Below are 52,879 nucleotides of genomic sequence, written 5' to 3' on the forward strand. Positions count from 1 at the left end.
TACCCAGATTTTCATCCTTTTTTTAATTCATCTAACTGGGCCACTTACTCTCAAAAACATAAGCTCACTAAAAAAATTTAACTATAAGTAATTAATAATAGCAGAAACTCCTTTTAAGGCATTATACCATGCAATGCACCAACGATATGTGTCTTTAAGATCATGGCACCTCCGAGAAAGGTGCATCTAGTACCTACTTCCAATACAGCAAACACAAACATCCCCCCCTAACAAGTGTCTTCCTTCTCATATAATCTTTTTGAATCTTTTTTGAAAAAATAATTCATCCTCTTAATTTTATTACAAGAATAGGTGTTAGTGCAAGCCGGACTAAATAGTTGTTGAACAATGATTCAAGAACTAAGAACAGAATAGAGAAATGAGGATCAACAAATGACGTGAAAAGAAAGAATGTTTAGTAGTACAAACTTCTGGAGCAAACTGCATATATAAGCTTTCATTATTACGTAAACAACAAAGTCCATCCGAAGGAACTTGTACACACTGTTTTCCCCCATCAAATAGTTGAAATTTCCAAACTCTAAGATCAGTTCGAGCAACATTAACGATAACAATTCTGCACGAATGCTTTACCGAAGCTTATTCACAGATATGCCAAAGAGATGGTGGTATAGAACAACGTGAGATTATGCTTCTATCTTGTTCTTCTACTTATCACCGCGGAAATAATAGCAATTAACGCCGGAAGGAGGACAGGTGCCACCGCAGAAAGTATATACATGAAACCTCGACTATCTTGAGCTCTGGCTTCATTTACTTGCTCAAATTCTTCTCTCAGGCTCTGAAATCTATGCATGGCATCCCTACGCTGATCTTCATCACTTTCCTTCACATCTTTCTTTATTATGCGTAGATCCTGCTTAAAAGAAATGGAAATACACAGCAAGGAACTTTAAGTGACTTGTGGATATTTTGACATATGGTGCATGAAAAATTAGATAGCCTAAGCTGTTGACAATCACTCGGTGATATAACAGGAAACAGACCTGATCTGCAAGTAACTTACTTTAAAATTAGAAGCCTTGAGTTCTAAAGGACAACCTTCAGAAACTTGATATATCTATCATTTCTAACAACTAAGTCATTAATACCAACAATCTGGAAATGACTAAATAAATTTTTTCCTCCTTGAAAGTCCATTTTCATAGTTGTTTAAGATAAAAGTTTCAGCACACAACAACCTTTAATTTTAGTGGCAAATACTCAAGTACCTTCCTCATACATCCGGATGCTTGATTAGACTTCTTTCCTTAGGGTAAATATCACAGAAGAAAATTGTAAATGAATCTTTTGTTTTACTTAGATTACCCATTTAGTAATAGTTCTACTATTCAGTTATATCGGTAAGAAAAGAAGTTGAGGGTCTCTTGAAGGAGAAACGATGATTCTCAGTATGTTACTTTACAATTTTTACCTATTTATTAGCTTATAATGCTAAACACTCGATGGGTCAATTATACATGTAATTTTTAATATATTTTATTGCTAGACTGCATATGAGCCCGCATATACACCCATACACTGCACAGGCACTATGCGGTCACAATACCGCCCACATACTGTGGGCAGTTCCTCACAACAATGAGCTCAATGCCATAAGTCAATAGAGATAGAGGATATATTTGAAGCAGGTTTAGTTGGTCTCCTAAAGAAAAATTGGTGTTGAAGTCTGAACCCTTGACCACTAACTTCCTAAACATCAAAATAAATTCTATTTGAAGAGCCAACTATAAAAACAGAATTAGGTCCAAGGCTAGCATATATCACTTTGTAGTTTCAGATATATGACTAGACTAACGACCAAAATGCTGGCAATGGAACCAAAATGAATTCTTGATGGAATTTGGGATGTCACAATGATAAGGAAATGATTAAGAACACTAAATGATAAATCTTGAGCCCTAAATTAGTCTAATGGGGCATGCATGTAAATATAGATATGATGCAACAGAAATAACTCCTTATACATTCTTGAATATAGGCATACAAGAATCAAATGGCGTTAGATCAACAATTTACTTCAGAAGAGTAAAACGCTGGCATGAAATATTATGAACTAACTGGAAATTACCACCATGATTTTTAAGCCAATACTTATTAACTTGTATGGAATAGTCAAAATATTAATTACTCATAAGATAAAGAATATTACTTAATCACAGACAGAATGACAGAAATGAGGGTATATTCAAAAGATATAATTTAAAGGTCAATAATAACTCATAGGAAATTGGATGACAGAGAGAAGAAATTCAGGAATTACATTTACTTCTTAGCTTAGGAAAGGACATCCTCTAGTAAAATCTGAGAAACAATAATGCAACAGAAATAGTGGTTTCAAATCAGTAGCTATCTTGAAGGAAAAGACTTGATCTAAGTTCATAGAAAGTCCTTAATCATCTGAATCTGTTCTACATCATGATAGAGAATCACTTTCACAAACATGCTACAAATGTAATATGAAGTGTTATTACATTCTTGTCTGTACTCTATGTGGCAATTGATCTACCAACAAATAGATCCTTTTATGCATGCACAAAAGCTATACCCAACTGTCTATGTTGAAACTTATCTGGTTGCAATCCAAGTAGAATGACATGTAAGAGTAAGCAATGGTTAGGACTTTGGAGAACCAGGAATCATTCATAATGAATGATAATCAAATTAATTGAGTTGAATATTCTTTCTCCTAAGGAATTCTTTAAGAAACAAAAAGAAAAGCAATGGCATTGGATAGTGGCTCTTTAAGAAACAAAACAAAGTTTGAAAGCAGACCTTCATGCTCTGGGCTCGGGCAAATGTTGTCAGCACTTCTCTAAGCATCTCGCAAGTCTTATCACATAGATCTTGGTATCTTACGCTCAAACCTGGAATACAAAACCCCACAAAATGGAAGAATTGTGGACATGAAACTTATATAGGACAATAATCACAATGCTATTTAGCAAACATGCAGGAAAATAAATCTGAAAACATAGTAGAGGAAAAAAAACAAAAATTAAAATTAAAAGACAGCTGTCAACTGAAGTTTCCTAAAGACCAGAAGTAAAGCAACATACAGTTTGTAGTTTTCTAGCTCTGTCTGAATTAGAAACTCCAGATAGTAGCAAGAACGCTAAAAATAGACATAAACATTAAGTATCTTAACTATCATTAGGACATAAGCTGCGATAAAAGCTGAAATCCTTTTAAATCGGAAGACTTACTAACCAACCAAGAAAGCATTAGGTTCAATAGATGGTCCATTAACATTCAAGAATCTGATTCAAAGAGTCACAAAATCTGAATTCCCTAGTGCTGATCTTTCATGAGAACTAATCTATATTGGCGGTGATAATCTGATTCAAACAGTCACAAAATCTAATCCAATAATAGTAATGAAATTAAATAAATAAATTTACAGATTGTAGAATGTAATATTCTATATAAGTTGAGCCTACTATTTGATACTATCTTCTTAAGACCAATCCGTCCTCCATCATTTGCTTCTAGAACAATAAACGTCAGCCTCTCAAGATATAACGATAGTTTTGGACACGAAAAGAAGCTGCAATTCGAGCCCTTGTCTAACTATGACAGTGCAATACTTTCTCTTAAATGCAAAAAACTCAAAATGTATGAATGGATTAAATTTTTCTATATGCCTATATGCAGACTTCTTTCCTATTTATAGAAATGAACGGCCACGATGAAGGGGTGTATCCATTCGATTGGAACAAAAGGACGTATCTTTTTATATGAAATGACACACCTCTTCGATGAAAGGGTGTGTTCATTTGGTTGGGATGTAGCATCCTTCCATATGTATGGAAAGGACGCACATCTTTAGCTCATCTAAAAGGTCACATCTCTTTAGGCTCAACCGCTACTTTAAAATTAATTTTCATTCACTTACCCTCATGAATTTGAACAAGTGAATATATGACATTAAAATACTTCTTTGAGCTCTTTCAAATCTACCATTAATTCATCATTAATAATATGTGAACCCCACTCAAATTTGAGCTCAAAGTTTATATAAATTCATGTTCAAATACATGATTTTTCCAACAATCTATAAGTCCATCATGACCCTTAGCAAGAGTACATGGCAACCAAAACTTTCTCCATACTGACCCCCAAGCTGCTCCTTGAGTTAGTATATTGATAATGTTGTTCCATCTGTATATCATCAGAGCTCCAATCATAAAAAATGAATGCTTTTGTCGAGAGTGGTGAGTGAGTTGTAGACATATTAGGAAGAACTTTATGCCCCTACTATGCTCAAGATACCCATGACCCCTTGACAACAAAGACTCAAACTCCAAGTAGATATTCTTATGAGAATAACATCAAGATACCATTTGCCACTTTTCCTCTTCACCTTCACTGTCTCTATATCTACTCCTCCTTAACTGATTTTGGGATGCAGCAAAGCATTTTTATTCTATTTGTTTAGAGTTTGAATGCCCCTTCTAGTTATGTTGTATAAATCATGGATTGTTGTGCTAGTCGGCACGACTCGGTACATTTCATGCTAGATCAGTATTGATACAAGGAAGTGTCTTTATACTCCCTCATAGCCATACATATCGGTTGGTGCCACTAGAAATTTAGCATATCTTACTTTAAACAAATCTAATTTGGGATATTTTTCATCTCCTTTGTTACATCTTTATATTATAAATTATACTTCAAATTTTAAAACTCAAAATGAAATTTCAGTTTTCCCTATGTTATTTTTCCCAAATTAGAAGATCCGAGAAAAAATAGGGAAATCATGAGATTAGAATCTAACTATATATATTACAATAATCTAGTGTTCAAGGACTTTAATTTAGTCCCTAAAACTTAATTTAAGGCCTAGAAAGGTTTACAAATTATTTTTCAGTATGTGAAGACTATACGGCATGACAAATATATATCGGCTCGACATGGCAAGTCCCAAGGATACATACCACGCCGAGCTAAGATCGGCACACCCCATGCCATTGGCACGGCAATTCTTAATATAAATGACCATGAGCTACAGATATTCGTTCGTGCCTCCATGCTTTTGTTTTGACTTTGCTTTGGCGCCATTTTTTTCCCACTATTATTGCAACTTGCTTGACAAATCTGCCTCTCAACTCTTTATATGAGAGAACTATTTTAGTAGCTCTCTCCTTGCAACAACTAGTGTGTGAGGTCGATAAACCCTTGTAGAGCCTCTCAAGCAAGGAAACACTCCATCAAATTGCTTCTCTCCATTAAATTCTTGAGTCGGCACCATGTAAGTGCACAAAATCTGATGGGTATTATATCTTATTTTGTCAAACAACTTCTTAACTTTCTTCCTAAGCTTCCTCTCCTTGAGCATTTGGGCCATGGGCTTGAACTATTGTGTGAGAACTGAAAAAAAAAGTTTGAGAGAGAAGAGGGCGCACGTGCGCTGTACGTGCAACCCCTCCCCTCTCCTTCTCAGTTACGCGACGGGAGTGGCTGGGGGATTTCCGGCCACTCTGAATCAACATTCGATTAAAGATTGGGATTAAAACCTAACCTATAAATTAAAAACCCTAATCCTATCTTTTCTTCCCTATCTTCTTCTTTCTTCCTTACCGTCGGAGTCGTCGCTGTGAATCAAACTGCCGGAGTGCCGTCGAAGCAATCAGAGATCACCACGTGACTCCTTGGTAAGTCCTCTTACACTTCTCAAATTTAATTTAAGTTTAATAGGTTAAAATAGAAATACCTAATTTGTGAGGTTTTGGCTTCGTCGGCGAATCACGCCAGCCAACGGCTTCGGGTCACTGTCGTTCCACCACTGGAAGCTTCATGTCGTTGGCCTCATGCCTTGGACGTTCACCTTTGGAGCCCTCGTGGCTTCGGTCACCGTCGGCCATAGATGGAGTGTCAAAACCAGAATAAAAAAAAAGGGGTTGAGAGAGGAGGGTGCACGTGCAGCCCCTCCCCTCTCCCTCTCCAGCACGCGTCGAGGCTGATAAGGGGGGATTTCATCTAATCCGAATCGGATTAGATTTAATCCTCTTCTAATCTATAAATTAGCCCTAATCCTCTTTCTCTTCAACCCCCAGCCCTCTTCTCTCTCTCCTTCCTCCCTTCTTTCGCTTCTTCCTCACCGTCGGAGTCGTCGCCGTGGAATTGGCCAGCCGGAGCGTCGCCGGAGGAAATTGGAACCACCACACTCCTCCCCGGTGAGCCCTCTCTCATCCCTCTAGTTTAATTTAAAATTAAATAGGTAAATCCAAAATACCTAATTTGCGGAATTCGGCCTCGTCGGCAAATCTAGCCGGCCGGCGACTTCTGAGTCACAACCGCATCGTCACCGGAGGCTCCGTGCTCCGAGCCTGGTGTCAGAGATGTCTTCTACGGGGCCCTTGTGGCTCTGATCGACGTTGGATTCCGCATCGGCCATCGATGATAAGTCCTCCTCCACCTCGTGAGGACGACAGAGGAAGGGTGAGAGGGAGAGGAGAGGTTGAAGGTGGTCGTGAAGGGGTCGCCGGCAGTCACCCTCTCCCTCAGTCATCTTCTCGCGTCGGTCGCGAGGGGGGAAGAAAAGGGTTGGCTGGGCTCGGGTGAAACCCGAGCCAACCACCTTTTCCTTTTTAAGTCGGGTTCGGTTCGGGTTTGGATTTCGGATCCACAAACCCGAACCGAACCACTTAAGTTGGTGGGCTGCGGGTTAGCCCGAGCCCAATTCAATTATTTCGGCTGGGCCTCGGTCCAATCCGATTTAGTTGATGTCTTTTGGATTGGGCTGGGCCAGCAGCCGGGCCCAATCCAATGGGTAATTTTTAAATCCATTTTAGTAATTTTTGGTTTTTAAATTTTAAAAATATTGTTATTATTCAAATTAAAAATTTGAATATTATTTATTATTTAAGGTGGCGAATTCTAGTACGTGAGCTAGAGATTTGAGGTTTCGGTTGTCTTGCCTAGACTCAGGTGAGTGGGTTCACTCACATGTTTATTTTATTGTATTTCGTATTTTTGTCAAACCATGTAAATTTTCCGTGTGCAAATTATTTATTTCACCCTTATATGTAAAACTTAAATTGTTGAAATTTCTGTGTGCAATCTATTTATTTCATCCGTATGTGCGAAAATTAAATTGTTTTATTTTTCTGTGTGAATTTAATTATTATATTCAATGCATCACCATACTTCATGCAAATATTGAAATTTGTGACAAGAAAAATGAGATTAGTATTGATACGACTTAGAAAACAGTTCCGGTATAAATCGTTTGCGATTTTCCGTGGTGACTCAAGTCTATTTGGAAGTCCAGAGAAAAGTCATAAATTAGATCACTGCGGTGACTTTCTTAGGTGACTCTGGCGAGGTTAGGGGACAGTCCTAGGATGAATGAGAAAAATTCTTAGGTGACTCTAACTTCTCTCAACGGTTAGAGGAAAAGACAGAGTGTGTTAATCACAGGATGATACCCTCTGATAACCCTAACCGGATCAACTATGAAGAAAAGTCCCGAGCGTCATCTCGAGGTGACTTCTAGTTGATGTGGATCCACAGGTTTTAGACCCATTGAGACATATGGCAGTATAAATATCAAAAGATGTTAATATATTGAAAACGTGCAAGGTTTCAAGTTGTAACATCTCTCTCTATTGTTATCATTGTTATTATTCAGAGAGCATGCCTATTGCATATTATGATGGATATTGTTGCTTTTAGTTTAATTTATTCAGCATTAATATGAATTAAAATTTATTAGGTTAGTGAGTGGATTCCACTCACTGAGCTATAGTTGTTGGCTCACGGGTTCTTTTGTTTTATGTATTTGTTTATTTATTTCAGGTAATAGTCAGCGGGGCGACTGAACGAGATGTACCCGGACTCCACCTCCACTTAGGATTCACCTATTTACCTTTCCGCTCTTTTGATTTTATGCTTTAGATTAGACATTTTATTTATTTAGTTTAGAGACTCAAAAACATTAACATTGTTTTATATTTTTATTGCAATTAGTTATAAAATTTAATATAGTATATTCTTATTTATTTATTTATTTTACCATCGTAGCGTAGAGAGTATTAATAAGGCTTCGTGCATCTCAAGCATATTGAGATGCATGGCCAGTCATGGTTCCTGTTTTGGGTCGTGACATGGAGACCTCCCCGCCGGTGGCCATAGCCGGTCTTTCCTCCTATTTCAAGTCATCGAGGCTATGAGGAAGACGCAAGCATGGCCTGAGGACTGCTGGCGGCAGTGACTACCAACATCTCTCTCTCTCTCTCTCTCTCTCTCTCTCGCTCTCGTCGATCTCCTTTCGAGTTGAAGAACCCGAGTCTGGCCTTCTTTCTTTAAGTTATTGGATTCGAGTCAGGTTGGATTCAAATCCAAGGGACCCGACCTGATTCAATTAACTTAATTGGATTGGGCCTTTAGCCCAATCCAATTAAGTGTATGGTTGGGTAGGCTGTGGGCCAACTACAGCCCAGCCCAACCAATTAGGTTTGTTTTGGCTCAAATAGGTAATTTTTTATTTCAAATTGTAAAAAATTCTTAATATTATTTAATTTAAAATTTTTATTGTTATTTATTATTTAAGGTAGTTATTTTTAGCACATGAGCTAAAGATTAGAAATTTCAGTTGTCTTGCCTAGACCAAGTGAATGGATTCAGTCACATATTTATTTATATTATATTTCATACCTTTTATTAGATCATATAATTCTTTGTGTGCAAATTTATTTATTTCATGTTCTGTGTGCAAATTTATTTATTATATTTTTTTGTACAATTTAATTTTTATAATTTAGTGCATCGCTATACTTTGTACAAATCGCAAATTTTAGTGGGGAAAAATGTTAGGACCAGAAAAAAAAAAAATTTGGGTTGAGAGAGGAGGGTGCACGTGCTCTGCACGTGCAGCCCCTCCCCTCTCCCTCTCCGATGCACAGCGGGAAAAAAGGGATTTCATCTAATCCAAATCGGATTAGATTTGATCCTCATCTAAACTATAAATTAAACCCTAATCTCTCTCTCTCTCTGCTTAATGCTTAATAATCTCAGCCCTCTCCTCTCTCTTTTCTTCCTCCTTCACCGACGGAGTCACGCCGTGGAATCGGCCTGCCGGAACGTCGTCAGAGCCAGCGGAGACCACCACGCGACTCCCCCGTAAGCCCTCTCTAACCCCTCAAAGTTAATTTAAGAATAATAGGGTTTAGTGAAAATACCTAATTTGGGGGTTTTCGGCCTCATCGGCAAATCTGGCCGGCCGACGGCTTCGAGTCGCAGCCGCTACCTCTGGAAGCGCCTTGCCGTTGGCCTCGTGCCGTGGGCAGTCACCGTTGGAGCCCTCGTGGCTCCGGTCGCCGTCGGTCATGGGATCGACCACCGTTCGCGGGTTCTCCTCTACCTCGCGAGGACGGCGGCACCGTATGGGTGTTGAGAAGCCAGGGATGCGGCCGGGGAACCTTCGCCATGGCGATCGCCGGCGTCTTCCTCTTTCTCTTCTTCTTTCTCTCTCTTTTCCTCTCTTTTTCTCTCTCTCTCTTCGGTTTGGGGAAGACAGACTCGGGTTGCCCGAGTCTGATCTTCTCCCTTTTAGTGATGGATTCGGGTCGGGTTGGATCCGAATCCAAGGAACCCGACCCGGTTCCATTATCTATTTGGATTGGGCCTTGGCCCAATCCATTTAAGAATTAATTGGGTGAGCTGCCGGCCAACTGCAGCCCAGCCCAATTGATTTGGGCTTATTTTAGCCCAAATTAATTATTCTTAGGTTAAATTGTATAAACATTTTTAATAATTGTTTTAATTAAAAATGTTATTGTTATTTATTATTTAAGGTGGTGATTTTTAGTACGTGAGCTAGAGATTTGAGATTTTGGTTGTCTTGCCTAGACTCAGGTGAGTGGGTTCATTCACATGTTTATTTCATTGTATTTCGTATTTTTGTCAGAATATGTAAATTTCTGTGTGCAAATTTATTTATTTTATCAGTACGTGCGAAAATTTAATTGTTTTATTTTCTGTATGCATTTAGTTATTATATTCAGTACATCACCATACTTCGTGCAAATATTGAAATTTGTGAAAACAAAAATGAGACTAGTATTGATACGACCTAGAGAACAGTCTCGGTATAAATCGTGTGCGATTTTCCATGGTGACTCAAGTCTATCTGGAAGTCCAGGGGAAAGTCCTAAATTAGATCACTGCGGTGACTTTCTTAGGTGACTCTGGCGGGGTTAGGGAACAGTCCTAGGAAGTATGAGAAAATTTCCTAAGTGACTCTAACTTCTCTCAACGGTTAGAGGAAAAGACAAAGTGTGTTGATCACAGGGTGATACCCTCTGATGACCCTAACCGGATCAGCTATGAAGAAAAGTCTCGGGCGTCATCTCGAGGTGACTTCTAGTTGATGTGGATCCACAGGGTTTAGACCCATTGAGACATATGACAGTATAAATATCAAGAAGATGTTAATATGTTGAAAACGTGCAAGGTTACAAGTTGTGACATTTCTCTATTGTTATCATTGTTATTATGTAGAGAGCATGCCTATTGCATATTATGATGGATATTGTTGCTTTTAGTTTAATTTATTCAGCATTATTATGTTTTAAAATTTATTTGGTTCGAGTGGATTCCACTCACTGAGCTATAATTGTTGGCTCACGAGTTCTATTTTTTTTTGTATTTGTTTATTTATTTCAAGTAATAGTCAGCGGGGCAACTGAGCGTGATGTACCCGGATTCCACCTCCACTTAGGATTCACCTATTTACCTTTCCGCTCTTTTAGATTTTGTGCTATAGATTAGAAGTTTTTTTTATTTTTTTTTAGTTTAGAAACTCAAAAACATTAACATTGTTTTTATTTTAATTGCATTTAGAAATAAAATTTTAATATAGCACATTTTCATTTTATTTATTTATCTTGTCATCGTATATGTAAAGAGTATTATTAAGGCTTCGTGCATCTCAAGCATATTGAGATGCATGGCCGGTCATGATTCCTATTTTGGATCGTGACAAAAAATATAACTAGTATTGGTATGACTTAGAGAATAGTCTCGGTTAGATCGATTGTGACTTTCCGTAGTGACTCAAGTCTAACTGGAAGTCCAAGGGAAAGTTTTATTTCAGATTATTGCGGTGACTTTCTTAGGTGACTCTTGCGGGGTTAGAGAACAGTCCTAGGATAGATCAAAAAAATTTCTGAGGTGACTCTAATCTCTCCTAACAGTTAGTGAAAAAAGACAGAGTGCGTTTATCACATAGTGACACCTCCTAATGACTCTAACTGGATTAGCTATGAGGAAAAGTTCCCAGTGTCATCTCGAGATGACTTCTAGTTGATGTGGATCTACAGGGTATAAACCTATTGAGACAAATGACATTATTATTTTTAAGAAAGATTTTAATATGTTGAAATTGAGAAAAGTTACGAGTTATGTTTTATTATTATTATCATTATTATTGTCGTTATTTTAATAGCATGCTTAGTAGAAATTGTTATTTTATGTTGCTAAATTTAGGTTTTATTTAACACTATAAAATGTTAGAATTATTTGGTTTTTGAGTGGATTCCACTCACTGAGCTATAGTAGTTGGCTCATGGATTCTTTTTTTCTCTTCTAATATTTCAGGCATAGATCAGCGTGATGACTGAGTGAAATACACCGGGACCCTACTTCCACTTAGGACATACCCATTTACCTTTCCATTCTTTTGGTCTTATGTTTTAAATTAATTGCTAATTTAAATTCGTTTAGAGACTCAGTAATAATGACATTGCTTTATTTTCATTACAATTAGTTTAAATCAAATAAAGCAAATTTTCTTCTTTTTTTTATTCTTGCCATTGTATACTTAGGAAGTATTAATAAGGCTTTGTGTATCTCAAGCGTAGTGAGGTACATGGCCGGTCATGATTCCAGTTTCGGGTTGTGACATATTGTGTCTTTCATAGTGTTCAAATATCAAATATAGCAACAACTATTCTTCAACAGCCTAAGCTTTTAAACTAATTGGTAAGTTAACATAATATTAAAATAGGTCCTGAATTTGAATCTCAGGAAGCCTATCTATATTTAAAATATAAAAAACCTTCACCCATTCAAGTCAATTCCACTTTGCACACTACATCAATCTCCTTCAAATAGGATTTTGGACCTAATTGTAAGAACTAAAAAGAAAATTCACGTGCACTGGATGTGCGACCCTTTCTCCTCAACGATGACGGTGCCATAGGTACGGATCGTGCCGACCCCCGGCTGGCACGACACTTGCCGGCCGTGCCGTAAGAGGAGAGAAAAAAATAAGGGATACTCACCTTTGCCTTCGTCATTGCCGTCGCCAATCGCCGTTCGCCTTCGCCGTCGTCGTCGCCATTGCCCTAGCTCGCATCCGGTGCCCTAGCCCGATTGAGGAGGAAGAGAGAGAGAGAGAGAGAGAGAGATAAGGTTATTGGTTAAAACTTTAAGTTGCGAATCCGGATCTCTTTCTCTCGATCTCTCTTCCTCGTCCCTCGAGCTAGGGCACCCGACGCGAGCTCGAACAATCACGACGACGACAGCGATCGGCAATGGGTAGCTCAACGACGAGATTGTTGGCCTCGTGTCATGAGTGCCTTTCTATGGAGCCCTCATGGGTCGGATCATCGTCGGCGACTTTTCCCATTCTCGGGTAATCGGCAGGATCCGTCAGTGGTGTGATCGTCGGTGACGTCTCCATCTCTTTTTCTTTGTCCTCTTCCCCATCTTCATCTTCATCTTCTTCTTCTCATTTTTCTCTGCCAGGTGAAAAGAGAGCTCGGTTGAGATTAATTCATCCCAACCTGAGTTGGGTTTGGCCCGACCCAGCCCTTTTGGATTTCAGGTTCGGATTCAGGTCCGAACGACCTGACCCAACTAATTGAAGGCTAGTTAGGCTGCAGCTTAGCAACCCAACTCATTTTTTTTGTTCGGTTTGGGCTTGGGCTAGTATAGCAAATGTTGTTTCCTTTCTTGGCTCCACAAATACTTCACCTTCTAGGATTTCTCCCTGAGCTTAAACACACAATGATGAGCCACAAAAGGCACCAAATGGTCTAGATCCTGGCAAACATCTAGAAATGAAGAAAATATATTGTGATAAAAGATACCAGATGGAACCTACTATCATGCAAATGAGATCTAAGAGCAGGAATGAATTAAACAAAGATAGGGAAAGGAGAATGTTTTTCAAAAAAAAAAACCTTGGGCCCTCGGCTCATCCAAAAACTCATAATTCAAAAACCAAACGAAAGCTTAAAAACGAAGAGTTTGTTTCAATATCAGGGAGATAAACAAGATTTAGATCCATTACCTGAGTCTGAGGCTTTACTCGGAGACTATTGGGACAGAATAGATAGGTTAACAAATTGATCTTCAGGAATGGAGACAGGCAAGTCTTTGATGGTCCAGAGGGAGGTTTTGTATTATAGCAGTGAAAAAATGTTTCAGCAATAGAAATGAGATGCTACTACAAGAATGACGGAAAATTTCACACGATAAAATCATTACAACAGCTTTATATAGGATAGAGGGGCCAAACCTATGCATGTGATATTGAAGATCCTACATTAGGAGATAGATAAATGGTCAAAGCAATTTTAGATAAATGGTCAAAGCAATTTTCTTGAGAGAGATAAATTTAAATAGCAAAAAGTTGGCTCTAACTCAACTTAAATTGACATTTTATAGATTCATAGAAAAACATATATCACCTTCACATGATTCAACAAACATTTGCAAGCGTTCCTCAACAAGCTCATCAACTAGCATGGCTGGATCAGCTGCATTGCTTAATTGATAAGTGATTTCAGCCCTTCTTTCAGTTGATGCGGCGGAATATAGTTTTTGCAACAAACCCCAACAATGGGCCTCATTTTCTACAAAAAGAAGAGCAATATATAAGCAAGACAATCCATAAGTATATTATCATGACCACCATATAACTACTGAGCACATATCAGAGGTACTAGAAGATTTCACGCCTTTGCTAGACTCAATCAAAATGTAGTCATTAGAGTAAATATATATAACTACTTACAAAAATGAACTACCTACCTAGCCAGATTTTTTTCGTTTTGCCTAGTTGCTTAATTGCAACTTCAGAGGCATATAATAATTCAACCATATTACATTAGATGAAAAGTAGAAAATTTATCTCTAATTTTTATCGTAAACATTTTTTTTTCTTGTCAAGCACTGTCTAGAATAAGCATTGTACTAGAAATAAAGATTCTGAAGAACATAATAATAGTGCCAATTAAAAGTATTGCAACTTTCAAGGAAGAAACTTTGTTTAGTAGGAGTATCTAGACACTAACCATACTTGCAGGAACAAAACCACAAAGTGTTGACAACATTATATTCAACATTTAGACTGGGAAATTTTCTGATAAATTTCAGGTCAACTTCATAAAAATTACATGAAATACTGAGAATTTCACCCAGAAGTCAATTCCAAGTGAGGCAATTAAAAAGATTATATTGTCAAATTACATTGCGAACAAAATTACCTTTTAACAAGACTATTAGAATGTAAAAGAACTAAATATATATCAATTAAGGATGGCAATGTCAGTGGCACACGCCATGCCGACCGCCTGTCGGAAGCATCGTGCCGACATAAAAATTGCAAACAATGGAAAAAAAAAGAGGGCAAGGAGAGAAATTGGGAGAGGGACAGAAAGATTGAGGGGCCTTACCTCCGAGTCAATTAATACTAAAAGTTCTCAAGGCTAAGAAAGAAGTCTAGTACTAGGCAATCAATGCCTTTGGGAATGACATTAAAACAACTAATGCGATCAAAAGGAAAAAATCAAAGTCATAACGAGAGTTAAAAAAGAGTCTCAGTGCATCACATTCACTCGCACCCCAATCATCATTTGAAAATGTTAAAGAGAGTTTTATAAGCTAACAACTTTTAGCTCATTGAGTGAACCTTGTAAGAACTTAAAAATTAAATTGGAGAGAAGAGGGCGCATGTTCACTGCACGTGCAACCTCCCTCCCCTCTCCTTCTCCGTCACGCAACGGGAGGGGTAGTTGCAAGATTTTTGGCCACTCCGAATCAAATTCAGATTAGAATTTAAAACCTAACCTATAAAAACCTAAATTCTCTCTTATCCACCCACCGCAACCCCCTTCTTTCCTCTTTTCATCTTCTTCTTCTTCTTTCTTTACCATCAGAGTCGTCGCTGTGGAATCGGATCGCCGGTTCACCGCCGGAGCAATCAAAGACCACCATGCGACTCGTCAGTAAGCCCTCTCCCACCATTCAAATTTGTTTAAGTTTAATAGGATAGATTAGAAATACCAAAATTTGGTGCTCGCAATTTCATTGACAAATCAGGTTGACCAGCATATTCGGGTTGTTACATCTTGTGCTTAGGAGCTCCACATCATTGGCCTCGTGCCATGGTTGCCTTCTGAGAGAGCCTTTGCGGCTCAAATCGCCACTGGCCAAGGGTTAAGGCCGTGGGTCGTCGCGGTGGCTTTTACCTAAGGTCGTGGTTGGCGTGGTCGCGAGGAGGGCGTTGGCGAGGTAGACAAACTGCTGGCGACCGTTATCGTCGACGATCTTCTTTTTCCCTCCCTCCTCCCACTCTTTTTTTTTCTCCCTCATCGTTCTCATCGAGGGAGAGACGGGTTCAGGTCTGGCTCTCGAACTCGAAGACTTGACCTGATCCTTAGTATTGGGTAGTGGGCTGCGGGTTAGCCCGCAGCCCAGTCCTTTTTAATTATTGGGTTGGGCTTTGGCTCAACCCGATTATTATAAAGATAAAAAAAATAGTGGGCTATGGGGGTTGATTTGGCCCATTTGAACTATTTATTTAGCTTTAAATTTTAGAAATCATGATATTATTTAATTTAAAATTGTATTGTTATTTATTATTAAAGGTGGTGATTTTTAGCTCGTGAACTAGAGATTAGAGATTTTAGTTGTTTTATTTAGACTCAGGTGAGTGGGTTCACTCACATATTTATTCGTATTATATTTCGTGCTTTTTATCAGACCACGTATTTCTCTGTGTGCAAATTTTTTTATTATATTTTTTGTGTGTAATTTCATTATTGTAATTCTGTGTGCAAAATATATGATTCAGAGCATCGCTATACTTCATGCAAATAGCAATATTTCAGTGGGTAAAATCATAACTGATATTTGGTATGACTTAGATAATAGTTCCAAGATAGATAGCTTGTGACTTTCCGTGATGACTCAAGTCTAACTAGAAGTTCAAGGAAAAATTCTATTTTAGATCACTGTGATAACTTTCTTAGGTGACTCTAGCGAGGTTAGAGAACAATCCCAGGTTAGATCGAAAGACTTCCTAAGATAACTCTAATTTTTCCCAATGGTTAGTGGAAGAGACAGGGTGCATTTATCACATAGTAACACCTCCTAGTGATCATAACCGGATTAGTTATGAGGAAAATATCCGAGCGCCTTTTCGAGGTGATCTCTAGTTGATGTGGATCCACAGGGTATAGACCCAATTGAGACAAATGACATTACTATTATTGAAAAAAAATCAGTATATTGAAACTGAGCATGTTATGAGATGTGACTTTCAACTATTATTATTGTCGTTATTATTGTTACTTTAAGATAATGCTTAGTGGAATTATTATTTTATATCGCTAGATTTAGATTTTATTTAAAGTTATAAATTTTGAATTTATTTGATTTTTGAATGGATTTCACTCACTGAGCTATAGTTGTTGGCTCATGGGATTTTTCCTTCTAATATTTCAGGTAATGGTCAGCGTGGCGACTGAGAGAGATATATCGGGATCCCACTTCCACTTAGGATACACCATGTTTACCTTTCAGTTCTTTTAGTCTTTATGTTTTAGACTATCTATTAATTCAATTTGCTTAGAGACACATTAGAGATGACATTGGTTATTTTTATTATTATTGGATTATATTATCGAAGTTAGATTTTCTCATTAATTCTTGTTATTGTATACTTAGAAAGTATTAGTAAGGCTACATGTATCTCAAGCATATTAAGGTACATGGCCGGTCATAATTTTGATTTCGGGTCGTGACGGACCCACTTGGTATAAATATAATAGCAAGCGAAAACTATAATTCGTAAAGTATAATTTTAAAATCCAAAGTTCAACAATTTGTGATACGCAGATAATATCTTACATTATATCAAGAATGTTCATAACATGAGTAATAACAGTGCGAGTAACAACTGATAACATGCTCAAATTTCATTATGCGAAACCTCTCAAATATCAGTTTCCACAGAATGTCATATTTCTCATCTTAGGTTTGTGCCCGTGTCTTTTCTCATACTTATAACATGTCAAGCAAAGGTCACCACTGAGATAGCGTACGGGTCTTTACCTCATAGCCGATCTGACTAGGGTCACTAGAGAGGTGTCACTAAGTGATAAGCACACTCTGTCTTTTCTTCTAACCGTTAAGAGAAGTAGTCACCACAAGCAGCTTTTTAGTCTAACTTAGGACTGTTCCCTAACCTCGCTAAATTCTCCAAAACAAGTAATAATCGTGATCTAGAACAGGTTCGTTCCTTAGACTTCAAGGTAGACTCGAATTTGTTTATGACTAAAGATGACAGATTTTAACTCGCACCTAGATTATTAATTCAAGATATTCCACGTGGACCCACCAGTGAGTGTTAATTTTCAGCTTCATATTTTGCAAAAAAAAGAATATGATTCTCACACCCTATAGTGACTCAAGTCTATCTTGAAGTCCAGGAAACAGACATTCTAGATAAGTATAGTTACCTATATACGTGATTCTAACAAGATTAGGAAACAGTTGTAGACTAAATCGAAAGACTCCTTATGGTGACTTTAATCTCTTTCAACGATTAGAGGAAAAGACAAAGTACCTTTATTACTTTGTGACACCCTCTGGTAATCCTAATCAGATTGGCTACAAGGAAAAGAACTCAAGCGCCATCTCGAGGGTGACCTCTAGTTGACATGGACACAAAGGCATAGATCCAAGATGAGAAATATGGTATTTTGTAGAGATTGAGAGTTCTACATAATTAAATTTGAGCATGTTATCAGTTGTTACTCGTACTGTTATTATTCATGCCTTATTATTCATATAATGAGCATGATTGGTTTTATGTCACATATTATCCGTGTATTATAAATTGTTAAACTTTCGATTTTAAAATCATGTTTTACAAATTATAGTTTTTATTTATTATTATATCTATACGGAGTGCGTTCACTCAGAGCTAAAGTTGTTAGCTCATAAAACTCTCTTTAACATTTCCAAATGATGATCAGGATGGCAAGTGAACATACTGCACCGGGACTTTTTGACATCCACTTAGGACTTTGATTTTTCCTTTTAGTTGTATTAATTGTTTTAGTTTTATTTTGGAAGACATTGGTTGCCTAGTACTGGACTTCTTTCTTACCCGTGGGTGTTTTCATTATTAATTGATTTAGGAGTTATTGACATATATTTAGTTCTTTTATATTTTGGATTTTGGGAATGAAATGTTAAGGCTTCCTGTATCTTAACTTCTCAAGTTCTATTGTGGTGCGCATGTAGGACCAATCATAATTCTGAATTTAGGTTATGATAGTATTAGCACGTGGCATAGGGGCATGCTAAAGATACCCCCGTGCCGTTAGGTATTGAACTAATCAGCAAAATTAAGAAAAATGCCTAAAAAGTTATTTTAGGATGCCATGCTCCCACTTGGCAAGACATGTGCCTCGGCATGTGCTGTGTGGCAAGCAAGGACCGACATGCCCCACTAGTCATTATTTCCGTAAGAAAATAGTCTTAATGATAAGAATATGATTAGCATTCACTATCCACTAGTCATTGTTTTCTACTATGTTACACAAGATTTTCTGTTATCATGTTCCACATTTTTGTTTTCAATTTGACCATAGTGCAACTATAAATTGATATAACTTATCCCTTACGTGGTTTAAGAATTTATCAAGCTCCACTGTGAATTTCAATCAAATCGCTTCATTCAATCTAATTTTGATATATCAAGATTGGAATAATTCTCACTTAAAAGTTTGGTAAATAAAGCTTGCATTAGATTTATTCAAGCCAAATAATCAAATTAAGCTTAAATCACTTGTGAATATTTCAGAATTCCCCTGAATTTGGTTAAAAAAAGTAAAGATGATCTCCACTTCAACTAATAGACCAAGATAAAAACAATGGTAATCAAATATGAAAGAAAAAATATTGTCCAAGTAGCCTTTTAGCAAGAACTAGTTACCTCCTGACAAAAAAATAAAGAAAAAAAAAATGTTTGACATGTAAAAGTGAGACAAAAAGAGTACTCACATTCAGTATATCAGCCTCCAACACTTGGCGTTTTAAGTTCCTCACATGTGCTTCATATAGGAGAGTTTCTTGATCATATCTTCCAAACACACACAAAGGCATGTAAACAAGATTATGGAACAGAAACACCATAAATTGTGATTGAGAATAATAAAAATAGAGGGCAACAGTCATTAATATTATGATAAAGAAAAGGATGCTCCATTAGTCGAGCTCTCGATATGAATGATAATACTTAAGAGGTCTTAAGAGCCAAATTGGGTGATTAGCAATAAAATAATTAAATATTATTCTAAAGTGAAGAATGATCCATTGCATAATTGAGCAGATTAATGTAGTTACATGTTCAACTAGACATCCACGCTATAAGAATTCTTGCCAGATTCCTAACATGGAAAGTTAGGCAACAGATCTACCCAACTAGTTGCAGTAGAGGAACAAGTAACCAGGAAGAAATTTGACAAGGATCTAAGAAATGAGTAGAACTATAAGGTCTCGGAATAGGGAGCTATGTTCTTGTCAAGGCACAAATCAGATTTTAAAGAGTCAAGTGAAACTCATCCATGTAGATACAACTCAGAATTTAGAGGAGTTGGGTTATTACTTTTGATCCTAATGATCTAAGAAAAAGAGCTTATCTATAAAGATCATTCTAATTCTTTAGATTTCCGATGTGGGATTAAATTTAATTAAAAACAATAACACAAAAATATAGCAGTGAATATGTGAACCCACGACATGGGATAAGGAAATATGCACCACAACCAACTGCGCTAAAGTTTGTTTAAATAATTTACTAGAGTTCTTTGAGTTCAAATAAAAAATTTACGAGTTCTTTAAAAGACAGACATGCATTTCATATGCTCACAAATATGCAAAAGAGTACACTCAAACATTTCCACTTGAATATGCAACTTGAAATTTACTATGATTGAAACCATGAGCCACATACAAGAGAAAGGGACCATGGTCTCATCCCCCAGCTCCCTCAAATTTTAAACTATAGTGCTATTTTTTCAATTAAAACCCTATAGAATTTTTTTTTAAATTATTAGATATATTATTTGGGCCCCTCTAAAAGTGGAGTCCAGCTCAAGTCTACACGAGGCCTGGCACAGTCCAGTCCCAGACTAATTTCAGACCGGGTTTGGGTTCAAGTTTTCTGACCAAATTCAGTTTATGCCCATGCTGTTGTGTGTGCCAAATTATGGGCAAAACGAATGAGCCAAGATAATGGAAGGGCTAAGCCTCAATTGATTTAAAAATTTATTAGAAATAAAATAAGATCCAGTTCTAAAATTACTATTATATCTTTAAACTAGCCGTTTTTAAGGTAAAGTAAGATATTATATCATAAATTACAGTTTTACCTCTCAAACTAACTATTTTTTGCCACAGAGAAGTAAAACTGTAATTTGCCCCAAAAATTTGTTCCAAGAGGTATATAGCTAGAGTATCTCACCTAAACAAGATGCAGTCCATAAGGTTTTCCAGCTTTTTGCTGAACTCCATTGGAGTAATTTCCGTACCACTTTTTAGTGACAAATAATCCTAAAGTAATAAAAAGTAGAAAAGGTTAAGTTGTACAAGCAAAAAAGACTTTCAAGTTTCAAACAAACAAAATAAACATAAAGTATGGTACCTCATGAGATTCTAAAAGATTAAGACTATCTTCTGCAGACCTTTCACAGAAGACTATTGAAACCATCATCTGGGGTGTAGCAAATGAATTAAAATCATGCACAGAAGTTTCCAATGAAAACATTTCCTATAATGGTTGGTGGGACAATTATTAATACCCTATGAGTAGGAATATCAAGTCGCCTGTTATTTCGGATAGTCTGCCATATCTTCTTCACACTGAATGAGAATCCACGGGCAGAAACCTTATCCTGTCGGTACCCTGCAAGATCACTCTTAGCAAAACAGTTCCTTAGCTTTGTAACCTGCAAAGAACGTAAATGTTCTTTCAGTAAATTCTTCGATAACTGTTGATGCCAACAGTCACTTAAGCATAGTATGTATACAAGTGAGCAAGTATGGGATGCAAATTAGAAGAAATAAGGTATGTTGCCTTAAAAAGTGCCTTCATTATGAGCCCAACAGCAACAAGACAACCGTCCTACCAAGGCCTCATAGAATGCCCTCATTTTGAACCTATAGGTCTGACATGGCTCTTTAGATTCTCTAACCCTCTTTTCTCTGTAAATATATCCTATAATTTGTTGATAGATAACTAAGAGGCCAAATGAGTTTCTAGTGTGAGGGCAATGTCATCACTCATTTGGAGCAAGAATGTATAATCTCACAAAAGTTGGATGCAGTTCATCAGAAGTGCTAGTGGTCATATTCTTTGTACATTAAGTGTGGCCAAAGGCCAAAGGCAATTCGACCGAATCATTTTAGAAGGCAAATGCCCACCCAGTAGGGGTTCTCATGCATTGATGTAAAAGCTTCCAGCAAAGTCAGATTTATTCCATTACTGTTTAAGCCTCTAAGCTTCATTTGAAGAAGTTAAGATTCTACACTCCTATAGAGGGGAACCAAGATGCTGATTAAGCAGCCAATACGGGTAGAAAAGATGATCCCCGATTTTTTAGTGTAATGCTATGGGCCTCTAAGAATATGTTGAATAATACTTATGAAGTGTAGATACGGATACAAGATACCAACACGACACAACATGGATACGTTGATATTATAAATAATGAAAAATAATTATACAATAAGCCTAGGATACGTAGCTCGTATATGTATAAATTTATGTACACCCGCACACACACACGCACATATTAGTGAACTTGTGTACTTTCATTTTTTTTAATTGAGGAATTATATATTATTGTGGCACATGATAGTTTATATAAGGAGGCCTCCAATTTATTCATTAAAAGAACTACCATTCGTAATAAAGAACAACTATATTACATAGTATATTACTAACTAAGATGTAAGATAAACAAGCAAATTCAATCTATAAATTAAGAGAAATTGATCATTGTAACGTGATTTCCTAATATAGATCACTACATAAATAAGCAAACTCAATCTTTTCTTAAAGAGAAACCTTTTAGGTCCGATAAGATATCAAAGGTATTTTTTAAGGAAATTTGCATATGACACCCTATCTTTTAGAGAAATTATAGTTTGCACCCTATATTTTCACTATTTGAAAATCGAGCCCTATAATTTAATAAATATGTGTAGAAAAATATACCTTGTTATTAGATTTGTTTGTTAAACTTAACCAAACCTCTGGGTTAAGTTAATTATACTGAAATAATTACGAAAATACCTTCAACCAAGTCATGCTAAGGACATTTTAGTCATTTTATAAATAACGGCATTTTAATTATTTTAAAAATAAAATATTTCTATTTAATGGAATATTCTCACGGTATTAGTTCAAATCTAACCTAGGGTATTTTCTGCATATATTCGCTAAATCATAGGGATCGATTTACAAATAGTAAAAATATAGGATGTAAACTATAATTTTATTAAAAAGCAAAGTGTTATATACCAATTTCCTTATTTTTAAAAATTTGGATACTTTAAGGAAGTATTTGATATGTATAAGGAAGTGTCCGATAAGTATCATATCCGATATGGTAACCAATACGGATATGATAAAAGTATGGAAGTATCCATGTTTCCTAGAATAATACTATAACTACAGTTGACGCATAAGATTAGTTTTACCTTTATAGCCCATGAGGGCACGAGACCTCTCCTTTTTGGGGTGAAGCTAAGGGAAATACTTTTAGTGATTTGTGAAGCAGAGAGGAAGAGACCTTTGGACTTTTATTGTCGAGTCTGATGAATAAGACATCGTCGATGTACTCAATGATATGTTGTGGCCAACAACATGGGAAAAACTTGTGCGAGATGTGTGGTCAAAGGCATTGCAATTAGGTTGTGTTAGTTGTGTTTATATATAGTGAGACTACAATGAGATAGCATTGCAATTAGGCAGTGTCAGTTTTGTTTATATACAGAAGACTACAATGAGATAGCTGATGCTTTAGCTAAGACTGGATGTACTAACTTTTATAGTGGATGCTTGATACATGCTTGATGTAATGCTGAGTTAAAAGCTAGGCCGTAAATTGTAGACTATTTGGCTTAACTTCTTAAGAAAAATAAATCAATAATGTCCTATAATTTCAGCCAATATTTCCTATGATCTAAGAGAAGTTGACCTTTACAGTCTTAATTCATTATGTTACTATAAGACAAATCCAATTGCTTAGTTCTTTTCCTTTAAAGTTGAATAGTCTATTAGATCATAATTTCCCTCATCTATTTGATGATTGATTTATGCATTTAGAAAACAAACTAATTCTAGATGGAACTCTGCTTCAAGTGGTAGAACTCAGTATTATCAACCTACAATCCTCGCAGAGAATTTCCATTGACAGCCTAGAGTGCAAGAGAACTAACTGGATTCACTCCTTCAAGGAATTATTCTTTAACTACGCATTTTTGACCCAAACAAAAGTTCATATTACAGGGAAGACTACACAGCTGGGAGTGCAGGATTTTCTACCGAAAATGATGCCGGCGGCCAGGGACACCTGCCATGCCTAACTCAGCAACAGCATGTATTCATCTCTATGCACTTGCCTCCCTCTGGCATATGACTCCATGTGATTAACCATGAAAAATAGGAAGAGGACCCTTCACTCATAAGGGGAAAAGGATTCGAAGTGGATAAAAGTATTGTATAAGAGGACCCTTCCCCATCCTCTAGTTTATTGCTACATTTGGAGCCAATCCTAGACCGGTTTCATTTGAATATTGTTCAATCGATTTGATTTCAAAATGGATTTCACTGTTTAAAAATAATGGAAAATTAAAATAAATATTATTGTCTATAAAATAATGAAATTAAAATTGAAATGATCATATGTACATTTTGTTGAAATAAACTAGAAATAAAACATAGAAAAATTATATAAAAATAAATATACCTCTTCTTCAAATCTTGTTTCTTGAAGAACTGCATCCGGCAGAGCTACAACCAATACCTTCAAGCCACAGTAATCGTCAAAAGTGAAAGTTTAAATAGAGAAAAAGAATTAAATTAGCAAGATATCGAGCATATAACCTCAATATAGGCACTGAATTGCACTATCTGTTGACCAGATTGATAGTGTATTGACTCCCATAGCTGCAGAAAATGGTTGGTGCATGTCATGATTCCCATTATGCCTAGATATAAGACAAAGAATAAGAAGACAACGAAGAGCTACCTGTTCCATGCTTCTAACAACGTCTTTCTCTAATATCTCAAATGGAGTCTACAATAGCAAAATAGAGAGCAAATTAACCTGAAATTCTGAAAAATATTGTGGAATGCTAAGTACTTGAAAGGAAATGAGCAATGGGCAGTCAACTCCATGACGAGGAAATGGTTCCACTAAGAGTATCCAAACAAATGCCTCAACAATTCTCTCCTACCAATCTTATCTCAAAACCTGCCTCATCCATGAATCAGAAAATTAACTCAAAGGTAGACAGGAATGGCATTTCAGGTAGGTAGTGAGATTCGTCAGGGCAGTAAAGCATTACCCATTTAATATTAAAAGAGATGCAAACCTTGTAATCGTAGCCTCGTATAACAACTAGCACTTTTGTCCGGCCAGGGCCAAGTTTTGCTCTTTCCTGCAAAAGGTGTATATTCGGTTAGATGAGGTTTTCAATCTAGGTATTATGAAATAATTCTCTCATACCAACATTGTGGTCCATGATAGACTATGTTTATATCTCCTAAACTATAGAGTGTATTATCACTGTTTGGTCCTAAATTCTTTTCATTCTAATTATATCTCCAAACTTTTAAACTATAGAGGTGTCATGGCTAAAGAAAAGATCATGTGATTGGCAAGCAACCTGACTGGCTGCCCTTCTTGGGCAGAAATTTTCATCCCTTTCTTCCATTCCGCTATACTATCTTCTCCATGACACCTCTACCACCATCCTTTATAATTGTGCATTTAAGGAGATGAAAAAACAAGAAAAATCTAATGTACAGGAACTTTCACGTCCCGAGTCTGACAATGCCAATTTATGCAGTAGCTTTCACATTCCAAATTGGAAACGAAAAGCTACACTTAAAGCATCACTTCTTCAAGCTTAAGGTTAATGTACAGGAAGTACCTGAAATAATGTCCTAAGAAGTGGAACACTGCCACCCTCTACTCGACCAACGTCATGTAGCCACCTAAAGACAAAAAGAATGGCATGTGTGTATGCTTGTATGTATGTGTTTGAAAGAGGGAGAGAGCGAGAAGCAAGTCAGAGGACTAACATGTTCACCATCATAAGGTCTGAAATTGTCAATGCCAAAAGAGCAGTTTGCCTTTCGAATGCTCTATTGTCCTGATATTGTAAGACAAATATGATAAATTAGTAATTCTTATTATTTGTCACAATCAATATAGTCTGAAATACTACTGACCAAGATTTTAAAATGAATTGACCAAACTTTCACTGTTAATTATTGACTAATCAAACATAATTGTTAAAATTCATTTGATAAAAGAGCCTGAATAGCAAAACATGTAAAGAGACCTGGGAAAAAAAAGAAATACCTCTGCTCTTTCTCTCCCATCATAACCCTCTACATCCATAATCAACATGCACGGTCTGATGCATCGTGATAACCATATTCCCTCGGTAATTTGCATCCTGAATTTTGAAGTTATCCCATCTATATTTGTTGGCTTTTGATGAATGTAAAACACTTGCAAATACCAAGAACGAATATGCTAAGATACCTACCAAAGAGAGCAACCTAAAGGGTAGAAAATGGGGAAGAAAAGGAAAGGACTATACAGTAGACGTACAAATTAATAGCCTAAGGACGTGATGAAATCAGAGGATTCAACACACGTTCTAAGGATCTTTAATAATTGGTCTTGATACTTTTTGTTGTTTGAATAAATTCAAGAAACGATAAATTCGAAGTATAGCAAAACTAAGGCACATATTAGAAGAAGATCCATTGCAACATAGGGATTTAATTTACTAGCTATCGAATTTAAAGGGTTGAACAACCAGGAAGTGTTGCAGTTCATGGACATTTCCAAGTCTCATTTTGAAAGAAAACAACTCTTACAAGACAATATCCTCGTCTGGTTTAGCGGAAGACAAAATAGAAAAGGGTGGAAACCTTCCCAACAGTTGTGTTAAGTGAAAAGAATAAATACTCGAAGAAGTAGCTTTGTTTCTAATGAACCACCTTTTGAAATATCGGAGTTTCTTTTTTTTTTTTGTCTAATTTATTTCGAAACTTAAATACAAAATTTTTGTGAATTACAAAACCATTGACTTAGACGCCACTCCAAATAAAGTATGGAAATTTAAAACTGCTAAGAAAATTAGTTGAGATTTTGTTTTAAAAATACGAGATATCATGTTTCACTTTTTTCCCCATTTTATGATTTTATTATAAATTCTTTCTATTTCATTGTTTTGTAACTGATTTGTCTTCGTCTTTATTTTTAAAAGTTGACGACAACTCTACTTTTCAATTTAATAAATACAAAGAAATAATAAGAAATATTTTCTATTTATATGTAAAATATAAAGTATTTTAGAGAAGAAAAAAAAAACTCTTCCTTGAGATTAAGTTTAAGAGAAAAGCTGTGACAATTTTTTTTAACTCTAATTCCTTTCCCCATCCTCTTCTCTATTATTTAAAAGAAGAAACTGCACAATAAGGACCTGCTAAGTATCCATTAGAAGGCAGTGAATTCACGAATTAGCCTCTCTTTATTCAGATAAATGTACCCAAAAGCCACCTTTATCCTCCCTCCCTGATGTGTGCTGCTAAAATAAAAATTGCAAATTGATTCTTTTAAAATAGAAAAAAAGATAGTCAAACTTTCTAAATATATATAGTTTTTGCTAGAGAACCCTCCGGGCTGCGCGAATGGTAAAAGGAAGGAAGTTACCTTCCGTTCTCCGCATTCATCACCTCAAAGTTGGTCCCGAAGAGACGGTTGAGTAGGAAACTTTTTCCTGATCAGAGTAAGATAGCAAACAACGATTATTGAGGGACGTATACCAAGAGATAATCTTTGATGGAGAAAGAAGATCGGAATCCTCACCGCTGCTCTGAGCTCCTATAATGGAGACCACAGCGTAAGGAGCGCCGGGGGCGGACAGCGTCTCGGATTCTTCGATGAAGTTTTGCACCTTTGTTTGATCGAAGGTTCCCTCTGGTCTGATCATTTGGATGGGCTCGCCCTCAAATTGAAGAGGCTGCTCATCATCACCATGGCTGATGACTCTCCTCCTCTGCCTGTTGTCGCTGTACTCGATCGTTAGCGTGGGAGGTAACGTGCTTCTCGGTCCAGCTCCACTGCTACTGGGGAGAGCGGCGCTCCTCGTAGTGCCTGCTGCTGATCGTTCCATCCAAGGTTCCAAGACGTGAATAAGGCCAGATATATCGGTGGAAGCCCCACTGTCGTTGAAAGCCTCGGGAGGCAGCTGCTCCATTAGAGAGTTCAACACATTCATTAAGGTAGATATCTCGTTTGGAGCCCCAAGAGGCAGCCGCTCCATTGGAGAGTTCAGCGAGTTGGAAGTAGTAATGTCGTCGTCCACACTGGAACTCCGGCCATCTCCAAAGAATCTCGAAGAGTCCATGTATTTTCTGGTCATAATCAAAACAGTGAGCAGATCTAGAGTTAATATGCATGCTAGGAGAAAATTATAAAGACGATACTTTACATGTACTTTCACAATGTTAGAAGCTAGAAACGAACAAGAATCCAAATCCCAATGACCTGGTGTTCTTCCTTTCTTCGTTAATTTGTATAAATACCTCAAATTCCTCCAATAAATATATGCAATCGATCGCTCACCCAAAGAGAATTAAATTTCCTCGAAAAACCCAGGTGCGCAAAAGGTTGTTTCCTTTTCTTTCTCTTTTTTTTTTTTAATCTTTTTTGAGGCCACGTCTTCCATCCAAAGCACGTCGTCGTATTTTTATTTTTCTCCGAGCACGTCGTCAGACAGGTCAGATCGTAAGATCGAATGTGACAACCGACCACATATCTTGCTCGTGGTTGTGATCACGTCATTCCTCATCCAATGCCACCGTCTCAAATTACGTCAGGTCGCCTCGAGTTAGGACGTCAATCTAGCTCGTTCTTGTTCGTGAACAATTTCATATTCGGCTCGAATTTTTTTTAAAAGAATTTGTTTTAAGCCTAGCGTTCTGTTCGTTTCCTTCCTTGCTTAGTTGCTTGTCTTTGGATTTTTTTTTTTTTAACCTTTTCTAATATCTAATTTCGCGTAGTGTAGATAGAATATGATCAGTGTTTCCTTTGTTTTAAGGCTTGTAGAGAGTCGTCGGTGTTTCTCCTTATCACAATAACTCTAATAAATGGTTTGCATATATAGACAGGCTTTCTTGACACAATTCTTTGTTCAAAGTCTGCATGCAAGGTGTTTGACACTTTGCCTTACTAGATATTCTTCTCTACTTGTGTAGGATATGCTTTTCTGCTTTACATTAATGTACTTACATCTCTGCTTCTTTCTTTCCAGAAAAGAAAATTGTGCTAATCATATCAAGTCTAGAAATCGGTATGCTTTTCCTTTGCTGAATTTTACCTTTTTCTTTATTGAACTATAACCTGTTCTTCTACAACTGCAGAGATGTTGGAGAAGAACTTTAACCTGCTCTTTGTCTGAGAGATGTTGGAGAAGAGATCCGAAGTTGCTTCATACGGTCTAGGAAGAAAAATCTAGCAAAGTAAGGTAGTGTAGTTTGTGCTAGAGTTTTCGAAGAGCATTGTCTGCTGAAATTAATTAACTCATAGGCTAACTTTTTACACCTTTGTCATTGCTCCCTTTCATTAAACAAAATTAGCCATGTTAATATGTTATTTTAATTGCAATAATTTGATCTGTAGAATTGAGCAATACCAAGGACGAAGTCACTTGTGAATAAAAGTAGTTCTTTACAAAGGCTACAAAATTAGACCCATGAATGGGATTCATACATGCTACAGCTCTTTAGGGTTCAAGGTAACAATGGTAATCAGAAGAGGAAAATGTTCAATAAACAAGGGTGCAAAGAAATTATATATCGATAGGTTTGATGCAAGGATATGTTTGTCCTACAAGTAAGATCACCTTGGGTATAGATGGAGGGTTTTGTTCAACAAGTACAACATAGTTAAAGGACTTACTAATAAGAGTGGTTGGAGTTGGGATTATATTAGAACATCCAAAACTTAGAGATGAGTCAGACTAGGAGGAAGTCCTTAAGGTATGTATTCGTTAAGCATGTATTAAGTTGAATGACATGGATTATTTTTTTTATCCATTGAATTACCACTAATTTATTTTAGTAGGAAAATCAAAATATTCTAAGTTAAGATTTTCCCTCCATATGTTGCGGTAGATATGTTATGTGGGGATATGCATGTTACTGGTAATGCTGGACTTAGAAGCACAAAAGGCAAGGATGCAAGTACTGAAAGCACAGGATCATGCCAATTAGAGAACATCTGTAAGTGCAATATTTCCAAATGAAAATTTCGTAGAGAAAAGATACTCATAAATATGATATATAATAGGGTTTTGTGTGCGATTAAGTGACACTATACTTATAGAAGACTTGTTTGTGCAAAAAGATTGAAAAATCAAGTTGGATTCAACAGTTTTGCAGAAACGGTTCGAACAAATCCTAAATGTACCATAGAGCTTGCAGAAGGTCATTACACAATTCATGAGTGCATAGAAGCAATCAAAACAATGCTAACATAGAGATGGAAAATCATGAAGATTTATAAGATTTTGAGATAATTTCATTTAAATCCACTAAACTATCATTATTTTCCACATAACTCTCTAAACTGAATCATGTGCTTTATATGACTGTGAGTTTTATTGAAAATCATATCGCCTTTATTGCTTTTTTGTTTTCTACTGAATATTCTTGTGAGATGTATCTTTAAATAGACAAGTTGAAGACAAGGATGATGAGGAAGAAATCTTCGAGGCCTGAAAGAATAAAGGACTTGGCTACAACAGAAACATTCCGAAAAGCTCAAGTTGGAAAATTCATTTTGGATCTTATTGAAAAATTCATGACTTTATGTTTTGTTGTTCATTGACATTAATAGGAGGTTGCCTGCATACCTGTCGAGAAAGCTAGATCATGATATTTGTGTAAATCTGAAATAAAATTTTCTGAAATAAAATTTCTATCGGAATGCTGTATTTGTACTAACAATGTTCTGATTTGTACGTTGACATTATATCGGTTTGATAGTGCTATCTTGATTTTTCATGTATGGTTATATTGCAAGTCTCAGTATTATGTGCATCAGTTTCAAGTTGTATTGTTATAATTCACTTTAAGTGTAGTTTAAATTTTAAATAGAAGAATCAGTAATAAAAGATGAAGAGTCCACCATTTGTTGTTTAGGCCCTTTAGGGAACCTTAGACCAGAGAGAGCAAGAAATTTGCTACAGAAGATGTTCTTATTGTTCATCAAGAAAATCCCAAGGAATTGAATACTAGAAGTTCTGAGAGATTCCTTTTATTCTCTTCCAATTTCCAGAGTTCCACAGAATTGAATGCTAGAAGTAACAAGGAAGAGATTCCTTTTATATTCATATATATTTTGCCGTGTTCAAAGGTCTATGAAACTAATCTTTGAGATTATTAATATTTGAACTGTTACTTGGAGCATATGATAATGAACTCAACTCAATTTAATGCTCTTTCAAAGTGAAAGTGAAATGAATTGATAATATCTCCCTTTGTAGAGCAATTTCAAAGTGATTTAATGACCAACTGCTCGTATCAACATCAGAACGGTAAGTGGAGTGAGCTTTGTTTCAAGAATTAGGCTAAGTGTTCAGCACTACATGTTTAAGATGAACTGTAAAAGTTCTGCACCCCTGGCTAGGAGGAGAAGCATATCTATTGGATGAAATCCTTCAGTTTTTCTCTCTATCCATCTACCATTATAATGCTGGAGATCAACGCTACTAGGAGCTGGCTATTGTTCTTAGTTTCCTACAGATTCAAGGTTCAATTGGACTAATGTTTGCAGCACTGAAATAGTTCGATGTGCTGCTGCAACTTAATATAAAAGCAAAAAATTAAATAGACATGGTGTCTGATGAACTCAAGTGCAGCTAGCTGCATATGAGAGAAAATTTCTAGAACAGAAGCTAATGAGAGAAGCCAATTACAAATGATACTACTGAAAATGTATTCCATAATCAGATTTTTACTCTGCAAGGGGTTCACTATACTGCATCAGAGTCCAAAAACTGAGGTGCCACAGAAATAAAGACCATATCAGCAAGATGCATTTCTGAAAGGTGTATTAAAGTTTATTTAATAAACAAATTGTGAAGAGGATTGATTCTATGTAGTATATATTGCAATTTTAACATCTCATTCATAACAGTGGGTTATCTAGAAATATGATCAACGTTAGTGTGGAATCAAGAGTAAATAGTTATTCTACAAGATGAAATTAGTTTTGGAGATACAACTGTAAGTTAGCATCATCATGATTATATGAACATATAGAATCAAATGCAATTGGCTCACAGGAAAGTAGTCACATAGCTTATGTATAACTTTATTTTCTCAAAGTTTCTTCTAATGAAAAATCAGACACAGAAGACTCTTGGCAAGGTAAGAAGAAAACTAGAAGTTTTTTATTTCCAAGGAGGCGGCAGTACACTTTTTACAATTCCGCAAAAAGAAAATAGGAACTAGCAGAAAGACCCTTCTTCTAGCTTCTAATATACAAGGGAATAAATATGAGTTGGAGAACAGAACATCGACCCTTGCTATGCGAAGCCTTCATATATACACTATAATAGAACTTACAAAATTGTGCGCTCCAATAGTAATGGTCTCTATCACCTTATGTGCATTCTCTTCAATGAAAAGATGCTATCTCTATCATGATCAACCATCTTCGAGGAAGAAGGAGGTGGTTCAAATGCCTTCCAGAAACAAATCATTTCATCAGCTGCAGCTGACACTACTGTTGAACCATCTGGGCTCTGCATTAAGGGATGATGACTATAACTATCAATGTTAAAGAGAATATGTAGAACATTGTAACAAAAGCAACAGGGGATTTTCTAATGCAACTTTTTTTGTAAAAGAGTGTTCATATTGCTTCCGAACCTGGCAAAGGTGTAGAACTCTGGCTGTGTGGCCTGTTAGATCACCAATTTTCGACATCAAAGGGTATGACCATAAACTGAGCTGATTCTGGTTGTAACCATGGGCACTCAAAATTTCCTTCTGGTACCTGTTCCATTCTAGTGCACAGACCTGTTTAATAACATCAATCTTATATTAGATTACTGTTAGAATGACTCCATAAAGGATAATGTTATCCATTGAAAGAAATGAGATTTACCTGAGAACCAGTGTCTATACTTTTGGTACACTTGCCGTTCTGGACATTCCATATCTTAATACAACGATCAGTAGTTCCACCACCAGAGGCCAGAGTATTTGATTTAAATGGACACCAAGCTAGGGCCCTTACTGCTGCAGAGTGGTCATTAAACCTGTGAAGGTACCTTGAGGATCTCATGGTAGAGGAATCCCACACATGTACAAGGTTGTCATTGCCACCACTGGCAAGTTTCTCTCCTCCTCCAGACCATTTCAGACCACAAACTTCTTCAGAATGCGCATGAAGATGTGATGTAGATCCACCTGCCGATCTCACTAGAGAAGCAATTATAGTAAGAAAAAGAAATCATCTGACAGGATATTTTCCCCTTAAAAATCTTAGAAGATAAACTATATGAAATAGAATGAATCAACACACCATCATGATTAATGATCGAGGCATCATGGCTCCCAGATGTCAAAATGTGATGGTTCCAAGAAAGGCTTCCGACCCTCAATGAATGCCCTTCAATAGTTCTCACCTGTTGCAAAGGCCAAGAAATCTAAGAGCTGAAGATATTACTATTTACACTTAGATTACGATAAATCCAAACTGCAACTGCAAAGAGGCTAGGTACAACTTTTATAAAGTTAGTTCTAATACTAGAAAGAAAACTTGTAAGGATAAGAATGAATCCTCAGGGAAAAGTGTACCATACCAACTGCAACGATGTTAGTTCATTAATACTGCAAAGAAAGCTTACAAGGATAAGAATGAACCCTCAGGGAAAAGTGTGTCATACCAACTGCAACGACATTGCATCCCAGAGCTCAATTTGAGATGTTGCAAATCCGACAGCCAGTGTCTTCCCATCACCACTCCAGGCAACACTAGTTGGGTAGTCATTATCATTCTCCGACATTAGCAGCAATTGCACCTCATGAGTCTCAGCTTTCCATAAGTACAATGAACGGCCTAGTGCAATAGCCAGAATGTTCTCCTTTCCCCAGTCAATTAGGTTCAGATAGTAGTCATCGATCAGTTTTGGCCCATGCAGTATCTGATCTGCAGACTGTTTTAATGTTCAGAAAAGAAAATAAATAAACAATGAACTAGATTATAAAATAATTGAATTTAGATTCATTCAAAAATATTATGTCTATAATCATTGAGGAATGCATACAGAAACATTCTCATTCAGATAGTTCTTCTACATAAAGAATTCCTCATTACAAACTCTTGCAGTATTCATTGAGGAATGCATATAAAAACATTCTCATTTAGATAGTTCTTCTACATAAAGAATTCCTCACTACAAACTCTTGTAGCATTCATTGCGAAATGCATATAAAAACATTCTCATTCAGATAGTTCTTCTACATAAAGAATTCCTCATTACAAACTCCTGTAGTATATATGATACATTCAGACTCATCAAGTCACTGCCTCAGCCACTAGCATATGAGAACTTAAAGGTTTAGAAGCAAATGAATTCACGATGGACATTCTGTACTTGACTTCTGAAGAGTTGTTTACCCTCCACAGCTAGCATAAGCAAAAACCATTTATTGAACCACAAAAGCCTATTTGAATGTAACAAATATATAGTTTTCAATCCATTCATTATATTGCATAATATCCATCTAGAAAGGCTTTCCACTCATTTTTTATTTACTCATATCACTAGCTACATTTTTCTCTTTTGCTAAATGCACAAAATGACTCCTCATTTTCTGGTCTATTTCCAAAAGAACTATTCAGTCAAATGGAATATCCTAGATATATTTCATTATTGTTATTACTGCCCTTCATATGGTTTTCCATGCAAAGATGGGAAAATGAGAGAGCAAGGACATTATCTCTTAAGAGGTGCTCTTTGCAAATGTATCTGGAAAAAAAAGGGAGTCTATTTGTAAATATGTCAAAAAGGATGAGTTCTTTAGCAGCAAAGTTAAAATGTAGGTTTCTAATATGCAAAAAGTCCTCGTTAATATTACATATCCAAACTAGATTAACCAGAATTCACTCAGAGAATCCAATTTTGATCTTTTTCTTACTGAATTGGCAAAAATGAAAGTCTGTTGCTTCCAGTTACTGAATTAGCAAAAAGGACTGTGTTTTACTCACAGTTGGAAGATGACGAATTGGTTTGATGGTTCTAGTTTTCTCTCGCTCTTCCATCATCTCATCCACAAGCAGCAGACTCCTCCTGCAATCGCTTGGGCTCTTGAAAGGCAACATCTTTTTTGGCTTCCCTTCCGAATCCAGAGTCAAATTCTCCTCTATCTGCCTCTTATACTCCCCCTGAACAAGGGGGGAGAACGAAACCCAATTAAGAAAAAGAACAACCACGCAAAGATAACGCAAATTACCAAAGACGAATAAGATCAAACACCTTAGGTGTTGATACCACAGAATTGTCTGGTTGTTTCTTGAGTCCCCTCTCACACAGAGCAGCGCCGGCGAAATCGAGATCCATGAGACTCCTCGTGGGTATGAACCGATCACCCTGCGAAGCCACGAACCCATTCAGGAAAAGGGTTTCAAGAGCGGAACTAGAGGAGGACGAGGGAGGAGGTAGATCCGATTTTGGCTTACCGGGCAGTGGAATTTCGTCGAGGTCGGGGAGTACCACTCGCGCTCTCGAAGCCTCATCAAAGGCGAGTTCATCTCGTACCCCATACGAATCCGATCGAGGGGAATCGGTCGGTAGTTGAATAGAGAATTGTTAAGCTCACAATCTTGGTGCAGCTCGGATCTTGGGAAAGAAGAACAGGGGATTTTTGGGAGGGATTTGGTTTTCTTGAGGTTGGAGAAGATGAGGAGGAGGGAAGAGTTTATAGTTGGGTATCTCAACGGTCTCATTGGGTTCAAATCAGAGGATTTCCCTTTCCAGCTTCGCCGACTTCCGCTTCCCGCCCTTTCTTTTCCTCCCTAACAACGGAAAGATAACTGGATTCTCCGAGCTCGTTTTTGAAGAAAGCCGAAATTACATTTGCTCCCCTGAAGAATAACATTATATCACAATGCACCGAACTTTACTTATTTGACCAAAAGATTTTTTTTCTCTTTTATTTATTTTAATCTTAAATATTTTACTAAATTTTATTAAAGTTATTTTTCATCTATAATTAATTTAATTCATTTCTATGGCAATTGACCTTTATGAAAACTAAAGTCAAAATATTTTTGAAACATTAAAAAAACAAATAACAAGATTTGAATAATAAATAATAATATCATATGTGTGACGATAATAAAGACAGAACATATTATGTTTTTGAGACTCCGGTCATATTAGTTCCATTCGCAACATTGGGTTCATTGGGATGAGCATATTTATCTAGTTTAATTTTTTACTTAAAGAAATAAAAGATTTTTGCTGGGGGGCGTTCAAACACAACGACCGCGTTTGAACGGGCCATGCAAACGCCTGCACGCGTTCATAAAAACAGAGAAGTTCGAACGCGATTGGGCGTGTTTGAATACACCGCGACGAAAATTGTTCGTTTGTTAGAGTTTTAACTTAGTTGTTTGGGTCCCTAGGGTGAGCCTCTATAAATATATGAAGGAAACCCTAATTGGAGTTTATCTGATAATTGAAACGGCATTGTGCATTTATCTCCTTCCTTCTTGCTCTAGCCATTGGTGCCATTTCCCAACTCTTTCATTCCATCGCCCAAGTCCTTGGTCGGCTTTCTCTAATTCCTAATCCTTCTCTTCTACATCAACTTTTCCTCTTTCACTCCGAAAGAATTAACCTAGCACCTATCTAGCCATCGAAGGGATAACAAGGTAGGGTTTATCCGATCTTCAACCACCGTTCGGCTAATATCTCAAGATCTAGCTAACAAACCCTACAATCTTGGATTCGTTGGAAAGTTCTTTTCAAAGACAACAATATATCCAAAATTCAGAAAGATCCAATAGCTAGATCATCCGCAGCTTTCTACAAAAATCTCATTCTCAAACTAGTCTAGAACCGTTACAGATCGGATCAAGTTAGTTCCTAACAATTTTTCATTAAGTTTCTAAAATAATGTAATATCCTACTCCAATCGTGTAATGTGATATAATGTCAAAAATCTCTCGGAAGCCAAATTGATACATTTTAGATAGTAGAAGGGGGCAAAATGTAAAATTGACACATTTTATATCACAGAGAGGGGTAATAATTGTTGGAAAGGATTTAAGGATTCAAATGCATTTTGACGGACACAACAAACTCCCCACAGTATTACCAAAAAGATATAATAAAATAATTTTGAAAGGCAAAAGCAAGCTTTATTTTTATTTTTATTTTTATTTTCTATTTCACTATCTTTTATAATAGGAAAGAGGACGGATAGACAAGTTAATGTTTAAGGTATAATATATATTATTGTTCACTTTAAGTTTCTAATTTAGATAGTCATCTAATATAGTACCATTACTGAAGCTAATTTTATTAAAAATTCTTTACAAGCACCCGTTGTGAAATAAAAATAGCATATGCATAACTATTCTAATATTTTAATATTAGAAGAGAAATGTTAATACTAGTATAAGCTATTCTAATATTTAGTTTAATATAATATAAAAATAATAATTATATTTGATCTGACATAAAATTAATATTAAAGTTTTAAAGAATAATAAAATTATATTAGAAATTTAATGATATTTAAAGAAAATGACAAAATTATCCTTAAGTATATTTTAAGGTAATAATAATAAATACTACTTTTTTAAAATTATATTATTATTTTTTAAATTGAGGACTTAAAATACCGACATTATAAAAAATAACCATCTACTGCGGAATAATGCGCCAAAATAACTCTACACTTTATATATAAAATAATTATATACTAAAAAAATATAAAGTGATACTGTGAGGTAACGCATAGTTATAAGTTTATACTTTATATAAAATAATTATACATTAAAGAATATAAATAGATACCGCAGAGTTATGTATGATTGGTTATAAGAAACATTCTATATAAATAATTATGCACTAAAAAAATAAAATAACACTATAAGATAATACAAAATTATAAGCATTCACTCTATATAAAATAATAATATACTAAAAAGAATATAAAGAGACATTGCGGGATAATATAAAATTACCTATATTTTATATAAAATAATTATACACTAAAAAGATATAAAAAAAACACTATAGAATCATACAAAATTATAAAATAAACACTATAGAATAATATAAAATTATTGAATCTTCATTCTATATAAAATAACCATACACTAAATAATATAAATATACATTTATATAAAATAACCATACACTAAATTATATAAAATATGCACAGCTGAGTAATGCAAATGTTACAAACTAGATCTAAAAAGACTTAGATGTAATAAAATTAAAAAAAAATACATATAATACATGTCTTTTAATAAAATTATAATTTGCACCCTACACTTTTACTATTTACAAATTAAACCCTAAAATTTAGCAAATATGCACAAAAAAGATACCCTTAAATATAAATCGAAATATTTTCTTAGTTGGTACCTCTCTTAAATGATAAGACTCAATTTACAATGTCAATTACAAGATAAAATATTCTATATAAATTTTCTTTTTAAAACCAATAAAAGTTAAATGGTGTAAACTATTAAATTTCCAAATATATGGAATTGCAATGATAAAAGATCAACAAATGAATGGGGGTACTTTTCATGTTCACTCATAGGCAATAGGAATGTAAACATAAGCGGCCCATTCAAGGATCAAATCACTTATCCTTGATCAATCTTAATTTGTGCTTCTAAATAACTCTTCTCTTTAATTTTGGATCCCCTCCTTTGTTTCTGTTTGATTGGGCAAGGATCAACACATCATACACCAACTTAATTTTTTCTCGAAACCCCAAAAGAAAAGAGAAAAGAAAGAGAATTATTCCAAGGAGGAGTCGACTTGATCCATAGAGCGGGCGAAGGCAAGAACGTCGGAAAGAGACCTCGCCTTCTCATCCTCCTCCTCCTCCTCTTCACCGTCCTTTTTCCTCTCCTCCACCACCACCTCCTCCTCCTCCTCTCTTGGTGTTAATACTGGCCCTGCCTTTGAGATGGCCTCATGGATCAACATCACAGCCGTCGGATTAAGAGAAGAGGGAGTATCGCCACCATTCTCGTGCATACTACTGTTGGCCTGCTTCATTTGCTTCTCTTTTTCCATGATCGATTCGCTGACCAAACGAAGAAGGAGAGTTCGTATTATGTAACCATGGTTAGCCTCTTCCAAACAAGGCACGTGTACTCACCAGGGACACGTGTCGAGGAATCGGACAATTGGGATTGCCTCCCGTGTTAAAATCTCGTGGGGTGTAATCGGAATTTTCTTTACCAATATGGATTCCTGAAAATATTATTTATCATTTTAATACTTTTTAATCAAAGTATGTAGACAATCACCGAGCAAATTTGTCGCTAAAAAGTACTATTTGGCTAGCTAAGTTACCATGTCATAATTTAACATAAAAAATATTTGAATTAGTTAGTGTTTTATATCAAGAAAAAAACAATAGACAATTTAATGCTTTTAGAAAAACTCAAAGCTCTTTAGCCCTAAGTGTTTAACATAAATTTACATATACTAGAGAAAATGTTGAATTTGTTAGTGTTTTTTTTTCATAAACTATTGAATAGTTAGCGCTTTCACTATTTCTAAAGTGAATTATTGAATAGTTTAATTGTTTCAATAGTGAAGCAAGGCATGTGGAGGTGCCACGTGCCCCCAGCAACCGACTCGACCAACCGTTGGTCATAGTGGGATTACCGGCACAACCTCTCTCTCTATATATATAGTGTTCTCCTCCACCTCACTCTCAAACTCTCTTTCTCTACTCTCTGCTGACTTCAGCCACCTTCAACGACCGCTAGTACGCCGCCATCAAGCAGTCCTACTGATGAGCTCTTCCCCCATATTCTTTTCTCTCGTAGCTTCTTTCTTTATTTCTCTCTAGGGTTCAAGCTTGCTAGGAACTAAGCCATTAGCAAGAGGCTAGTCACTAGCTTGCCGGCAGCAACCAGATCTCTCAGTACCGGTTCCTCCCCATTCATCTTTCTTCTTCTTCTTCTTCTTCTTCTTCTTTAATTTTTCGTCCCTTCTAGTGCAACAGTGCTAGTTTGAATCCAGCATTATATTAGTAGTTTTTCTTTTTCCTTTTTTTTTCTTTTTCTTTCTAGTCTTCTCTATTAATTATTCCTTTTACTTTCCTTGCATAATTTAAATTAGATTTTTTAATAGTATTATTCAGTAGTGTATTACAAACTAGATTTAGAATGATCCGTCCGTAGGATGATCCTAAGATTTTGAAGGGTAGTTTCTCGGAAGTCTCGGATCTATTGGCTTTGGAATGAAGTCAATCAGAGATTTGGATAAAAATTTATGATTAAAATAGTAGAGTAAGGTCGAAGTAGGGCAGAATAGTAATTAACCATCGTTGCGGCAGTCGTCGTAGGGTGGTGGACGACCGTAAAGTAGGGTGATGCTGGTGGAGGAAGGTGGCTAGGGTTTGGAAAGTTAGGATGCTTCTACGACTATGATCTACTCCTAGAAAGTTAAAGGCAATCTAACGGCTAAGGTAAAAGATAAAGACGATAAGAAATATTTGGCTAAACTCAGATTCATTTCATGATTTTCTCAAATACATGTCTACTCCTATTTATAAGAGTAAAAATTCCTAGCGGATCGGATCTACATGCGGATTATCCGATTTATTTGAAATTCAAAATAATAAGATAAAACTAAGTAACTAACTTGACTCAACTTAATCCATGTAGTTAGATTGTAACATAATGTGTTATACGTATGTAGGTGATTATACATATAATATATCAAGTGATACGATCATTAGCTAAGTGCAATAGGTACAATTATTTATTATAAGCATTTATATTATGGCTTATATAATTATAATAGGTATAATTTACAATAAATATATCTATGGCCGATATACTTTTATTAGATTAATACACATAGCTTTATTAATTATAATCAAATTCATATATACTCATATTCATATTTAGTGTATATATATTTATATTATATTATTAGCAATTTAATATATACTATTATGTATAGAATGAAATAGTAGACTTATATATTTATTATTTTATATGATTAAATAAAGACTTGTTTATGTGTAATTTTTATTAGTCAAGCAAAAGTAAGAATCAAAAAACAATTATAATTAGGTTTTTATATACTTATATTCTTATTTATAAATATATATATATATATAGCTATTGTATGTTTTGTACAAAAAACAGAATAACCATTATCTACTTAATCTGTATTTAGCAAAACTAGATTTACTAATAAATAAGTATAGTTTATAGTAGTTGTATATTAATGTTATCCGGATTAAATGTATACTATAAAGCTAATTAGTTAAGAAAAATAAAAGGAGTAACTAGAAACATAATAAGTTATCATATTTTATATAAATATATTCTAATTGATAAACGACTAGCTTCTTACTATCTAAATATTTTCACCCCTTACTTGAGATCTTATGAATCCTGACAGCAATGAGTTAATTTTTGATTGACGAATATAAGGAATATGTCTTTTGAGTATTCTATGATCATGTAGTGAGTACTCTTACCCTCTAAATACTATTTCCAAATTAGAATATATTATTATATAATATATGTATGCATCCTTCTTCTACTTTCAGCATGATTATATGATTGTATATAGATGTGATTAAATATAAATATATAATCATATATGATTATAAAGTTGATCTCTAGCGGAAGTGTGCATGTGATAAATATATGATTAGAGAATGCATTGTATCATTTTTTTTTTTGGACTTCTTTACCACATAAATTCTTGATACACATAATTTATTATAGTGCTAGATAAATATATATAATCTATTATTTAGAAGAAGTTCATAAAGTCATATTAGTATGTAGTTGATAGAAAGCATTAAGATATTCAAGTGGGCATTAGGGTTAGGGGGTGTTGATCACTAGAGATGCAATCTTATAGCCTACATCTAAGGCCAATAGTCTCATGCGCCAGTAGACATTCAAGCATATGCCATTCACTAGGACATATGTGGTGAATTATTTTCATCTAATTTCCATCAGCTAGAAAGATATTTAGTTTGAATGGATGTTGATATAACCTTAGTATATGCCATTCACTAGGACATAAGATACCCTTAGCACATTACAGCATATGCATTGAGCCTTTGGTAGGATTGTGAGACCAAATACTATGTATGGATCGTGCATGGTGGTCTAGTACGATTGTGATATTTAGAATTGTAACAACCCAACCTTAAAAAAAAAATTTGCATGGCACGACGTGGTCGGCTACACTGTGGCCGGCCTTTTGCCATGCAGTGGCAGGAGGGGAGCGCGCCACACGTGCCGGCGCCCGGCCCGGCTAACCTAGCTAGGCCAACTGGCGCGGTGGGCCCCGCCGCCGTCGCGGCCTCTCTTCCCATCGCCTCTCTTTCTCCCTCTATATCTCTCTTTCTCTTGCTCTCTCTTTCTCGCCGAGGCCGGCTTACCGTCGCTGCCGCCGAGCCTCCTCCCCACCCTCTCTTTCTCTCTATTTTTTTCTTCTCCCCACCCGTCGGAGCCTTCCTTTCTTCTTCTTCTTCCTCAGCTGCTTCTTCTCTTCTTGTTTTCTGCAATAGTGCTGGGCTCGGCCCAACACTGTAGTAGGCCAGTGCTGGACCAAGCCCAACACTAGTACTAGTAATACTTATTTTTATTTTATTATTTATTTATTTAGGTATTTCTGTCTTAATTAATACAAATAGATTTAGACATTATTTATTTTAATAATAATATATATTCATCAATATGATTATTGTTAATTATAATTAATTAATGATTAACTAGGTTATAAACTATTACACATAAATATAGGTAATACTTATATTTATTTATTTATTTATTTATTTATATGTATATTAGATTAATAGATAGATTTGTAAATTATAATTATTAGATTTCTAATCTAATATTCTTATGATATACATTTTAAGTAATACTATTAATTTATTATATATTATTATTCTGCAACAAATAAAATACTAGGCTTATTTAGTTATTTACTTATTATCTTATCGAGTAAAGACCGCATAGTCCCTAATTAATCAAGATAGAGTATGAATTATAAAATTCATTATAATTAGACCTTGTCTATACTTATAGTTATTTAGCCTTTTATTTTATTTTAGAAATATTCTTATATAAAAAAATAGACCTATTCTCCTTATACTATAATTAGTATTTTATGATAATAGTATAATTATAGTATTTGAATCGTATCTATAAGATAGATCTAGTTATGTAATAAAAAATAAAAAAAGTGATTCTAAATCTAATAAACCTTTATATTTTACTTGAATTAATTCAAATTAGATAAACGGCTAACTTCATGCTACTTAAATATTTTCAAATCTCGAACCCTCTTATTTGAGACCCTGTGGACCTTGCTAGCAATGAGTGTCACTCGGTTGGTTGGTGGACGTAAAGGATACGTGGTTTGCGTCTTCTGATTAAGGTGAGTAATCTTATCCCCTAGACGCATTTATCAAATTAGGATATATTATATCTTATGTACATGCATGTTTTGGCCTCCAACATAATTATATGATATTATCTAGAGATGATTACAGTCGAGCACATTTTTATCATGCATATAATTAGGCTGATCTTGGATGTGAGTATGATGATGATAAATAGAGATGGGGAGAGATGATTATACTGTTGTAAGACTATATCCAGTTGATCTGCAGCATGAGTATGCATGTGTTGACTACATAGTTGGAGACTACATTGTATCATTTTTCTTTTAATTCTTATTCTACTTAAATTCCTGTTATGCAGTGACTTGTTATCGTATTGGATATATGCATATGATCTATCATGTAGAAGGAAAGCATAAAATGTGATTGATAGGATAATTGATAGAAAGCATGAGGATACCCAAGTGGGCGTGAGGGTTAGGACGCGCTTGGTGGATGATTGGCCTTACGCCCAATGTCGTTAGTCTATGTGTGCAGTAGACATTTGGACATATGCCGTTGGCTAAGGCATATGTGGCGAGTTATCTTCACGAGGTTTCCATCAGCTAGGAAGGGTGCTCGGTTTGGATGGATGTTGATACATTAGCGGGTGGCGAGGTATGTTTATATTTGAGATACTCTTACGGGTGGCGGAGTATGCTTTGAGCCTTTGGACATGATGTTGAGACCGGGTACTAGGCGTTGACTGTGCACAGTGGTCTAGTATGATGATGACATATAGAGATGACATTGATGATTGAGATGTTGAGATATGTATATGATTTCATTATCATCTGATTACCAGATTATCGAGTTGTCAATATACATCATATATGGTTACATTTGATATCATAGCATGGTCATGGTCGACATACATCATGTGTCATATTTGAGAGAAAGTTATAATGATAGTATGATATAGAGATCTATTTACGCATTATTGAGGATTATGTACTTTTATCAGTTATGATATGTTATCTACTGTTCATTTATATTATTGAAAATACATTCACATATTCATTCATGACATGATGCTCTTTCTGATTCATATTATCTGGTACATAATTTATTCTCTATTTGGCATCACTGATTTGGGGTAAGGTCTATTCACTGAGCCTTTTGCTCATGACTCTCTTTATTTTTTTTCTAACCCTCTCAGATATGTGGTACATGATAGCGACTTGAGATATCTTGAGAAGATATTTTAGAACAATGATGATGTGAGCTATAGATGCAAGACGGTATCGATGATAGTTTAACCAAATATTGAGTTGTACTAGTATTTGATATTTGTACTCTTTTGTATTAGACAATGATTTGGATAATACAAGTCGAATCATAGTGTACTCTTGTATTAGTTGTTTTAGTTGTATCTTGATAGTTTATTGTGGCATATGTGGGTCCTGCCAGATTATGTAGTGATCTAATGTATATTATTATGGATTGGGATATTCATATGTTAACAAGTTTATTTGGTTAATATTATGATTTATTTGGTGATGGATTATGTGATCATTGATAGATTAGCAGGTTTTATTTGATGATGTCATGATTACATGTGCACAGGAGAGTATATGTGCGTGACGAGCCGCGCCCGACATGTTGCGTGCGCCGCGCATGCCTTGTGGGCACATGGGCGTGCACGTGCCCGTGCCGGGCGAGGGCGTTACAATTCACGTGGTATCAGGATTATGTGATTATGGATAGGTTAGCAGATTTTATTTGATGATGTCATAATTATATGTGCATAGGAGAGTATCTGTGCGTGACGGGCCTCGCCCAACTTGTTACGTGCGCCGCGCGTGCCGTGTGGGCACGTGGGCGTGCATGTGCTCGTGCCGAGCGGGGGTGTTACAAGAATTGACATTGATAATTAAAGTATAGAGAAATGCATAGAACCTATCATACTCTATCATATATGATTATCGATTGAAACAAGGGCTGTTGGTCAAAAAAGTATAATTATCGAGTAGTTATCATACATCATATGTGTTTGCATCTAGTACTATTATAATATGGTCATAGTTATTGTAACGCCCCCCCGGCACGGCACGTGCACGCCCACGCACCCACACGGCACGCACGGCGCACGCGACAAGTCGGGCGAGGCCCGTCATGCATAGATACTCTCCTGTGCACATAAAATCATGACATCATCAAAAAATATCCTGCTAACCTATTCATGATCACATAATCCATCGCCAAATAAATCATACTCTTAACCAAATAAACCTGTTACCTTTTGAATATCAAAGTCCACAATAATATACACTAGACTGCTACACAATCTGGCAAGGCCCACATAGGCCACAACAAACCATCAAGATACCATTAAACAACTTATACAAGAGTACACTATGATTCGACCTGTATTATACAAATCATCGTCTAATACAAAAGAGTACAAATATCAAATACTAGTACAACTCAATTTCTATATAAACCATCATCTCTACCATCTCGCATCTATAGCTCACCTCATCATCACTCTAAAATATCTTCTCAAGATATCTCAGGTCGCTATCACGTACCACAAACCTGAGGGGTTAGAAAAGAAATAAAGAGAGTCATGAGCAAAAGGCTCAGTGAATAGACCTTACCCCGAATCAGTGATGTCAAACAGAGAGTAAATCATGTACTAGATAATATGAATTAGAAAGCAATATCATGTCATGAATGAGTATATGAATGCATCCTCAATAATACATAATTGAAAAGTAGATAATATGTCATACTGATAAAAGTATACAATCCTCGACAATGAATAAATAAATCTCCATGTCATATGATCATCATAACTCTCTATCAAATATGATATATGATGCATGCCGACCATGACCATGCGATGATATCAAATGCAACCATATATGATATATATTGACCCCTCAATAATCAGGTATATGTCGATAAAAATGAAATCATATGCATTTCTCAACATCACGATCATCACCGACATCTCGGTATAATATCATCATACTAGACCACCGTGCACACGTCAATACCCGTGCCCGGTCTCAACATCATGCCCGAAGGCTCGAGCATACTCGCCATCCGCAATGAGTATCTCAAATATAATCATACCCCGCCACCGCTAGGGTATCAACATCCATCCGACAGGACACACACATAGTTGATAGAAACCTCGTGAGGATAACTCGCCACATATGCCCCGGCGAATGGCATGTGTCTCGAATGTTCGCCGCGCACACGTACTAACGACCTCGGACGTAAGGCCAACGGGATCGCGACCATGTCGAGCGATCAATCATCCACCAAGCGCGTCCTAACCCTCCTGCGCCCACTCGGGTATCCTCACGCTTTATATCAACTATCCTATCAATCATATTTCATGCTTTCCTTCTAAATATCAAATCATATGCATATATCCAAAACGATAACAAGTCAATGCATAACAGAATTTAGGTGGAATAGGAATCAAGAGAAAATGATGCAATGTAGTCTCCAACTATATCGTCAACACATGCATACTCATGCTAGTCTATTACATGCATACTCATGCTACGAGATCAACTCGGTAAACAATCATAACAAAGAAATCATCTCTCGATTATCTCTATATATATCACCAATGTACTCTTATTCCATATCAGCGTAATCGAATGCATGATAAAATATGCTCGACTATAATCATCTCTAGATAAAATCATATAATCATGCTGGAGGCCAAAACATGCATATACACAAATATATAATGTAACATAATTTGAGAAAGGCGTCTAAGGGATAAGACTACTCTCAGTCTGATAAGAAGACACGAACCACGCATCTCTCACGTCCGTCAGTCAAACATCAACTCATTGTCAGGATCCACGGGTCTCACATAAGGGGTTCGGGGTCTGAAAATATTTAAATGATATGATGTCAGCCGTTTATCCCATTTAGAATTCATTGGTGTAAAATATAATAAATTATTTTATTTTATTAAATAACTTGATATACATTATATATATATAATTATGATAACCTTATTCAATTATTTGGCAATTATTACTTTTACTTAACTAGTTACTAATCATACATATATTAATCATTATTCATAAATTCAAAAGTAATTATCTGAGCTCAGCATTTTATTGCATAGAAAATAATATATAATAATAATAAGGTGCTAGAAACACATTGAATACTCAAATGTATTAAATATATGCATGTATAAGCATACATAAACGTTAATAGAAACTTAAAAAATTTAATTATTTTTAATAGAACTAACTATATAAAATATAAGATTATTATCAATATGATTACATGTATTAATCTAATAAACAGTGGCAAAACTATATATAATCATATGCAAGTACTTATAACTATAATTAATAAATTATTATACTAATAATACTTAGCTAATACTTATGTTAGTGAGTATAAATTATCAAAATAATCAATCATCTAGATAACTGATTTACCTATATTTTAGAAACTAAATCATATGATTAATATAAACAAATTAAAAAGGAGCAATCCCTTGTCATAGTGTCAAGCTCGGCACTACTGCTATAGTCTTTGGGCCGAGCCCAGCACTATTGCGAAAGGGAAGAAAACCGAGGAAGATGAAGAAGAAGAAAGAAGGAGGAGAAAGAAAGGAAGAAGAAGAAGAAAGAAGGAGGAGAAAGAAAGGAAGAAGAAGAAGAAAGAAGGAGGAGAAAGAAAGGAAGAAGAAGAAGAAGAGAAGAGAAGAGAAGAGAAGAAAAGAGAAGAAGGGAAGAAGGAGGAGGGAGGTGCGGACCCGGGCCGGCGGGGAGGGCACCGGCAGCTGGTGGCCAGCCAGCTGTCGGCCTCTCGCCGGCGGCTCGGCTCCGATGGGCCCGAGCCCAAGGTAAGAAAAAGAGAGAGAGAGAGAGAGAGAGAGAGAGAGAGAGAGAGTGAGAAAGAGAGAGAGAGAGAGAGAGAGAAGAAGAGAAGAGAAAGAGAGAGAGAAGAGCTCACCGGCGCTCGTGGAGGTGGCGGCGGCGGCGATAGTCCGGCCTCGGCGAGAGAGAGAGAGAGAGAGAGAGAGAGAGAGAGAGATAGAGAGAGAAATTTAAAGAGAGAGAGGGAAGGCGGTGGGAGGTTGGCGGTAGCTGCGGCGGCGCTGGGCCCGCCGCTGCCAGACGGCCGTAGCCGGTTGGCTGCGGCGACGCGAGGGGGGGTGCGTGGCACCTCCCCCACGCAGCCCCACTGTATGGGCACGAGGCCGGTCACACTGTGGCCGGCCACGTCGTGTCCATGCAAATTTTTTTTTTTTTTTTGGGATTGGGTTGTTACAGTTATCATGCATCATATATTATTTTATTTGAGAATGTTATAATATGATTGTATCACATGAAATATGTATTGTTGATGAGATATTTACATGCTCATTCATAGCATGATGTTTCTTATATATTTATACTTATTGATGATACATTTACATACTCATTCATAACATATATTTCTTTCTTACTTATATTATATTTGAAAAACCCGTAGACACAAGTATGTATCTAAATGCTAGGCAATGATATCACTCGTTCGCTTAAGTAAAAGTCCGTAGAAATATTAGGAACGAAAGCAGAGATGAACTTCAAGATTTTAACGTGGAAAAAACCAAACGGGAAAAAACCACGGATCCAAACTCGGATCAAAACAAATCACTAGAATAGTAGCAGTTACAAGACTGACTCACAAAACAACCCGTCGATCCAACCAACTTTATTCCTCTTAGTCTTGCTCGCTAGAACCCACGATTCACTGCTTCTCGTGATTGAAGTCCAATCTCAGTAACCCTCGAGAATAATTTTTCGTCTAGATAGCCCTTAAGACGAAAGATTAAGTTTTTTAGATAAGTGGAACCTTGATAGTTGAAGAACCGATGTAGCCTCAAGAAGTCTCCTTCAATAATGCTTCTTCAACCACCTTCAAGATAGGGCATCACAATCCTTATATCAAGATAGAGCCAAATCCAAGTCTTATCTGTACTCATGAAAGTCCAATTTTATCAAACTTTGTTGGTGCGTTCGAACGCGGCCCGGGTGCGTTCGAACGTCATGACTTGAACTCAGGTGCGTTCGAACGGGCCCGAGTGCGTTCGAACGCGACAACTTGAATTCTTCAGGTTGCGTTCGAACGCCCTTGTGAACGCAGCTCTCGGTTTGTGTGAACGTAGTACCCGCGTTCGAACGCGTTTGTGAACGCGGCTCTCTATCTGTGTGAATGCAGTATCCGCGTTCGAACGCGTTTGTGAACGCTGCTCTCTATCTGTGTGAACGCAGTACCTGCGTTCGAACGCGTTTGTGAACGCGGTGTGAACTCGACAGCTTTTCTCCAATAATCTTGCAATTCTTCAAACCAGAGATATTCTACAGTTGTGTAAAGCTCATATACATGAAAAAATACACTTAGAATATTTTGTACACAATTGCCAATAAATAAAAACCTAACAATATTATTCAGTATATAATTTATTCCATATTTATCCTGATTTGGAGTAAGGTATATTCACTAAATCTGAGCTTATAGCTTTTTTTTAATTTTTTTAATCCTTAGATAAGTGATACTTGATGGCAAATTGAGAAATCATGAATAAACATTGTATAACAAAATGAAGTGAGCTAAAAGTTAGTGATGTAGGTAATAGTTACATAGGAATTGAGGTGTATTGCTCCTACATCATTAAATCTCACTATACTTGATCAAACGGCCCAGCCTGTGCTTGGCCTGACCCGGCCCGGACTCGGTTTAGGCCCGGCCCGGCTCGAGCTCGAACTACCCATAGGCGGCACAGCCCTTTGCCCGCCCGACCCGGCCCTTTGCCTGCCCGTTTGGCCCGCAACTAGGCCCGCCCATTCTGCTATAGTAAAAACCAATGAAAATTTTGGTATTGTACCGTTTTATATATTTTTAAGAACACCTTTAAATTTTTTAATTTATTATTATTATATTTTAAATGGAGGAACATAAATATTTTTTTAAAAATAAGCTAATAGTAAAAAAAATTCTAAAAATAGCTAAAATGTGCGTTGGGCCGAGTGATTGGTGGGTCGGGACGTGAACAAATACTTAAGCCCGATTGGCCCGAAAAGCCTAGCCCACCCAATGATCATGTCTATATCTCACCATTTGTTGTGGTTCTTGATTATAATACATATTGGACATGACCCACCCTCCTTGAATTAGATTATTTTTTGTTTTTAGATTTTGATAAAAATAAGAAATTCCAACTAGTGTGTTTGAACGCCTACATAGCGGTTGTAAATACAGAGCACTAATTTTGAACATTTGAAGACGATCACAGAACATTCGAATGCCCGCAGAGTATTCGCACATATGGAGCACTATCTTTTGCCATTCGACTGTGGTGGAGGAGCTCTCGAATGCCCGCCGATTATGTTGTTTCATATTATGGTTTGTTTATAATTTTTGGACGACTAGCTAGCCTTCAAAGATGTGGAATAGTAGTCACTTTGGGATTATTAATTATTGGAGCATTTGTTTTACATCTAGGCTTGTGCCGACTTTTTCCCTCCTCCTTCCTTCCCCTTGATATCCACCCCGAGCTTTCTTCCATGGTCGAGGTTATTAACCCTCCATTGCTTCTTCATCCTCACTCGAGCGACTAGTGATACCTAGAATCTCTCTTCTCCCCCTCTCCTCTTATTCAAGATACCATTCCACCCACCGTAGCAATTATCCTCTTCCATAACTCTAACCACATCACTAACTTTCATCATCCACGTCCATCATGCCATCCCTATTCTATCCTTACATTATGAACAGAGCTACTAGATCAGGGGATCACACAGCTAGTTGGAGTGCATATCCTTCACCCGTGCTGCTACTAAGAAAGAAAGACGGGAGTTGGCGATTCTATGTTGACTATTAGGTGCTAAACTCCATCACTGTCAAGGACTGATACCCTACCCCTGTAATTGAGGAGCTACTAGATAAGTTGATGGGCGCTTTCTTTTTTAGCAAACTTGATTTGAGGGCTGAATACCCCGATGATGTTCACAAAATGGTATTTCAAACTCATGACAGCCACTATGAGTTCTGGGTTATGGCCTTTGGTTTGACAAACGCACCAACGACATTTCAAGGCTTGATGAATGATATCATTCGTCCCTTGCTTCATCGGTATGTGCATGTATTTTTCGATAATATTCTTCTCTATAGCAAATTTTGAGAAGATGATCATTTGCAGCACTTCAAAGAGGTGTTGAATTTACTAAAGTAACATGACCTCAAGGTTAAGAAATCAAAGTGTTTATAGGGAGAGCAGCATGTTGAGTATTTAGGACATATAATTTCAGCAGATGGTGTGATTGTCGACCTCGAGAAGATACATTGTGTAACAACCAAAAAAAAATTCCTTCACTGCATGGCACAACAGCTCGTGCCATGCAGGGCAGCCTAGGATGGGCGCCACGCGCCCCAAGCGCTGGCCCAACCAACTTGGCTGAGCCAGCTGGCGCGATGGGCCCCCACCGCTGCCGCCGCCGCAGCCTCCCTCCCCACCACCTCTCTCCCTTTTCTTCCTCTCTCTCTCTCTCTTTTCTCTTTCGGGTTCTCTCTCACCTTTCTCTCTTTCTCACTCTCTCAAACACTCTTTCTCTCTCTCTACCCGCTGCCGCCGCCACCTCCACTAGCGCCGGTGAGCCTCCCTTCTCTCTCTCTCTCTCTCTCTCTCTCTCTCTCTCTCTCTCTCTCTCTCTCTCTCTCTCTCGCTCGCTCGCTCTCTCTCTCTCGGCTTCCTCTCGGGACCGCCGGAGGATTGAGCCATCTGTGAGAGGCCGGCCGCTGAGTGGCCACTAGCGGCCGCTGAGTGGCCACCAGCAGCCGCACCCCTCCCCGATGGCCCAACCCTCTTCTTCCTTCTTCTTTCTTCTTCTTCTTCTTCTTCTCTTTCTTCTTCCTCTCCTCCTCCTACTTCTTCCCTTCTCTCCTCTGACTGCACCCTGCAAGTGGTGCTGGGCTCGGCCCAGCGCCCTTGCAGCGTTTGGCATTGGGCTCGGCCCAGCGCCCTTGTAATGTTTGGTGCTGGGCTCGGCCCAACGCCTAGCTATGCAGGGTGCTGGGCTGAGCCCAGCACTATATATAGTTATATAAATATATATGCACAATTAGTTTAGCTTAGTTAATTTAATGTATTTAGTTTATACAAATTAAATATAATTATATTATAGTTGGTATATAATTCTATTTATATCATATTTAGCAAAATACATGCAATATAAATTACTATTTTAATCTTAGATAGGTAATAGTAATTATTAGGGTTATGTACATATATTCTTACTTAATTATTTGCAGTAACTTAATTCTTATTTTCTTAATTATCAAGGAGAATAATAGACAGATAAATTATATTTTAAATACACTATTAAATAATATAATTATGATTAATAAATAACAAAACAAATATAGAAATGACAAGTACATAATTACAACAAGAAACTATCTTTTTGCTGGGTTAATTTTAATGAATAAAAAGACTGACATTATTTGTTATAAATAATTTCCGATCGCGACCCCCCTATTCAAGACTCTGTGGACCTAGCTATCGAGGCTTGATCGTTGTCGTAGCAACGTGAGCGAGTGGTTGTTTGGTATTTG

The 52,879-nt window shown here is 36.5% G+C and overlaps 2 protein-coding genes and 1 long non-coding RNA gene across 5 annotated transcripts; 1 reads left to right on the top strand and 2 right to left on the bottom strand.

The window, feature by feature from the left end:
• Positions 1-450: 450 nt before the first annotated feature.
• LOC140796525 (protein ROOT HAIR DEFECTIVE 3 homolog 1-like) lies at positions 451-27,333 on the bottom strand. Its single transcript, XM_073149573.1, has 15 exons — positions 27,291-27,333; positions 25,926-26,022; positions 25,643-25,713; positions 25,492-25,555; positions 24,931-24,996; positions 24,585-24,632; positions 24,440-24,502; positions 24,303-24,359; positions 21,129-21,275; positions 20,972-21,040; positions 20,792-20,880; positions 19,330-19,408; positions 13,722-13,886; positions 2,797-2,888; positions 451-877 (listed from the first exon to the last, which is right to left on the bottom strand). Exons 1-13 carry the CDS (start codon positions 27,308-27,310, stop codon positions 13,800-13,802), a joined length of 957 nt encoding a protein of 318 aa, XP_073005674.1. The 5' UTR covers positions 27,311-27,333; the 3' UTR covers positions 451-877; positions 2,797-2,888; positions 13,722-13,799.
• On the top strand, positions 27,292-30,589 carry LOC140796535 (uncharacterized). Of its 3 annotated transcripts, XR_012110460.1 has the most exons (4): positions 27,292-28,459; positions 28,894-28,932; positions 29,003-29,101; positions 29,756-30,589. It is a non-coding gene; the product is annotated as an uncharacterized lncRNA (long non-coding RNA). The 3 variants fall into 3 exon arrangements; XR_012110468.1 differs by having other exon boundaries at positions 27,292-28,932; positions 29,003-29,106; XR_012110462.1 differs by having other exon boundaries at positions 27,292-28,932.
• Positions 30,590-32,112: 1,523 nt separating this feature from the next.
• LOC140802238 (cell division cycle 20.2, cofactor of APC complex-like) lies at positions 32,113-35,234 on the bottom strand. The gene is made up of 7 exons (XM_073157690.1): positions 35,134-35,234; positions 34,866-35,042; positions 33,541-33,810; positions 33,177-33,279; positions 32,757-33,073; positions 32,519-32,668; positions 32,113-32,391 (listed from the first exon to the last, which is right to left on the bottom strand). Exons 1-7 carry the CDS (start codon positions 35,215-35,217, stop codon positions 32,245-32,247), a joined length of 1,248 nt encoding a protein of 415 aa, XP_073013791.1. The 5' UTR covers positions 35,218-35,234; the 3' UTR covers positions 32,113-32,244.
• Between the last annotated feature and the right edge of the window lie 17,645 nt (positions 35,235-52,879).

The sequence above is a fragment of the Typha latifolia genome, chromosome 1 (genome assembly GCF_019914945.1).
Source record: "Typha latifolia isolate L0001 chromosome 1, TyphaL0001v2, whole genome shotgun sequence".
Classification (NCBI taxonomy): Eukaryota; Viridiplantae; Streptophyta; class Magnoliopsida; order Poales; family Typhaceae; genus Typha; species Typha latifolia.

What these genes read in the sequence shown, in the direction of transcription:
- LOC140802238 (XM_073157690.1), bottom strand. Translation starts at nt 35,217, where the DNA reads ATGGATCTCGATTTCGCCGGCGCTGCTCTGTGTGAGAGGGGACTCAAG. An exon ending in CTGTGGTATCAACACCTAAG is followed by an intron (nt 35,043 to 35,133) that starts GTGTTTGATCTT and finishes CCCCTTGTTCAG; the next exon opens with GGGGAGTATAAGAGGCAGAT. An exon ending in CAATTCGTCATCTTCCAACT is followed by an intron (nt 33,811 to 34,865) that starts GTGAGTAAAACA and finishes ACATTAAAACAG; the next exon opens with TCTGCAGATCAGATACTGCA.
- LOC140796525 (XM_073149573.1), bottom strand. Translation starts at nt 27,310, where the DNA reads ATGAATGCGGAGAACGGAAG. An exon ending in TTGATATTCCTACTCATAGG is followed by an intron (nt 21,041 to 21,128) that starts GTATTAATAATT and finishes GCTACACCCCAG; the next exon opens with ATGATGGTTTCAATAGTCTT. An exon ending in ATGGACTGCATCTTGTTTAG is followed by an intron (nt 19,409 to 20,791) that starts GTGAGATACTCT and finishes TGTGTTTGGAAG; the next exon opens with ATATGATCAAGAAACTCTCC.